This window comes from Myiozetetes cayanensis, unplaced genomic scaffold (genome assembly GCF_022539395.1).
Source record: "Myiozetetes cayanensis isolate MyiCay16 unplaced genomic scaffold, myiCay2020 scf5-8, whole genome shotgun sequence".
Taxonomy (NCBI): Eukaryota; Metazoa; Chordata; class Aves; order Passeriformes; family Tyrannidae; genus Myiozetetes; species Myiozetetes cayanensis.
In genome coordinates, this window is record NW_026087742.1 from 24,241,421 (window position 1) to 24,312,853 (window position 71,433).

The window sequence follows — 71,433 nt, forward strand, 5'->3', positions numbered from 1 at the left end:
TCAGCCTCTTTGAAAGTTTTAAGAGACATTCAGAACATTATAGCTCTTTGGACCTCTCTTCAGCAAGTCAGATGTTGTGGGCATGCTTTAAAAGAGGGAACAAGAAAGAGCTGATTATATCTGGGCCACAGATGTGAAACAGATCTGCAAACCTTTTAGCTTCTATTTTGTAAAAGCTCATTCTTGAGTACTCATAATACCAGATCATACAGTTGATTATAATTTTGCTTTGTAAGTGGTTGTGAGAAACTGGTTTAGTAATTCAGTAACTAGACTGTGGGAAGCTGTGCAAATTCCTTCAGCAATTGAATTTTGTGGGGACTAAAATGTTCCTCAAACATTTAGTTACTTTTGTTTTTCAATAACCTCTCTCTTTGTCACTTGAAGGAGCAGGGCTTGGATGTGTTGGAGTGAATGTTAAAGCAAAAATCTAACACCAGGCAAATTTCAGGGCTGCTCTCTGGTCAAACATGACTTTATTTTTACCTGCATTACTGAGGGAAGGACCTGATTCAAGCTGGGCTTCTTCCAAATCCAAAAGCAGAAGATGAGGTTGCCCATGGCTGTTTAAGTCATTTACCACCCATGACTGAAGGAGAACTCACTCAGGACAACCACTGGTCGTGTCTCCAGCAGGGAGTTGGCTTTCTGGCTGCTGTTAAAGTATGGGATACCCTCTCCAGCAAACTCAGCTCATTTAACCCTCAAGGCTTATTTCTTGTATATGAAGCCACGACACTTGTCTTCTGTTCAGATAGTGAGCAGAAGTGGCGTCATTGCTGGTGTCACTGGGTGTTACTTGTCTCTCTCCATGATGGCAGCAGTCAGGGCTTAGTTGCAGGGTGATGGTTCCTCATCTGGATTTGGGGACAATGGGCAAAGATGCCCACCAAAAAAAAAATTCTGGTTTTAACTCAGTGCCCAGGCTGGTGAAATGGCTTCTCCCTGAGCATGTGTCACCTGTTCCCCTCAAAATGAAAGCCAGTGACAGCCTTGTCCAGCTGTCTTCCCCCTCAGAAAGGAAATGTTGTCCCTCCCAGTTGTTGTCCCTGCCAGTTCCTGGCAGTGGTGTGGGGGAGGCTGCTGTCTCCTTGGGCTGGGATGAGCACAAGCAGTAGGGGCAGAGAAGGGCTCTGTCCTTAAGTGATCCTCAGTCCCATATGCTGTGGGGGTGTGTTGAGGAAAAGAGGAAGACAGGGTAAATAGAAATGGAGAGAAAATAAAGTAGGGGAGCCAGTGAGGATCTGAAGAGAGAAAGTCAAGAGGGATGAAGAGAAGGTGAAAAGGCTAGTTTTTTTCTTGTTTTCCATAGTATTAGGGACAATGCCCTTTGACAGGGGCTTGGCAAGAGAAAGCATGAGGAGGGAGTGAGGCACCGGAAGGATCTTTGCTTCCATCCCTGTTTGTAATCTGATTCCAGAAATGGGTCTTCAAGCTGCAAGGAAGCTCTGTAGCTTTTTTTTTTTTTTTCCTTTAAATAGTTTAGCACCTTTTAAACCTGGCAGAGAGTGTTCAGGGAGCTGGGCTGAGAGGGCTGGCTCTGCACTGGACCTTCCTCATGGTCTGCGTCATCATTAGAGAGCATCTTCTGCCAAACAAGTGTGAGAACCATCCCACGGCTGTCCCCCAGGGGTACTGACCATCAAAGGGCTGCTTTCCTAGATGCCAGTGGTACAAGGGAGTGGCAAAAAGGCAGGGGATGCTGCAGTGCAGTGGGTTGACACACACAGTCTTGGATCTCGGGTAGGACACAGTCCTGCTGGTGCAGTCTCATTACTGAGATCAATTATTCTGCCTGCTGTGCTCTGCTGCTTCCAGTTTCTAGCAGAGGGTCTTGCACTGCATGGCATAGACGTACCTGGGGTGTAAAAGTAGCCAGGAGGCAAGGTACTTTGCCTTGGAGGGCCTTGGTGCTTGTTGCCTGTTTATCTGCTCCTCCTCTTCAGACCCCCAAGTCCCGGCATTGGTGTGCAACTGGCTGTGTGTGGGACTTCCTCAAAGCCAAAGCTTTGCTGAAGTGGAGATGAATCCATACGCGATCTTTTCACAGGACTGCAAGTCAGTGGCAGCTGGGAAGTCATATTTTCCTGTCTAATGAATTATTTTCCTGGGAATGAAAGACGATGGTTTTTGTTTGGTCTCTGTAATGAATCAATCATTTCTTTAGGTGTGATGTGCAGACAGACATGAAGAAGCAGCCAGTGTCCTCAGCTCCACGTTCATGTTGGTGCCTGGCTGAGCAGCTTCGTTTTGGGATGGGAAGCAGCCAAGATCTCTGGTTTCACTATGTGGGGAGAGATGGGAGCCTCAAAACTCCTCAGAAACATCACAAAAACCGCTGACCCTGAAACCATGGAGTAATCTGCTGTTTCCAAAGTTCCTCTGTTGTCCCCTCCTTCTGGATCCGTTTTCTAAATGTCTGACATAAGCTCAGAGCAGTTTTGGGTTCACAGAGCCTCTACATCAGTGACCTTGGGCCCACTGCAGAAACTTTCTCCTCCATGCTGCAGTATGATAGCTGCAGAATGTGGCTCCTGATGGGTTTCCATCTGTCTTGGTTGTTGCCCATGAGCAGCACAGGGTGACCTGTGGTACAGCACACCAAACACATCCCTTGGCTGTGGCCTCTGGCCCCGTGTCTGGTGACTGACAGGAGGTGGTGGTGTATGATTTGGTGTTCTTGCCATGTATCACTTGTGAAGGGGGGTCCTTACTGTCACTTGGGGGCTGGTAAGACTAGGTTTTGGGGTATTTTGGGTACTTACTTGGCAGTGGTGGATTAATGGTTGGACTCAATGATCTTAGGGGTCTTTTCCAACAAAAATGATTGAATGATTCTATGAAGTAACTGATCAGCTTGAAGCACTCACAGTTGGATGAGGGCAAAATCCAATTACTTGTCTTTATGTGTATTAAGACTCATTTAATATGTCTAATTAACATGCTGGAGAAAAAGAACTATTTTTGAAGAGAGGAACAGTCTTAACAGACATGCTTGCAGAAACAGTGCTGCCCATGTACACAATTTCTTTTTTTTTTTTTTTAAATACAGGGGTTTTTGCAGGTTCCTCATCCAAATCAACCTTTTGCTTCTCAGTGTATTGTGGGGCTGACTTAGCTCCTCAGGGCCACCACTGCCTTTAAAATGCCAGTTGTACCTAGTTTTGGCAGAGGAGCCCAGGAGCACCTGTGCCTGGAGTCCTGGGTGTCCTCATACCACTGTTTTACTCATCCCTGCAAGGAAGTCACTCAGTTTTAAGCTGCCATCTCCTTCACAAGGAGTATTGCCTCATTCAGCAGTTTGGTCGCTAGGATCTTGGGGCAGACGAAGTGTTACAGGTAAATGGGTTTGCTGCCCACCCATCCTCATTGCTGGAATTCTTCCTCTGCTGCAACATCTTCTTAATTTTTCATGTGTTTATCCTCAAAGCTGACAATAAACAGTTCCTATTTGTAGGCAAAGAGAATGATGAAAACTGTACTGGGGGGATGAGGCAAGAAAGAAAGGGCAGCCCCATCAGGGACCTCACTGGCACCACAAAGGAGTGGCAACTGTATCATTAGCCCTTTCATAACTCAAGGGCAACTGTCCATAAAACACTGGCACCAGTCCACCAGCCCCAGTGTGAGTTCAACTTCTACATTATTTATTCTATTTCCCCCCCCAGAGCTCTGTTGCTTTGAAATGTGTAAGTGCCTGTGAAACACCTGTGCACTTGAACATGGCCACAGCATCATTTGCAGGGTCTGCCTGCTCTGCCTGGGTAAGCTGTGCCTCTCAGTGCATCTGGAGAAGGGCACATCAGAACAGACAGGTATCCACAGCAGGAGGGGAGCTACATGGAAAGTACTCAGGTAATTGAGATGTCCTGAGACTGTGCCAGTTAGGAAAGGCAGTAGAGCAGCTCATCATTTATTCTGTGTGTTTGGAATGACTGATATGGAGCTGCAGGGCCTGTGCAGGCTGTTGCCTTATTTAGGGTGAAATTGGGCATGTTTACTCCTGGGAATAGCCCCAAGGTAAAGATAAGCATGTATTTTTTTCAGGTGAGTAGTTATCCCTTAATTGAAGACTGGGAGACCACTAGATGGCCAGTTTTGCCTCTTGCTCTTTGCCAGTGTGCATGGAGGAGACCTGGAGTCCTGCCTGCTCCTTCTCTCTTTGAGCCAGGGTTCTCCAGCAAACCTCTTGAGGAAAGAGCTGAAAGGAAAGAGTAGGAGGAGAGTGCTGGGCACCCTGTTGGCCAGGTGAGAAGCAGGTGTGAGTGAAAAGGAGGAGGGGACCTCCATGCTGAAACAAGCACTCTGCATTTCAAGGCTTTTGAAAGTTGTTCATCACCCCAGAGCAACCAATGGTCTCCCCAGATGGTCTCCCCAGACAAAGTTGTTTCATCTTCTGGGCAGTGCTTATGTATCATAAGAAAGCAAGAAAGAGTGAGAAGTTGACCTGGGGGCTTTGCTGCCTTGTCTATTCTTCTAATAGGCTGCATCTTAAAGGCACATATTGAATGTTTGATATTCAATGAGGAGCTAACTTGGCCTACAGTCATATACCATATTAGCACAGTATTCATTCATATGCATGGAGGTATATCGATATCCAGCCATGTGTTGTTCACACTGGCACTTTGTACCAAGGGAAATGGCATGCATAGGAATATATGTATGTATACATGTGTATATATATATATATATGTATATATATAAAGTATTATATATATATATAAAATAATTTAGCTTTTTTATACCAGTAGTTTCAAATTTCTATTTCAGCTAATGTAGAGAGAGAGTCAAAGAGACTGATCAACGGGCAGCAAAAAAAAAAAATCTATAAAATCTTGTTTTGCGGTTCATCTGATAAAGGAAATATGTATTGTGTGAACCTTGTTTCTCATCAGGCTGATTCACACTTGTGTAATGAGCTCTGATTCTCCTGTCCCTCACACTGTTATTTCTCCTAATATCACTTACCTCTGATGTAAGCCAGTAAAAGAATGGTCAGGATAATGTTTTCCATCTGTAGCAAGAAAGGAGATGCATACCCTACCTATGCTAAGAAATCTGAACAACTGGAGAACATCCTTATAAATGTATTTATAGAGATAAAACCATCTCCAAACTCTCTGTTCATTGTACTATTGTCAAACCTAATAAGCTAAGATAATTGAAATCTGCTGGCATGGGAAAGCAGGGAGACTTAATGCTGCCACAGTGACCTGCGTGTGGATGGTGCTGCACTCACCAGGACTGTGTTGCAGACCCTTTGCTTTGTGAGTGATTCCCTTGACTGCAAACTGGCACCCTGAGCTCCTGCAGTCAAAAGAGGCTTCTGACAGGCTACTATGGGACATCTGAGTCTCTAAGCAGGGAGTAACCGTGCATCTAAATACTTAAAAGCCAGACAACTTGAATCCATTCGCTGCTCACTGCCCAACGTACCTCGTCCAATATCTAATATGGTTGTATGTGTGTGTTCCCTCCCAACATCTTGGTCACGGGAATAGATGCTACGTGGGCTTTGAGGGAAGAGTCAGCTAAAGCTGGAAGGTCATGGGGAATAGGAGAGCTTCAGGGTGGACCCCTACGGATGTTTTCATTGGCTTAGTTCAGTGCCATGGTCTTCAAATGCAAGAGTTTGGACTCAGATTGGGCTCAGACCTGGATCAGCATTTCCAGCAGTTCAGGAACTTGCCAGCTTTTATGCCTCATATCAGACCACCTGCACTTCCCCTAGCCATGGCCCGAGCTTTCAAAGAAAAGAGGTTCAGACAGGGGGCATGGTGCTTGGTTTTGCATTGCACTGTCAAACAAGAATATCCTGTTGTTATGTGGAATCACTGAAAACTTTAATAGCATCCCTAAAACCTTCCTCCCCTCCCAAAGCATTTTGCTGCTCCTAGCATTTTAATGAGTAGCTAGGGACTCCCACAGCAGGACTTGTGGATTGAGTGGTCTTGGCAGAGTATCTGCAAAGGGCATTGTGTTTAATAAAAGGACTAAACTTTACAGTGGCCTTCTCAATGTCTTGAAGGGAGATTTGGTCTTTGGATGTTAAGTGCTGTGCTGATGAACATGGAAAACACAAACTGGCTCCCTGCGTCCCTCTGGCAGCAAGCAGGCAGGCACTTTTCTCCTGCCCTGGGACACTGGGGGCAGATTCCCTGCAGATTCCTATTGTCCTTACTAAGGAGGCATGATTTGCAGCGGTGCTGGGTGCCTGCAGGCGCTGCCCACCACAGGGGCAGTCCTGGTGGCTCAGCACCGCTGAGAATCAGGCCAGGGGGTCCCGGCAAGGGCAGGGGCAGGGGGAGCAGGGCAGGGGGCAAAGAGGAGCAGCAGTGCTTGCTGACGCTCAAACACAGGCCTTCCAATGGAGGGACCTGCCGCAGGGGGAGGGCTCTCGGGCCCCACAAGTCAAACTGCACAAAGTCACAGTTAGTCATCATCATCGTCGTCGTCATCGTCGTCGTCGTCGTCATCATCGTCGTCATCGTCGTCATCGTCATCGTCGTCATCATCATCGTCATCGTCATCATCATCTTCGGTATTTATCTTCCCAGAAAGCACATCCTCTATCCAGTCTTCCAGCTCCTCAGCTGTGGGCAGGTCATCATCATCTCTGATGTCCATCCAGATGCTGTCAGCCTGCAGGGACAGGTGATGGGGGATTAGCTGCCCTCAGAGACACAGGCAAGAGATGGGGTTCACTACTAGTGTGGGAGTAAGGACTGGACCATGGGTGGGACACAGGGCTGATGGCAGCATTAGCTTCCTCTCTGCACAGCGTGTGGGCAGACTCAACCAGGGCATCTCTCAGCCCATTCACTGGGATTACCACTTCTCCCTGTGGTGTTCTTGTATCTGGCCAGGGCCAGTGGGACTTGTCAGTGGGTTTACATGGGTGTGCAGTACTGTGTGCCCTGGGTGAGATGTGTGACTGCTGCCTGTTCCTCTCCTGCACTGCCTATACCTGTGAGCAAGAGCATTGTCCACCCAGTGTGTTGTCCTCACTCTGCCTGAGGAGTTCTGTAGACTCCAAGTTTTCATAAAGAGATCTCAGAGACCAACTATGCCAGTTCCCCCTGTACTGCCCCAGTTCATAGGACATCACAGCATTTCCCTCTTTCCATCCTGAGCCCTTTGAGCTTTTACACCCCTCTGTCATCACTCCTTCTCCCCAGACTTTTACCATCACCTTTGGTTCAGGACCATGTTCTGGGCTCTCCACTTGTGATAGTGGTTCCTCCTCTTGGAAGACCCTTCCCTCAGATCATCTCAGCTATGCTACAGTTGAAGAATGGTGAAAACCACCAATGTCCTGGTGCCCCCTGCTCTTTCCCTCCAGCTGTCTGCATTACTTCTATAAACTGGAGGGGATGAGGGAATTCAGTAAGAAGATGATGACTAAATTATGACTGTTACCCAGGGACAGCAAGTGTAGCTTGAATGGTCTCTGAGGTCTGGAAATCAAGGTTTTCCTCTCTGCTTTGCCGTAGGTTTCTTGGGTAAATGCCTGGGTAAGCCTCTTTCCCTTAACTGTCTCCCCTCTATAAAACAGGATCAGCATCCTGTTTTGCAGAGGTGCTGTGAGGTTATCTCATTCAGTGCTTGATGTTGTAGAAGCAAGTGATTGTCATATCTCAGAAGAAAGCTACCAGCTTTTGAAAATGCATCCAACTTCTTTCCCTGTCTGTGGTACCTAATTCTCTTTGGTTTATGGCTTGCTAAAACTCTGGACCAATTTCTGCTCAAGGAAAGCTGTTTGTCCTATACAATATTTTCCTCCTAAACTACCAAAACTGAAATAAAAAAGTGTAATGTGGAGGCGTGCAGCTCTTGCTTCACACAAATTATCTTGTCCTTAACCTCAGCAATATTTGTGTGGGAAAAAGTGACACATTCAAATAATGGAAACAGGAGTGGCCCCATTTTACCTAGAGAAGATGCTGTGCAAATAAAGCAGTGATATTTTGCAGACCATCATGGCCCTAGTCCTGAGCCACCACAATGTGATGAGCCAGTTGGGGCAGCTGGGAGCTCTGGTGTTTGTTTTGGCAGGTTTTAGAGAAAAGATGGGGTCATAGGGGTTATGTCCACAGAAGCCAACAGCAGTGTTTATTTTTACTCTGTTGTGTAAGCCTCACTTTGTACCTGTGTAACTTGGCTGAATATTGTGATGTAACACTGAAATAATGAAATGAGCTCAATGTTTGTTCTGGTTATCACCCGCCAACCTAGAACTTTCTTAAATCTCTCTCTTGAGAAATAAAAAACGGACTTAAGAGGAATTAAATAAAAACTGCAAATACTATAATCAGCAACCTAAAATATTTACTATATCAAAGCCAGATAACACATGAGTTTTTACAGGTCTCTGAGTGACTGCTGAATAATAAAGCATATGTTCTTACCTAATACTGCTTTCTATATGATTCTCATGCCTCTGACAATCCCACTTCCATGAATTTCCATTGATTTCTGTTTAATGTAGCTGTGACATGACTTAAACATGACCAGTCACAGTAAATATAATGAAGGAAGGTACTGTGGACTAGTTAGAAGGTCAAAAGACTAGAAGACTTGGGCTCTATTTTTGGCTTGTCTATTCATTTCTCTTATGATCTTAAGTGACAAGTGCTATCTTGGTCCCCTTCCCTTTTGTCTTGCCCTTAACAATTCTGCTAACAAGGCTTAACTGACTGGGTTCTCATGGTCTGGGATATTACTGCTCTATTACAGGTAAAGAGATCACATCTGGCCAGCGCTGCAACTGCTCAGTGACTCCCAGGTCAGCCTCTCATCCCCATCAGTGGGATGGGCAATATTTAGGGGCTCTGCTTTCTTCATGACACCATCACTTTGCCTTTGCCATCCCATCTCCCATCTTATGGTCTTACAGCATCTGCCTTAACTGTGGGCGCAATTGTCCAGTACACACTTGCTGTCCCTCTTTTTCTGGGGCGATACAAGAGAGAGGATGTGGAGGCTGGAAGCAAGGTCAGTGGTGGTGCCAGAACCAGCACCCAGACCCAGACATTTGTCCCAACTCTAAGTCCCTCTCTGCTCTCTTCTAATGAAATATCAAGTTCACATATACTGAAATTTCAAACACAAAGCCAAGCACCAATTTACAAACACTTCTGCAGTGGAGAGATTTCTGCTTCCAGAAACTCTTACATACCCCCACACGTTCATTTTAAAGAGGTTAAAACACCCAGCTATCGACCATCAAAAATAAACTCAGGTGATAAGTGAGCCAGGCTGCAACATCCCGCATTATATGCTCTCTGATCATCTGGACTGTTATGGTCAGATTGAGGAGAAAATAGTTTCTCTCTGTAGTTGTGTCAGGGCTGTGAAGCATGTTACACTGCACTCAGCAAATCTCCTGAGATCTCTGCTGGTGAGGGTCAGATGGGTCCCTCTCCCAGCTGCCTTAAAAACTCACAATGTGTGGGCAACCTGACATCAGTCCCAAGGCTTGCTGGCTTGAAGGCAACCATAGTTAAAACAGTAGCTGCCAGAAAGTTGGCCCAGTAACACAGCTGTGAGTACTGAGGGTGCTGGGGGTACCACCACTACTGCAGCTATGCCGAAGCAGCATTGCCTCTGCAGCTCTCCCTCTACGGTGCTGCTGGCTGTGGGACGGTGTGGAAACCCTTCACTGACACCAGGTATGGCTCGGGTGGGTCTTCTCTTCCTACTCAAATCCTCCAGCACTACCTGCATGGCAGTGGCTGAGAAGGAGGAGGGCCTGGATGAACCCCAGCACACTCTCTTTACCACAGCAGGATCCCTCGATTACCAGTTTATGCTGTACTTTTATTAAAGCTGTGTATTTATTTCATTTTTTTCAAGCTGTACAGTTTCTCCCCATCATCTGTTGGAGACCATTTTTCCCTCCTACGCTCAAGCTGTGCCATTCTGCTTCTGCAGCAAAAACAACCTCCTTTTTCTCCTCTTCTCTTCCCTAAGCATGGCTTTCTTTTCTCCCTACAGACACTTTTCCTCCACAATCCCACACAGGCTGTCAGAGCAGGGAATGAATAAAGGTTCATGCTGTGGTTTTGGGGTGGAAATGTGAGACCTTGAAACCTAAACTGTGCAAAGCCCTAAATCTTAAGCCACAGGGGCTGTTCCTGTCCTCAGCAAATGTAGTCTGTGTGTGACTTGGCAGCAGAAACACACTCAGACCAAAGCCCTGAAGCCGGACATCAGAGCTGTTATGAACTCCACTGCTTGTGGGAATGGTGAGGCCTTCACACTTTTTCCCAGGGCAAAAGCCTCGTCTACCTGTACTTAACAACAGAAATCCCACTGATTCCAGTGGATCTCAAGTCCCATCCTTTCTAGCACCCTTATCTTGGGATCCCTGGATTTTCTGGGCGCACACTACTCACATCTGTGACATTCACCACCCCGATCTGTGGTCTGAACAAGTCGATCTTGAAGGTCTTCTCCCAGTAAGTGATCAGCTGCAGGAGTGAGAAAAAAAAAAAATCAGGAAAAGATGATTGCAATGCCCCCTTGCACTAGTTTAATCAGCTGGGCTGTTGTGTGAGGGACATGCATTGACAAGTGCATGGGAGAGAAGAGAGATTGAACACAAGCTTGAGCTGCCACACCTGGCAAAGGAAAGTGCCAGCTCTGGGGATGTTCCCAAGATAACACCTTCATGGGAGGTGGACGCAGAAGACTCAAACAACAAGCTCTCAAGGGGATTGCCTGTGGTCCAGTTTCCTATCCTTCCCTGTACCAAATTCCCTGGGCAATTCCTGCACTTGTGTGTGCACATGCACACCCACCCTCACCCTCACCCCATTCACAAATTAAACCAAGAAAGGCAAGGAGCCTCTGCCACTCACCAGAGGAAAGTCATCAGGGTCAATCCAGACAATGCTCAGGTCAGGATTATCGGTGTTGTCCCTGGCAACCTGCTTCAGGATTTCCAGGAACTCAAAACCATCTGAAATTATACATGAAGGACTGTAACTCTCTCCTACAAACACACAGGCACTTTTTGCTTGTGGGGTTTCCAGCTTCCCTGGCTCCCCTATGCACACAGGAGTTGTTTATAGTTCTCATTAAAATGCTGTCTCCCAGCGCTTTATTTTGATAATAAAGCTTTTAATTTCAGGCATCCTCCACGGGTATTGAAATTAGTTACACATGAATTAAGTCTCATAATCCTGCCGAGGAGTGGAACAATGTCACTATTTTCTTGTGATGAGGGAGGAACTGAGCCCCCAGGAGGCCAAAACATTTCGACATGTTGATGGCTCTGAGAAGCATTGATGTCACTGCTTTTCAGCAGTTTGTGGCCTCTGGTTTCCCACATGCCTATCACACACACAGACCTAAGCACTTTCCCAGATTCACACAGCAAGATGGATGCAGAGTTAGGGAGAAAATTCTGGTGCTGGGTGGAGAGGATGATTTTTTTTTTCCCAGGCAGTCATCGATTTATATCCAAAATTTGAATGTCGGCTAGCATGCCTGCTAGCATAAACACCCAGAAGCATCCTGGCTCCCCATCCCATCAAGCTGGGGATCCCCATCCTGGCCAGGGTGCTGGGCTCCACTGTGCAAACAAAGCACAAGAAAATACACTTCCCTGAGGCATGGAAAGTTACACAAGGAAGAAAATAGCCTCTTACCTGGGTCATCTTCTTCAGCGAAGGCTACGATGTGGATACCCTCCATGTCATCCTCCTGGAAACAACAAAACCATTACTGATGGGCCAGAGAGAGAGGGCAGAGTCCAGGCAGTTGCTGGAGATTAGGAGCAGTGAGATGCCTTCAAACAAACAAGAAAATTGCAAATGGAAGCTAGACTGGAGCCCCACTGAGACATCAGAAATGGGAGCTGAGATGAGGCTGAGTCATGAAGGTATTCAGTTTTGAAGTGGGTAGTTCGGGTAGTGCTGAAACTCTTCTGTTAAGAATGATGCATGTGCACTATGATAGCAAAGGTGAGGGAGCTTCTGACATTGTGGGGCGAAAGTTTGTCTGCAGAGAAGGTCAAGGGCTCTCTAGCATGGAAATATAGGCTTCCCATTCGTGCCTGAGGCCACTTACCCTCCTCAATTTGCAGATCCCGGGGGATAGTTTACAGAGAAACAAGTATCTGCCACCATACTCAGTCACAGAACATGCTCCTCGGGGGCCAGCAAAGGAGGTTTTCTCACAATATAAGAGGCAAGGTGGCTCATTTGGGCCCCTTTTGGGAGGTGAAGGGTCTCTGCTTTAATTGAGGGTCTCTATGAGCAGTGAGAAGAATTGAGTAGGGGGCTCATTTCAGGGCTCCGATGAGTGGAGGACAGAAATGACAGCCTGCTAGGCTGCTTTTCTCCATGAGACACATGAGTAATGGGTAATGATATTGGCAAAGGCCAATGGATCTGCCGGCCGGTTCATCATCCGCCTGCTATGAATGTCATCTCTGAATTATCCCGTGGATCGGTTTCGCCTTCCTCACCCGCTGTCGGTCCTGGTTTCCATTTCAATTGGTTTTAATGCAAGAAAAAATTCCCATCTAAATGCTAATTTCTTTTCCCTTCTGAGCCCAGAGGTGACAAAGCCACCATCAAAAACTGAAAGGGAAAAAGCCCCTGAAAGATTAAGTGGAAAACATTATCTTTAAAAACAATAGTGGATGCCGAGCCTTTGTGGATGTCTTCAGGGAATACATTTTCACTGGGACATTCTAGGCAGATTTACTTGGAATTCAGATGACTTAGAGCTGGCAAAATCTACACTGTTAGTTTTTCTTCATATTTGCCAGCAGCATTGTCAGTCACCAAAATAAAAAGTATGTCTATATGCCATATATATTTATATGTATATGGCTACATAACATAGCTCTGTTCTGACCTCCAAGGCAGTAAACAAAACTGGACTAACTCCAGTGAAGGCATTGAGCATGTTGTCAACTTCCAGTGAGATCAGAACCCAGCTCTCTGTCTTCTGTAGGTACGAGTTCCCTGCTCGTAGTGGAGGCAAGCTCTGTATTCCCAGGCTGCTGGTAGAGAAACGTCGCACCGCTGTGAATTCACGCTTTTCCTGAGGCTAATTTAGAATATGTTCAGTTTGAAAGTGAAACCACTGCATGTGAAATTTGAGTCTCACTGAAGCTCCGTTAAAAACCTTGGAGGGGTTTCAGTGGATCTTGGGAGCTATATTCTATACAGAATCTGTGTTTCAAAACAAAATGAAAAGCTATCATGGCTAAGTGACTCATAACTCCTGATTCAGTTTTATTACCTCTTTCCTTCTTGTATTAAAGACTCCCAAGGTTTTTGCCACTTCGGAGTCTCGCAGCGCTTCATGTTACACAGCCAAGCAAGGGGACATCTGAATATGTTGTTATAAATGTGTCAAGCCTTTTGGAGGAATGACTGCATCTTCCTTAGTGTCTGTAAAGCACCTGTTCAGCTTTGTTTTTCAGTATTCATCTGGGACTTGAGGGTCCCTGACTAGCTTTTAACATCATATTCATTCACAGTGAAGGGATAATTTGTTATACACATTTTTTCTTACATTTTTCACTCTTTCCCTCTTCCCCAACCCTGCAGACCAGGAGAGTGATCTGTGTGTGATAGGGGCTAAATTGCTGGTTAGTTCTTTGCAGTTGCTGATTTGCAGCTTGCATACACCATGAGAAGTGCAATCAATGCATGATTGGCTTTGAAATCTATATAATTAACTGTACTGCCTTCTCTCACTTGCATTTTGAATTGTACAACTGCTCTGTTACTTTTACAAGGACTTGTGGCGACAGGATGAGGGGGAAAGAGGGTAGATTTAGATTTAGGAATTAGGATTTAATATTAGGAAGCAATTCTTTGCTGTGAGGGTTGTGAGACACTGGAACAGGTTGTCCAGAACATCTGTGTATGCCCCATCCCTGGAAGTGTTCAAGGCCAGCTTGGATGGGGCTTTGAGCAATCTAATCTGGTGGAAGATGTACCTGCCATGACAGGGGAATTGGAACTAGATGATCTTTAAGGTACCTTCCAACCCAAACCAATCTATGATTCTATGAATTTCCATGAGACATCTGTACAATCCCTGTAGCTCACCCACCCAGCAAGCAGGCCACTGAAATCTTCCCACTACCAGCACTGATATCCGTTAGCTGAGGTGGAGCATCCTGGGGCGGGATGTCTTCCACAGCTCTGTCATGGTCCCTACACAGGCCCCACACCTGCCTGGCAAACTGCTTAGCTTTCTCTCTTCCATCTGTGGAGCAAACAGGACCCGGCTCAGCTGTCCACCACTCTTGAGCAAAGAATTTGAGCACACTGTTTGAACTTGGGCACTAGGCATCACAGCCAGGGCCTCCCCTTCTTCCCAGAAGAGAGAAAGTAGCTTTGCGAGGAAGGAAAGTTGGTTTTGCCCAGCTAGGCACTGGAGCTGGGCAGCAGTTCCTTGTTGGAAGTTGGCAGGGTACACAAGGCTTCCCGCCCACATGTGCTTACCCACGTCTCAAACATGTCCTCTGGGCGCAGCTTCCTCAAGGTGGCCCTGAAAGGAAGATAGAAATGCTCTTTGAGGACATATCCAGCACTGTCACATGTGATGCTACCAGAAACACAGAAATTGTCACCATGGCACATTTCACTGTGGCTGGATCTGGATAAACCACATTTTGAATGTAAGCATGGGGACACTGTAGGTCAACTTATGCTTTTATTTATGGTGATAAAACCCTGTCCCTGGCCTCACTGGAGTCACTGCAACCACTACTCGTGGCTGGGAAGATGAGATGCCTCTCTGTACTGGGATGTGCTGGTGAATTAGTCTTACACATGGCAGATTGTTCCATCTGTGCTGAGAGCATGAGGTGACCCATTCACTTTTGTCTTTCTGTTCCTGGGACATTCCTAACAGGCTTTGTCTCCCTTTTCTCCTGGTTTTACTCCAGCATAATTTCAGCACAGAAATCCCTCCAACCACTGCTGAAGAAAATAAAACAGAATAACCTCTGTGAAGAGGACTTATATTCTAATAACCACTGACAAGAAAACTTAAACTCTAAAAGTAGTCAAAGCAAATTTTTTTGAGAAGTAGTTCATAAAGGACCAAAAAATTAAGAGTAAATATTTTCAGACACGTCTGTAGCAGGAAGCTTCTCAGACAGCCTGGCAAGCTGAGAGTTGACTGTGGTGTTAAGGGGGCACCCAAGGAACACAAGGCTGTAGCAGACAAGCACAAGTCATCCTTTGCACCTCTGCTTGCTATGACATCAGGTGTTCAGGAAGGATCCCCCAGAAGAGCAAATCTCTGTGGCTGACCTTCCCCAGGACCTGTTGCAAAGAGAAGTGTCAGTCTATGAGGTTTTAGAATAGATTGGTAAAGAGAGTTGCAGCATGTTGCCAGAACCAGGTGACATAAGTGAGATGTGTAACCTGTCACTTCAGTTTGCCCTGCTGTCAGAGCAGAGGCAACAAGAGCATTTTACAGACCTTCCTAAAGGACCTGAGCAGCCACAGATCTGGAAGTGTGACTCTGTTATGGGCACAATGCTACCAGCAAAGTCAGAGCTAACAGACCTCTGAAGGAATATAATGTGATTGCACAAGAGCCTTTAGGAGGAAAGCTGTGGCTATGGAGTTCCCAGAGCAAGTCAACGAGTGGGGAAAGGTATGCTGGGGAATGTACTGAATGGCCTTCAGAGACCCATTGGACAAGATCCCTTATTGAAGACTCTCTCTAAAGGGAAACTGAGCTGCAGGTAGATCAGAGGAGGAGATCCTCCTGTGCATTAATACCATTGAAGGGTGGAGGTGAATGTTCAGTTTTCATGACAAAGGGAATTAACCAACTAAGATTCATAGCATATTCTTTGGCATGATCACATGCATAACATATTCTCATATAGTCTGAAAAAGATGGGAAATAGGGAAGATGTCAGCATTTGCTTATCTATCCAGTTCTCTGATGACCAACAGAGGCCTAACTATGAGGTGATACAGAGGGATCTCTTGAGACATGAGTGTCTGCATGATAAACAACAATCACATAGCAAGTAACACACTTGCAGAAAAACAGTCCTGATTATACAGGTGCAACAGTGGGTTCTAAATTAGTTGTAATTAATTATTGCCTCTCAGGAAAGGGGACCAGTTGTAACAAATTGAGAAAGCATCAACTCCAAAGGAAAAAGGCAAAAAGAAGGTTACAAACAGATGGGAAATTACTAAGGAGAAGGACATATCATACCCTTACAGCAATGGAGAGCTACACTGTGCACCTCCACAGCGAATGTATGTGTAGTTCTGGTCATCCCATCACAGAAAGGACATGAACAACTGGAAAAGGCACGTGGAAACATAGCAGTGATGAATTGAGGTGTGGAACGACCTGTATTTCGTGAAGATTAAATAGGTAAGAATTCTTTATCTTGTAAAGGAGGTGACAGAAGAGAGATTTGGCAGAGTGTCTAAAAAATCGACAATGGTAAAAAAAGTGAATATCTTAGAGCATGGCACTAATAATGCCAAGGTCGTGGGTTTGATCCCTGTATATGCCATTCAATTAAGAATTTGACTCAGTGATCCTTGTGGGTTCCTTTCAACTCAGAATATTCTGCAATTTTCTCTCTAAAGATTACCTAAAGTATTAGTCATTGTTCCTCTTAACATAAGAGTTAGTAGGTGTCCAGAGAAATTATTAGGTAGCAGGTATAAACTCAACAAATAGGAATGGTCTTTTGATGCAAAGCATAATTCAGCTGCTGAACTCATTACAATTAGGTACTTTCAACATCAAAATAGAAATAAGGCAGAAACTACCATAGAAATTGAAGAAATAGCCATTAAGATATACAATTTTTGACCCAGCAAGTCCTCTCACTGTTGATAGTCCAAACCTAGAGGTTATATCAGGTGAATGCATATTACGTATTTAGGCATATGTGTAGCTGGCTTTCAAGACACTTACCCTAAGCTGTTCTCTGGGAGAAGAGCTTGGAGAAAGGAAACTCAGTGGAAAGGATTTGATCACACCCACATGTACTGATTGCTGTGTTGTTGCTCAGGATACTTCTCTATGCTGGAAGGAGTGAGGTAACTGGGATTTTGTAAAGTAAGAGGGAGCAGAATTCAGCCCCCCATGTCGCTACACCACAATTGCAGAGAACTGGGAGTCCAACACCAGCATTTTGCATGTGAAACAGGTATAAAACCAGAGGCCTCTTGCAAGTAGAGGAGCTACCATGTAATTTGATTTTGTGCAACTGGGAGCAAAATCTGGGCTGAGACCTTGTAGTCACAGTGCCTGTCACCATGCCCAGATGGACACCCATCTGCTGGGCAGCCTTGGACGAGTCACCCCCCCACACTGAACACTGACTTCCTGACCTGCTCAGGAGAGGATGAACTTTCCCACCACAGGCTGCAGCTGCCTGGAGAAGCCTCATCTGGGAGGCTGTGTGTGGATTTCTCCTGGGCATCTGCTTCAGATCCTGTCTTGAGGCTGCAATGGAAGCTCAGCAAATCCCAGTTTCTGGAGGAAGTGGTAGTGAAGCCTGCCTGGGCACAGCAGTGGGGAGCCGTTTTTGGAAGGGCTGTTTAAGGCATGACAAAGAGCCTGGATACTGCCGATCAGTAATAGGTTTCCCCATTGATGTGGCATGGCTCCTTTAGTGGGATGGAGAGGTGGCAGTGGGGCGTTGCACCTTGGAAGAGGGTTAGTCCATGCCTGTGAAGTGAGAAAGTCTGCTGTGTGAGGGGGAGGAGGCCAGTGGTCCCCTATTCCTTCCTGCAGAGAATACTCTGCCAAATTGCCTACAGGGCACCAGCACGTGGTAGCTGCTGAGGTTGCTTAATTTTAGTCTACAGGTCTGATCATCTCCATGTCTCACTAATTCCCACCTGTGGCTTTAGGTGCTTTAGGTGCTACTGGTGGCGAGGCAGGAAGAAGTACTTCTGCTCTGAGAGGCTCAGCATTAACTGCTAGGAACATATCACTGTCACCCCAGAGTTCCTCCCCTGCCATGGCAGCCCCTTGGCGGGTTTGGGATTTCAGGCATTCAATTTTACAAGACTCCTTTTAATTCTCTTCTGAGCCTTGGCACTTGCAAAATACATGGCCCAGCCCCTTGATCCTACCAAGCACCACATAGCATCTTGAAATATGTAAGACTTGGGGGCATTCCACTGCAATTTTCTGCTGGTGGAGAGCTTGCCTTATTAGGCTAGCATTTAGCTGACTGTGCTTAATCAGCCTCCTGATGCTTCTGTTTGACAGAAAGAGCTTGGAAAAAAAAGATGAGAAGGACTGAGGTCAAGAAGTCCCAGAGGTCAGCAAAATGAATTGCAAGTGCACGGGAGATAGAGGAGCCTTTCATATTTCAGAAAAAGCAGAGATCTGTTTCCAAGTCTGGTGAGCTGTGGATTCCAAAGATGATCTTCTGTCTCTAAACTCCCTGTGGGTGAACACAAACCTGCAGCTGAGACCAATTTGAGATCCCCCCTCTATATCAATGGCCCTGCTTTCCTCAAACTCTGACCTGGTCCCTTGAATGTCTGCTGGGAAATGCAGTTGCAGGAGCAGCAGGTTAACTGTGCTGTTATCCTACACGGTGTTTTTAGGGGTGTAAAAATACAGCACCTCATAGATAGTTGTGCCCGTATATTTAACCTCGCCTTTTACACGGGATCAGCCTCTCTGATGACTTCCAAAACATTGGTAGCTGAGTCCCTGAGCAACTGTGCAATAAACCTGATTGCAAAAAGCACGGAGCCTCCACAGCTCCTGCTGGGTTGATCAAATGCTGTAGCTGCTCAGCACCACTGTCACATGAGGCTCAACACAGCCATGACAGCAGTGGCAGCCTCTCTGTGCCCTTTGTCAGCAGGAGTCCCTTAGTCCATCGCAGTTCCTCCAAGCTTGGTCTAAGCTAAGAGCCTGCCTCCAAGTACATCTGACATTAGGAGAGGAATATAGCCATTAGTGACGCTGTTTTGGAGAAGGATGGGACTGGACAGATTTGGATTTGACTTGAGAGGCCTTGGAGAAGATTATCTTCTATACAGACCTAAATTAAAAGCATGGGCAAGTAGGGCAAGGTTTCCACTCTCCACTCAAGCATCCCAGCTTTTTTTTAAGGAGGACTAACTAGGGAGGAGGAGAAGGCTGTGTTGTCACAGCCCCATTGTAGTGGGCTCTGATTGCTGTACAGATACTTGCACCTCTGGGAGTAGCAAAAAAACAACCACAATCTCAAACCTGGGTCAGCAAATCATAAAAAAGGTGGTCATCATGCTAATTTTTTTCTGAGAGAGTTGCCCTGGAGAGGCAAGGTTGCGATGACAGACACCTTTACCCATTTTCCTTGTTCAGGAGCATCCTGTACACTGCATACCTTCTGTGCTCTTTCACAAATTCAACCAGCTCCTCTTCTGTGTAAGGCTTATCAGGGATGTGAACAGGCTCATCCATAAATGGTTCATAGAAGTCCACCTCATTCATCTTCAGACCTAGCTTCTTGGCAACCTGTGACAGTGCAGATAGTCAGAGATGAGGGAGACTGATGTGCCTTTTTGCCTACCCAGAGTCTCTCCTAGTGCCAGAGCTGAGGTCAAGGTGCTTCTTCTCCCTCAGAGTGTGCACTCCTAGGGGTAGCCCACAAAACAGAATGGATCTTTCCTTGGTTAAAAACCCACTGATGCTCTCCCCGCTACTGGTGTCAAGCACTGGAGTAGAGCAAAGCCAGAGTCAAGGTCCCACAGACCTAGTGGAGCTGGTTTCCAAACCCACATCAGGACCTCCCTCCATGTTGCAGAAATGGCCTTTTATCTTGTGACAGAGCCAAATCCCAACGTGGACACTGATACCGCAAAATACAGGAACACTGAGAATGAGAAGCTGGAGCCAGATAATAAATCTGGGAACATCCTGAGCTCTCAGAAAACAGGTGGTGGCATCTGTGAGCTCTCATTTAGGTCTGTGGGTGCTTACCCCTTTGTCAAAAGTAGCAAAGAACTTGATGTACGGCTGGAATTGTTCGGCAGCTTCTTCAAATGCCTTGAAATCTGGAAGGAGAAAAGGGGAATGAAGAAGATGTTTCACAGACAGCTGACCACACTTTGATCAGCACAGAAGGCACCAGGGAAGAACAAATGTAAATTATTGCAAATTCCCATAGATGACAGCCCTATGCTTCTCCCACCCTTCCAGCGTTTACACAGAAGGACCATTTCAAGTGGAGCAACACGCTGCGCAGCTCCACAGTGCTCAGGAAAACTGCAGATCCCAGCATGCCACACTTAACTGTGGCTGAAAGCAGCAGCCCTGTGAAGCAGGTCCAGTGGTAGTTCAGCCTGGGAAATACATGGAATTGCTCCAGCATTAGTGATTGCTGCCATTCCCTAAGCAGTCACCAAGCATTATTAGGCACGCTTCTCCTGCTGCAGGAGGAGGGGAAACAAAGTGCAGGAACAAGGTATGTTTTAACTGTTACTGCTAAGAGCACAGTGCTGGGTTCCAGCCTGGCAGGAGATTTTTACAACAGGCTTTTCTCCTCACTTCTCTTCAAAATACTTATTACTGAAGTTCCTTACCCAGTGTAACTGTAACCTCAGATGATTTTGGGTGAGGTAAACTTACTTTACTTCAGGAGCCCTGGATTATGGCATTCTTCTCTTACCAGCAGATACCTTGCAGAAGGGTCACGGCTGTTGGTGTAGGAATGGGCTCATGCGTAACACCAGCAGAAACTTGTCTGCAACCCCACCTCATCCTCCATCAATGTTCACACTGTCACACCCTGCCATATACTCCTAACATCCTTAATGTTCATGCAGAACAAACAGTGCCCAGCCCCCTGAGCCCCCAACCAGGCTCTAAGCCCCACAGGAACATATTCGTCTTACGTTCAGAGTCTTCTCCTTTGAAGTAGCCGATGAGTTTGATTTCATCATCAATCTGGTCAAAGGCCTGAAGCTCCAGCTTGCTGTTTATGATCTCCACAGGGTCTTCTAGCAACTGCCATGACAAATGCATGTGATAACGCAGCAATTTGCAGCACCAACCTATGCCTGTCAGGCTGCACAAGCAGCCTCAGTGAGGAGAAAGGGGTCACCCAATTTCTTCACTGTTGGAAACTCTAATTAGTGCTCTCTGCCTTAATGTGAGGAACCAAGAGATGCAGGTCACCTTCAAAGGGAGATGTTAGTATGTTCCCTGCATAGGTGAAAGCGTCCAGAGGGAGGCTGATAGAGGACAGGGTAACCCAAATGGATGCTGAGGGACCTGCTGTGATGAGAGATGAGGGGCAGCAATTGCAGCTGGCTTTAGGGAGGATGAGAACAAGGAAGAGCAATTGAAAGGAGCTGGTATGAACACTATGAGCTTCTATAAGTGATACATACATACTTATATCTATATATACTTGTTTTCAAGTGTCATTTGGTGGAAGAGTTCATTGCAAAGAACTTGCTTTTGAAAAACATTAAAACCAGCTCACTGGAGGGTGGCCAAACAGAGGTTTGGAACAGTGGAAAGTCTGGATGTGAATTTTCCTGGCTGCTCCTCCGATGAAGAATGGTTTAAACACAGGCTTTGGCCCCACACACATCACAGTGTTGATGAGGAATTTGGAAGACCTATCTGGCACTTTAGCCTTCCATTGATTCAAACTTTGTCTCTGTTTTCTTAACTAGTCACTGCTGGTGAAAAGATTCAGCACTGACTATTTTGCCCAATAATACTGGTGTAAATCAGGTGTGTTTGCACTAGATGGAAAGAAAAACAGGCAGGCCACTGTACAGCCTACAGAGGAGGAGAGAACCTCTGGGTTTCTTTTTCATTTCAGATCAGGCTGCTGAGGGACCATGTGCTTGGTTTTATTTCCCTGCTTTACCTGCTATTACCCTGCCAGGTATTTTCTCTCTTGAGTGAAAAATGCCCAAACAGAAATCCTTGGTCTCTTCTTTTTCACAAAACATGATTTTTCAGTGTCACACCACAAGGCATAGCAAGCAAAACCTCATCAAGCACCTTACACTGCACTCCCTTTGAGCAATGCTCTGACATGAGGCTGTGCCTCTGCTACCCCCACAGCAGTATGTGCAGTTTCTTGCTGCCATAGTGGCCTGAGCCATGGGAACCAGGGATCCCACTGTTGTGGGGTCATGGCAAAGCCTTGCCCTCCTGAGTGGGGCAGATGCCCATTTCTGTCCCTGAATCCACTAGCATGTGTTTTGGACAAAGCACCTGATGCACACAGCCACAGACATTGTCACAGGAGAGCTGAGGTTCTACGTATCTGTTTCTCTTCCCTGGCCATGCTTCTCCTCACCAGCAGCCCTGCACCACAGGTGACCATGTAGGCAACCTGCAGCCCTGGGAAACAAACACTGCCAGCTCCACTGCTTCCCTTACCTCCCTTATCTGCATTACTGCATGGCTGCGTTTAAAGGAGTCTCATTTCAAAGGAAAGCCAAACCACCACAAAAAGTTTTCATTACAAAGCAAAGACCATGGTTTTGGACTGTTGCCTCTGCTAAGAATAAAATGTAAAAAAAGAGAAGTGCAACAGATTGATGGGGATTCAGCACCTCTTTTGCATTTAAGCACAAAGGCAAGTACATCATTGTGACAGTGCACAGAATGACCCAAGGGCACTTAGTCCTAGAGTCTTGACCTTCTTTCACTCGTGGCAGTGCAATTTGGGAAGTTGCCTGAAGAGACATGATGTTGTATGTGTCTAGAAATGGGAAAATAGTTTGCAGCATAAGGCTTTTTCAATGCACTAAGCTCTTTTTAGTTGTTCTATAAGAATCCTACTTCTTGGATATTCTTTTTTTGAAAATCACTTTTCTTTAAAAAAAATAGTGTGGAAGACTTTGCAAATGGCAAAGTGTTTGCACACCAACTTGCTAACTGAGGTGGGTGATCAGCAGTCAGTTATGTGGGATTGTTGCTGACTTCCATTCAAATACTCCATAAACAAGAAAGAGGGCATAATGTCTGCAAGATATAAGAGGCTGGTAGCACATAAAGATACTAGCTTCCCTGTGAACTCGTGGTCAGACAAGTACTGGGGAAAACGGCAAATGCCATCTCTATCAGTGAGTAGCAAACAGATGGCATTTCAAATAGATACATTTGTGTTTTTTAGCAAACTCAGTATTTGCAAGGTCTTCTCTGAGAGGCTTTATCTAGCTCTGAGCTTATCTGTGCTTACATCCAAGAGGAATTCCACCAAGACATCTGTGGCCAGTTCCCCATCAAATTCGATCAACCGCTCATCCTTGAAGACATAGAGACTTCCCTCTTCAATCAAGCCTGAAAGAAGGAGACAGGAAACATAATGTGGTTAACATGTCACTAAAAGCATTTTTACTGTAGAGTACCTTGCTTGTTATTCCAGCAGTGCTGTCTGGGAAAATGCAATTGCCAGTTCACTGTGTTGGTCTACTTAGAAACAACCTGGGCAATCTCCTGACTGATGGAACAGGAACAGACGTCAGCCAGAACTGCGGCTAACTTCTTTCCAAATGTTGAGCTTTTCATTCAGGTCACAGTTTGGCCTCCTCTGGAAAAATTCTGTACCAGGAACTTGTTTTATCTTGGCTATCTATCTTATAGTAAATACTGGGCTCTAACTGACAGCTCAGATTTTAACAGCCTGTCACTATGGAACGGATTTTCTTGAGGTTTGTGCTCACTGTCTGGAGAAGGCTGGACTATATGAACATCAACAGTGATCTGAAAGTGAGCTTCAAACTGTCTGAGGTTTATCTGGCCTTGGCAAAAGGGTTAGAAACCAATGGGAGAGATACCACAGACAGCAGGGGCCCATGTGAATGCAGTATCACTGCACTGAGGATGGAGTGCCACTGCACTTCATTGGAGGCTCCAAAATCAGCAGCATTGTCCTCCTGTAATGCAGGACAGTAGGGTACCACAGGCCAAGGTGGTTGGTAGTTTGTTCCTTCTTAGAGGAGCAGAAGCTCTTATCTTTAGTTGAGCTCCCACTGCCACACACAGCCTCTAATTTAGGCTGCGGCTCCCCCTTTTGTTGACAGAGGTCACCCTGCCATGGGACTGGTGACATTTGGGGACCTGTGTTATTTCCCTGTGTGTTCTGGTTCTGCATCACTGTGTCAGTCATGTCTCTGTGTAGGAAGAGCATGAAGTTACTCCATAGCATCTTTTTTACTGTTCATGCACAGTGAGCTGTGAGCTTATATCTTGTCATCATTACAACATGAGTTGCCTTTCTCTTTCACTTGATTCAGTTTGGTTTTGGTACAGGAAGGTTTTTACTGAAAGGGTCTTTCTGGGTTCATCCCTCTCACCTGCACTCCCCCCACTCCACTTGATCGTGCCCTTGGTGAGGTGGGCAGGTGGTCAGTGTGCAAGTGCCATCAACATCCTCCCCATCCTGGTAACAAGGATTTGGCTGCCCTCTATGGGGCTGCCTGTTGGACATCAGTCCCACGCTCTCTCCAAGCTATTCCAGAAATATCAGACATGAGACTCACCTAATTTTTTGGCAAGTTTGGCATCCTTCTTGGAGTCCACCATCCCAAAACCGATGCTTCTGGGCTCCAGGACCTGAGCTGCCAGCTGTGGGAGGAACCAGAGAGCCCAACATTAGCAGCATTGACACCACAGGGTAGCTAAAGGGCATCGTGCCCCGCTAGCATGGCATGACAGACACAAGTGACCCATATTCTGCTTTTGAACAGCACCAGTGAGTGGGATGTGTCACATGCTGCCTCTCTGCTGAGATAACCAGAGGTCACAAGGGTTGGGTTTCTTCCCATTGTGTTGCAGCAGGGATTTGCTGGCACTGCCACATGCTGCTCACAGCTGTTTGAGACTGGCATTGGGAGAGGGCTCCTGATTGAACCAGGGACACTAAAGCAGTGGGCATGGCTGGAAGAAAGACCTGTATTATTGACACAAAGCAAAAACTGTTTCCTCCTTGGTGCTTTGGTGGCCTCCTTCAGGGGAGTGCAATGTGTGGGCACTACCAACATTTTAACTCTTGAAGTGCAGGTTGCCAGGCAGCAGTGGATGCAAACTGGATGGGATGCAGGATAGTGCAGCATCATGTTTCTTTTATGCATGCAATGGGATGGCCAAAGCAGGCTTGCTTTCCTATGAAATAATTGAAGTTATGTCTCCTGTCCAGGATTCAGTAACACCCCACATCCTGGGCCCCTCTTTTAGCTAAAGAAACGCATCTAGTCCCAGTCATGCTGGTGTTCACCTCTCACAGCTTCTCAAAACCACTGCCCCCTGTTCCCACCATTTTTGACGAAGGGGCCTCTTGAAGATATCGAGTTCCTGCCTGTTTTGTGAAAATAGATATGTGAGGAAAGGAGAGAAGCTCTGCAAGGGCCCCATGGTGGGAGCAGCCCCGGGTGAGACCCTGTGAATTCCAGATAGGCTCCTAGAGATGCACTGACCCTGGAAAATGGGTCCACTTACGCACCAGGTGACTGACAGCCCCACTGCAAGCAGGCTACAGACCATACAAGGCGATAATGATGCTCTGAGATCAGCAAGCAGCTGTAAGAGCTTCTTCCTCCTCCCTCTCCCTTCCTGCTCTATGAACGCCTCTGATGCTGATGGTCTTCTTGCTGTTCCTTCTCCCAACCCCACCAGATGGTGGGGGATGATGGAGATGAGGGGTCAGGGGCCTCTGGGATAAGAATGTCCTTATTAGGGCACAGCTGCCAGTGCTTGGCGGCAGGAGAGGGGCAGAAGAAAAGCCATGGCCAGAGAGATAGAGGGCTGATTTATGAGGAAGGCCCCCTGCCCGACCCATTTCAGTGCCCTCCTCCAGACTCAAAGCCAGTTTGAATGTCACCCAGCAGCGCTGCCACTGCAGCCGTGCAGCCCCTTGGCTCCCTTGCTATAAATAGCTTCTGTCTGTGCCCGGCCACTGCGGGAGTGAGCAGCAATTAAAGGCGTCGGGAGTCAAAAGGGGTGGGGCAGCTAAAGGGGTGGGGCAGCTACTTCGCCTGTGCAGTGGGATGTCATGGGGCCAGCCAGCTCCCTGTGCCGTCAGCACCCAGCCTGTCCCTGAAATTCTGGAGGATAGTGGCAGATACCCTGGTGATCAGGGCTCAGGGACCTTGTTTGAGCAAAGGGGAGTGATGAAGAATGTGATTGTTTCCTCCCTTCCAACAAATACGCACCCCCAGGCCTGTCCCAAAGCTCTCCAGGAGGACATAGTGTCCACCAACCCCCACAGCATCGCTGCAGCCTTGATCCCCCTGCAGCTGCCTGCCCTCTTGTCCTTAGGGGGACGCCATGTGAAGCAAAAGGGGTGCTTCTGTTACACAAGCAACAGGCATCTCAATGCTCTTTACTTGCTCTTTACCAGTGCTTTAAAACAAGGGTAAGGCTTCATGTTCAGGGCTTGTGCGATGGACATTGCCTGAATGGGGCAGAGCACTGATTTGTGTTTGCACATTCATTGATGAGGCGTATGAGCACTGGTTTGACTGGTCTGGCATCCCATTTCCTGGCTCAGGCCACGGCTGTACATCTCAGAGCCCTGAGAGCAGCTGGTACCCATACTGCAGTGAGAGATGGAAACCTCTTGTGAGCTCTCTAGACATCTCCAAGCGAGCAGTGGTGAGAGAAGATTCCCCATTATGGGGATCTGTCTTTTCTGGACAAAGGGATGGAGCCTGTAGGATCATCAACTTTCTGGGACGTTGTCAGCATGCTTGTTGGCAGTTGTGCATATTCGGCAAGAGATTTCTCAGAGTCAACGCTTGAAGCTCTGGCTGCTCTGTGGCCAGAGGTAAAACACAGAAAGCCCAAGGGAAGAAGACTTGTTCAGTCATGTCCACTCCAGTTAATACTTAATCTAGCTACTTAGAGTTATGTCAGCCATGTGCCAGACAAAGTCAGGGTAGTTTAAGCCCAATAGTTCTTAACTCCTGCACACAGGAGGTGGTTAGGATTTCTTGTGGGTGTTTGAAGAAGGTCAAAAATGTGCAGAAAAGCTGCAACACCTGCTACAGACAAGTGGTTGGGTTGATTGCAGGAGAGGAGGCGTTAATCAGAACTCATGTATGTCAGTATGTAGCTCACACAAGGTAGGTCTTTGGATAGGTGTGGGCGTAGCCATGTAGCTGTGAGCATGGGATCTTGCTGGGAAAGAGTGAATGTGTCAAGAAAACATGGGTGATGTGATGAAAGCCTCTTCGTATGAGATTGTGAGAGTGCTCAGTAGCCAGAAATGGCCACAGTAATTCTGGAGGTGTTCCCGTTGGTGTGGCAGGGCTTTGTGTGACTGTGTCTAGCAAGACTGTCTCTTGGAGGTGTGTGTGTTGTGGATATGAATGTTTAGAGATGTCTCTCTGAAGAGGCTCATCCTGAGAGAAGATGTGCAACAATGTGTGTATACAGGAGCATGAATGTGTACAGGGGGTGTGTGCCTGGGGGTTATGTTCGCATGAGGCGACAGAGCTGGGAGCCAAGCAGGCACCCTGGCTCCTCTGCTCAGACCTTCATGCGAATGAAACAATGAGGAGAGCAGTACAGTCTGTGCTCATCCTCAGAGCAGTGTGTCACAACAGGGAACTCTTTGTGTAACATGAGACTCTCTTTAGCTCTTTCTACTCTGGTAGTGCCTGGGGTCAGGAGACCTTTGCAGGGTGTCAGTACCTACACGGTGGCTTTTGAAAGTGCAAGCTATGCAGGGCCTTGCTTTCCCTGCTTTCCACTGAAGCAGGTGAGTCTGACCAGTGCATAGGTGAAGATATGTTCCCACACCTATACTTCAACCCCATAAGGCAGCAAAACATGGAGTATGCCAGAGGCACAGTAGTTTGGCTAGTTGCTCCCTACTCATTACAGTATCAAGCATTTATATATCCCCTTACAGTATTTTCTGATTCCATAATGCTAGTGGGATTTGAATGCAGATAATGTTTCTAATCTTGACAATCCTCTTGGCTCGGGACCTTGGGTCAGAGGCAACTGTAATCTAAGAACACAGCCCCTCCTCCTCCCACTCCTCCTCCTCATGCCTTTAAAATTGTACTGCTTGAAGTCTTGGCTAGCCAGAGGCCTTGCCTTTGTGTCAGCTTCTATAGTGAGTAGTTTAGCTTCAACAACTGCACAGGGAGATGGAGAGTAGAAACTGCCCTGCAAGAAGTGGACCTTACTGATCATGCAATCCATGGGACAGAGCAGGAGCTTTGGGCAAGCAGAGTTGGCTGAGAGGATGAGCAAAGAGCCCAGTATCTTGTAGGCTCACATCTCATGCACATTTTACAGCCTTCCTCTCATGTGCATGAAGTCTTTGCCATGCATACTTTCTAACCACAGGATCACAAGCTGTGTCCTGTGCAGCCTTGGGAAAAGAGGTGTGAATTTGGGAGCATACCTCCTTTCTCCCACATCCCTCAGGTAAGAGGCATACTTGAATTTACATAAGCATGAGGGAGTGCACCACCCTCTGGGACGTGCAAGAGGTGCCAGCCCAAAGTGAAGCTTGAGTACCACCAAGTAAACAAGAACCACCTCATCTTGTATGGTGTCAGCAGTAACAGGCACTCTGAATAATGGGTGTGGAGAGACACAACTCCCTGCCGAACATCTCAGCTTCACACCCACTGTACCTATCTGAACTCAGGTGTGACGCTGGGAAGCTTTTGAGATTTAAGAAGATGCACAGGGTCATTCTGAAATCCTAGGTTGTACAGCAGCAGATATGTCATTGTCTGCCTGACCATGCTACTATTGCAGCTACAGACAACACTGATTGTGCCAAACCTTGAATTTAGAGTCAATTTTGCTGCTAAATGGCAGATAAAACCCAGCAGAGAGGGTTTACAAATGGGGATGGGAGGAGTGGCTGTCTCAGCATGGTCAGTTTTCTTTATGAAGTGGCATTCTGATATTCTGGCCTGGATTTTCTTCCCACTTCTCTAGCACCTGTCTGGAGCTCCCACAGACAGTAAGGCTCAACTTTCTTAGCTGCTCAGGCTGGGAGACAGGTGTCTGAGGCATGTGGGTGTCAGAAAGGCAAGATAAATAAACTTCTCTTAAGCACGGGGAGCTTTCTGTTTCCCTATCTAGGAGTGGAAGAAGAATAAAACTCTAGCAATGTGAGATGAGCAACAGGAGATGATGAGGAAATGTTCCACAAGCGATCTACACTTCTCTGCTACTCTTTTTAAAGCTGCAGTTGATGTTGATGGTCAGAAACTGATTGATGAAATGATGATGATTTTATATCCCAAAATGTTGGGGTTTTATTTTCAGAAACAGTAGGAGGAGATGGCAAGTGTCTAGGGTATTTCCCCTGAAGTTTTGAATCTTATGCAGGACTCATGCCTTCAATGCTATAGTTGGCTTCTCTGGTTTTTAAGCCAGTGGACAGTTTCCTGGAGAGCAGAGGGGGTTATTTCTCCTTCCTAATGCTGTGCTGTCTCCTCTAGCATTCCCTTGCATAACACACTAGTAATGTTTCAGGTTCTTCCATAATTCAGGCTGGTAAATTAGAAGTCCTGAAGTATCGTGATGATCAAAGAGCAGGGCCAGAAGCCTGATAAGCAGTTGCCATTAGAGAAGTCAATCTGCTGGCAGTGAGGACTGAAGGAGAATTGTGTTTCCCACCTTCCCACACATTTCCACCACCTGAGCTGTTTGGAGAGGTTGAACCTGCGCTCCTAGGGATCACTGCTCCTTGGACTAAAAGGCAAGTGTCTGTATATGGAAAACCCAAAGGTCACTCTCTCAGAGGTGGCTTTCACAGGTAATGCTCCAAAAATGCTGCTTGGGAGCTTCAGTTGCTGCACAGCCACTCAGCACAGTTAGACATACAATGTGCTCTTTGGCTGCCTTGCTAAAGGTTTCACATACTTGGGGCTGTATTTTTATCTGCTGCTGGCATCCCTAATTTTAGCGAGCTGTAAGCCAAAGCACGGCCCCCTCAGCCGTGAACTAACTGAGGCTGATACCTGTGCCACCAAGCACCCATGGGTGCAGGGGCCACCTGCTGCTGCTCCCAGCCAGTCCTCACTGGCACTACATCACAGATGTTTTGCCAACTCAGCTGTGCAGCTCGTACGCCAAGGGCAGATGGGACGTGCGTGTGTGCACGCATGTGCTGCCCCAGGCTGTGGGGTTTGGGATTGGGCTGGGGGCACACCCTGCTAACCTCCCCTTTGGCAAAAGGGAGACTGAAGGTGCAATTTGGGGGCTGTCTCTGACAAAAGTGAGGCTGTTGCTGCCTTATTGCCTTTCTGGCCTCAGAAAGGCTGCTTTGGAACTGACGAGTGGATGCGGCTGTGAAGCCTATGCAGGGCACAAGCTGGTTCCTTTCATTAGGTGCTGGAGGAGGGAAGCATGTTTGGTATTCAGTCCATTCACCTACGCAGACCACTGCCCATGTCATTCCTACGCCTCCAGCTCCCAAGAACCAGTCAGATTTCTCCAGTTTCTGACCAAGTGGTTGTAAGCTAGCACCTCTGAAATCCCAGAGTCCAGGATGCTGTAGGCGAGAGCTGGGAGCTCCAGTCCTGCATCTGCAGGAAGGATTAGTGAGGCAGGACGCTGGGGGAACAGAGGGGTCCTTGAAGCAGGAAAACCTTTTACCCAAGGAGTGAGCAGAGAAAAATAAGAACTGAGGAAAGCTTTAAATATACACAACCCTTTTTGCACAGGGTTTGAGATGTCAGAGGTCTGCTAGCTGACGGCAGTCTGTCTCCTGCCAGGGCTGGACAGGGTTCCCAGAAAAAGGACATATCATGTACGGCAGCTGGCCTTCAGCGGAGCTGCGTCAGAGAGCACACAGGAATGAGCACCATCAGCAGTGCTCAAGAGGGAGCACTGACCCTCCTGGGGCGCCAGCGAGGGGAGGAGCGACTACCTGGGAATTGAGTTCTTCATCGTTTCTGCTTGCTCTATTTCCTTGGGCAAGTTCTTTTCTCATGTATGTAGGTAAATCCCAATGTGCAAAGGCGAAAAAAGAAAAAAACTTGGAGCTTGCTAGACTTCTCCTGAGCCATAGATTTCTTGCCTGGGTGCCTGTTATTTAGGGACAGAGGCTGCAAAAGGATATCTTTGGTGATCAGACCCATAATCATGTCATTCAATCTCTGTCACAAAGCGGTCAATGTCCATTTAAAACTGGTTAGACTGTTCTCCCCTTGAGCCTTCCTCCTCTGGTGATTAGGGACTTTGTAGTTCCAGACTTGTTTTATTCATAGACCATTTGTCCCTAGGCTTTGAGTTTAAATAGCTCTTCTCTCTCCCAGGTGTTTAAAGAGAATTATCATACCCCCTTTCCATTCTCCCCACAAATTACACTCAGGCATGAAGGAAGGGCAGTCACAGGCTTTGATTAGTTGAGTTTTAGATGAAGGGCACTGGCAGACCAACTTCTGGATTAAGGTCAGGGTGGGCGAGCATGGCATGGCCAACCATATCCAGTCTGCCCCGCAGAGCAACAGCTGCTCCAGCCTGCGGACAGGATCCTGAGAAATGTCAAGGTCCGGGGTGGAGAACATGAAATGATAACTACAGACACCACACACGTGCACTGAGTAGGCGAGTATGAGCTCAAGCTAGCCCTCGGGACAGGCAAAGGAAGAAATTCACTATTGTGAGAGTGATGAGACACAGAAACAAGTTGCCCAGAGAAGCTGTGGATTTTGGAAATGTTCAAGGCCAGGCTGGATGGGGCTTTGAGCAACCTGGTGTGATGACCCACCCGTAACGGGAAGTGACACCTGGTCTAGTGGAAGGTGTCCCTGCCCCTGGGCAGGAGGGCTGGAACTAGATGATCTCTAAGGTCCCTTCAAATCCAAACCATCCTGTGTTTCTGTGAAAGGCACCTCATTGTACAAGAGCGAGACTCTGCCTCCTGGGAACCAGCCCAGCAGAAAGGTGCTGGGAAACCTTGCTGGCACTTTCTGGGGAAGCTGAATAGCATGGTAGGATGGCCAATACCAAAAAGGATTGACTTTTCAACAATTTCCCTCAATTGCATTTCTGAAGGGAGGAGTGACTCAGAAGGAGCCTCCATGCCTCAAGGTCTTGCAGGGAAATGGTCTCAAATTGCACCAGGGGAAGTTTAGATTGGATATTAGGAAAATAATAATATTAGGAAAAAATTCTTCACTAAAAGGGTGGTCAAGCCCTGGGACTGGCTGCTCTGGAAAGTGGTGGAGTCAACATCCCTGGAAGTACTTAAAAGACATGTAGATGTGGCACTCAGAGATATTGTTTAGTGGTGGGCTTGGCAGTGCTGGGTTAATGGTTGGACTCGATGATCTTAGAGATTTTTTCCAATCTAAATGAATCTATGACTCTATGGCACCTACAGAGGTTGTCTGCAACAGCTGGACAGTGATAAGAGCTCATTACTTCAAGACCAAGGAAGCCTGCAAAGACTAAGCAGACTTGGCCTTGCACTCTGTGAGCAAACCAAACCCAAGCTAACAGGGGTCTGCCATGTCTCCAGGGGACATTTGTATTCTTTAGATCCTGGGATTATAATTGCTCTCTTCTCTAAGATCTGATGTCAGTACAATCCTCTCTCCAATCATAATTTAGCAGATGAGAGAAATGCCTTTCAAAGCACAGTTAAGGTTTTGAAAGTGGTCTCTTATGCTAAATGCTGCTCATGCAGACAGTTCAAACTCACTACTGGGAACTGACAGAGGGACTTCAAAGAAAGAAACATGGCAATGATAGGTAATGGAGCCTTGGAAATTATTTCTACCACTGTTATACAGAAAGATCAGGTAACATAGTTGTCCCTAGATGTCAGTGTGCCCATCTGTGAAACAGGGAGCTCTCTGTAACTTGTTTTTGTGACTGGCATATAAGTAAGTGAAATCCTCCTGGGTGCTGTTGCTAAAAATCAGTATTGTGCTGTCTGTTGATAAGCTGAGACCTACTTAAATGGCTTCAAATGGTAAAGTAATTGGTGCATGCTTTTTTCTTTTCCTTCCTTCCTTATTCTTTGCATTAGCTTACTTATAGTGGAAGCCACTTCTTTAGTAGGCACATACCTCTTCTCTTACCACTAATCAGACTGGTTTTTGCTAGGGCAGTTCTCCATGAACTTTCAGTCCAGGGTCACTGTTGCACTGAAGAGACTAAAATATCTGGGCTTGATGAGCCTCTCTTTTTTAAGGATATTACACATGCACACAGATGGCAAGGGAAGAATGACAGGGAAGCCAAGACTGAGCAAGTTTCAGCAGAGGAAAGAGCTTCACAAGTGCAAAAGGAAAGCCCCTAACCCCACTGCTTGTTATTCTTGCTACAAGATTCCCTAGAGACAGGCTGGCCCACTGGAAGGTAAAACTCCCTATTTAGGAGATTCAGAGATGAGGAGAAGGGAGAAGGTCTGAGAAATGGTGGTATGAGACAGGGTAAAGTATGTTAGGGGATATACATAGAAGGAAAGCAGAACTGGTATTTCTCAGCTTCACTGCTTTGATCTTTTCCTCTCTTGACCCTTTTTCATTAAAACTGCGACCCTTTAGGACAAGTAGCTTTTTCTCTTACTTTCCTGTTAAATAATTATTGTGATTGCTTGGCTGTTTTGTCTGCTTCTTCACTGTGCTCACCTCATGAAGTGTGCAGAGCTCTTGTAAAAATCACCACAGATTAGGAATAGGCACTATTCACTCTGGGACTGCCTGGTTCAACCTCTGCACTGGCCTATATGGAGGATTTTCCCCACTCAAGATGCAGGTGTTCTCCAGTAGCCTGTGGAGCAGAGTGGAGTCATAGGAGAAAGGCAAGCAAAGGAGAAAAGTCCTTTAACCTGAGCTATGAAACAGCCTGTGCTCATGATATCCCTGTCCTGGGTTGTCTTAGAGCAATCCTTCTCCAACCCCTTTCCAATCTAGCCAGAAAACAGTAGGCATCTCCAATCATTGCTTTGGCTATTATCCTGATAGATTAATCTGACAGTCCCTAGCTTTCCCACTGGGACCTCAGGGGCTATCCCTGGAGCTGTTGTCATGCACAAAGGATGACAGAGCAGCTTCTTTTGCTCCCGGGGGGGGTCAGTTGTCCCTGGATCCTGTCCTCACCAGGTGGCACCCAGCAGTGTAGGTGGCAAGAGCTCTCAGGACTGCTCCATGATGGTTTCCAACTTAGAAAGGCACCCTGGGCTGCATGGGAATCTTGTGATGGTTCCCAGTGCACCTGGGTGCAGGGAACTGAAAACCCCACGTGCTGTGCCAACTGTGATATCAGCCTGGTGACATCATCCCTTTTCTGGTGATAGTGAGTGTGGACCCTGAGCTTTGGACAGCGTCAGTCAGTCCTGCATGCTGGTCTTTTGTTTTGGGAAGGAAATATTTCCTATCATATCGCTTCTCAATCAGCTGTTCATAGTTATAGTTTGTTAAAGTCCTTAAATAACTGCTTAACTTTACTTATTTGCTGTCAGGTTTTCAGTTTTATTTCTTAAGTATATGAGAACCTTGTGTTTCTTTTGTCACTCCCCTGAGGTCTGTCTGTCAGCTGCCTCCCCTAACAACTTTACTGGCTATTGGCCCTTTTGAACCAAAATTTCCAGAGTCAGTGATCTCATATGTAATAAAGCTATTGCAAGTTTTGTGAAGAGCAGGGACTTGGAAGGGAAGAGGCTGAAGTGCCCTGAAAGAAGGAAATGTTACCACAAGAGCTCAAGCCCCATAAAACACCAAAGGACCCAGTTAAGAGACAGCCTCACATGCTCCTCACTCCTGGGAGAGGCCCCAGTCAGATCTTGTTACTGACGAGCTACATATTTCAAGGAAACCGTGCTGCATCTCTCCTGCTCTTTTCTTGGTGTCTCAGATAATTCTTCAGATCTTTGTTCCTTGGGATTACTCGTTTCTTACAAGGTGCGGGTGGGGGTTTTCTGGACTTAACATTCATTAAGCCCATTCGCTTCTGTGTGCCCACCCACACATGTACATCAGGCAATATGATGTAACAACCCTTAACCACCCAGCTCAGACCTTTGCTTGGCTCCACACCTCCCTGTGTGTCAGATGGAAGCTCCTAATTATTCCTAATGATGGAGACCAGTGCCATTGTATGAAAGCAGGACTAAGGACATGATGTTTTCCAAGCTGTCCATGGAAGCAGCATGTCTCATTGTAAAACAACAGGAAAATCGTCAGTACAGTAAGATGGAAAAACATAAGGTGCTCCAGAAAGGAGCATCTTACCATAGGCAGCGCCCTACATGGAGAGCCTTCCAAGCCAGCTGTCAGGGAATAGTCAGAGCTGGAGTATTTATGTCTTAGATACTTCATTTTAGGTGTAAAGGACCTTCAGCACTCAAAGCCCTGAACCCTCTACTGAAATTAGATACGTAAAGCCTTCCTGAGTGAACTTTTCCCAGGTTTGGCTGGAACAAGAGCCCTGTCACTGCTCCTGTGCCCACAGAGCAGCTCACTACTCCGAGTATACGCTCAAATTACACGAGAGCTGGGTTCAGTTGCAGGCTGCTTCCAGGGATACTGATCCCAGGCAGCTCATCTCACGGGTGAACATAACCAAGGAGCCACTGCAGCCATTTCTTTCCTTCTCCCTACGCTGGTGAACATGCAATGAAGTTCAACAGCTGGATGAGCTCTGGCAGGGAAAATTGAAAATTACCCCTGTGGCACATTGTGGTTTGAGGTGAGGGAGGTGAATGATGTCACAAGAAAGAGTAGATTACAACCTGGCTTGCCCACTCCTTTCCTGAGTGCTTTCATGGTTGAGTTAGTACAGAAATTGGGAGCACAAACACCATGCTGGGCTGCGTCCTGTGCAGGATAGGACATATCCTATCTTCTCTGTTGCCTTGTGAGACCCTCTCCCCATCTGATTCCCTTGGCTGACAAAGGCAAGGAAATGTTCAGTCTGCAGATTGCTCTGTGCTTGGGCTGTCAGACTGCTGCTGTGGCAGTTCCCAGTCCAGGGGAGGGAGTGTGAAACTGTGAGACATGCACTGAATCAGCATTGCAAGTGCTTGGGAAATTTTGAGGTCAAAGCCACAAGTGCCAGCTGATGCGTGGCACAGTTAGCTGGTAGATGAGCACTAGGGGACTGAAGCACTACAATTGTGTAAAGTCTCCTGTGTATCTAATCCTCAGTCTCTTGCCCAAGGTCACATAAGAAGTCCATGGCAGAGAGGCAGTCGGAAAACAAATAAATCATGTGAGTCCTAAGCTCATGTTATCAACTGCTGAATCCAATCCTGAAAAACAAAAGTTTTAAGCCAGACTGTATTGCATCCATGGCACTCTTGATAGGTCTGGTTGCTACCACCAGTTTAGGTGTCATGGGGACTAAAACTGGTAGTAGACAACAGACCACAGAATCATAGAAACATAGAACTATTTGAGTCTGAAGGTATCTTAATCTGATTCCAACCTCCCTGCCACAGACAGGGACACCTTCCATTAGACCAGGTTTCCAAGCACCCCATTCAACCTGGCCTTGAATACTTCCAGGGATGGGACATGCTTCTGTCAGGTTTCTATAAATATGTCCCTAGTAACAGTTTGCCACCTATCGAGCACAAAATAGCTACCCTATTAAACAACAGTGTGATTACACTACCAAGAATACTCCTTTTGGCTGGAGTTCCAGCATCATTTTTTTCCTTTCTTTGCCAAATGTTATTTGATCACTCACCTGCAGAAAGTAACTGTTGCCTGACAGGTAACTAAAACCTTGTTAGTTTTTGAATCTTTCTTTCAGGCAGTCATGAGGCTTGCTGAGGAGGTCAGCAGACCTTGAACTTGACACTGGGCTTTTTTGGGTCTGAGTCCTCAGCAAGCACATTTTCTAATTCACATTAGCTATACTTCTCGGGATGCAACACATTTTCTCTCTGGATATGATAAATGAAGCTTAGGTGTTTCTTCTGCAATTCATACTTTCTTTCCAAATGTGTCTTTTAGTTAAGAGGGAATATTTGCAGGCCCCTGGTAGGAAACAGACACCTAACAATCCCAGGTTGCAGTTGTATGATTCCCTAGATTACAGCTACACTACAAGGAAAAATCCTACTAGTCTGCATTGTAATTTTTACCATGATTTATTTTACTGAGGATTCTTTCACCAAAGAATTAACAACATTCTTTTTCTAGCACAAAAGTGAATGGTTGCATTAACAAGCAGCTATAGACTGATTCCAAGCAGGCAACTAAGTGTCAGAAAAACAAAAAGGGATTTAATACTGCACCAATGGGGAGATTTTGAGATGGGGAGCTAGGACTCCCGTTTGCTGCACAGCTTGATAAGACTTCTTGACAGATTTCTCCTAGTGGGATAAAAAGTGGGACCGAGTCCAGAATACAGGTGGGATACTGGCTTGCACAGAATGACGAAGGATCAAAAAATTTCAAGCTATGTACCCAGGTTTGTGCTGCGATTTGAGAAAGCTCAGCTGAGCTGAGTTCATGTTACTGAGGTTCGCAAGGTTACTCGCTATTGCCTGGGTTTCTGACACACAATCCAGAAAGATTATTTCCCAGCAAACAACCAAGAAGAGCACAAAAGAGGTTTTTTTTTCTGGGCTTTGCAGAATTCAGGCAGTGGCTAATTCAAATCCAAGTAAACAAACACAAACTTTTGGGTGCTCAACCTCCCCTGCCTGAGACTATTTGACTGTCCTGTCCTGTGACTCCTCTCCATGGCTCTGACCAGAGCTGTGATATCGATCCCGACTGGGACATGCAGCAGCACTTACCTCCAGAACCATCTCTGTCATCTGGAACTGCTTTTGGGAGACCTTGTCAGAACTCACAGGCTCATGGAAGAGCAGGCAGAGCATGTCATACTTCTTCAGGGCCTGCTTGTAGTTCTTCTCGTTCAGGTCGATCACTCGGTCTTTCCCATCATAAGTGGGGAAGTTCAGTCCCTCTTCTGCCTTGCAGCAGAAAAGCAGGTAAAAACCTGCCAGGATCCAGCAAGTTGCCTTCATAGGGGTGCCCTTGGAGTACAGCAAAGGGTGGGTAAATGTCCCTCTCTTTCTTGATTTGGGAAGAGGGGGAGACCAAGGCTTCAGGTGAAGTTTGAACTGAGTTTCTCTTTCTGCTGCCTTCCTGGTGATCAGCCCAAACACTGCAAGGTTGGTGGGGAGCAGCAAACTTTGCTGTCCTGGACTCACAACAAAGAGAGAGACAGACAGGAGAAGCTGTGAGGCCAAGCCCTGGATACCTTACATAGCTGTGTCCAGCTCCCGTGTCATTAGGAACTCCATTTTTAGGAAGCAGTTGTTTCAGGCTAAAAATAAACCCTGCAATGAATAAAAAGGACAGATATGACACCATTGAGGGACTTGCTGGCACTCTGCATCATCTGAGAGAGAGGGAATGAGCAAGAGGGAGGGAGTGGAAGATGTCAGTCCTGGGAATATGCAGGCAGGGTTTGTGAAGGGGCAGACCTCACTTATACAGGGCACCAAGGCACACACTTGTCCTACTAGGGCTTGACAAAAATAGAAGGTATTTACTGCAATGTTTAATAAGGGTATCTCTCTTTGCATCCCTTTGGGCATGACAGTGATTAGGCTTTTGATAACAGATCTTGGGTTAAACAGTTTCAGAGCCTCATCTGCACCACTAGAGGAAAAGTCCCGGTTCCTCAGCAGCAAAGGAGGTGAGCACTCCTGAGACTCCCTCCTCCTCCTGCCTGGGGCACCCCATAGCTGCTGGCTGACATTCAAGCTGTTTTCTGAAGCACATTCTCTGCTTGCAGGGCAGCAGGAGAATTGCTGCCCCTTGGATCTGTAATCTCAAAGCAGAGGGAAGCTTGTGTTGCAACCTCCCATGCCCACAGCAGTCACCAAAGCCCCACACATTGCTGGCAAGTGGTTAAAACCTAATTGTACTAAAGGGGATGAAGGGTGGGAGGCGTGTGCCTAGGCACAACCAGGACAGGAGGCAGGGCTCTCCTCAAGAGGATGGTCAGATGCCACCATCACCATCAGCCTTCCTTTCTGTTGTACTGGAGTGGGTTTTTCACGCAATCCTGTTGCATTTCTGTTGCAAGCTGTTCTGCATATTCCTTCCTCTTCATGTCCCGGGAATGGCGATTGATTCCGCCTTCTCTAGGAGCTTGATACCAGTTGCTGCTTCGCTGTTCCACCTGCACAACGCTGCTGGGGAGAGCAGTTCCATGGCACAGTCTCTCAGCTCTTCCCCTCCTCTGACCAGGGTGTCACCTCTGCCCCATGACTGGCAGCGACAGGCAGGTGGAGGCAGGCCAGCTGGCCACAGGCCAGCACCGGGGCTGGCGTGGATCCGCTGGAGAAGGCATGCTGAGGGGCTGGCAGAGAAGAGCTTGACAGGGGGCACGGCTCCCTCCCCCTGCCAAAGTGATGTGCAGACAAGTGGCCTTATCGGGCCTCCTCCTCGCATGCTGCCCCATCACAGCCTTGCTCCATCCACACCGGGAAAGGGCTGACATCTCTTCTTGGTGCAGCTCTTCCCATTTAATTGTATGTCTGGGATTATTTCAATATTTGGGGCAAAAGGCAAGCATTACTTAGCTATTACAGAATCAAAGAATCAAATGGCTGAAAAAGACCAATAAGGTGATTGAGTCCAACCATTAACCCAACACTGCCAAGTCCGCCACTAACCCATGTCCCTAAGCATCACATCTACACATCTTTTAAATACCTTCAGGGATGGTGACTAAAACATTTCTCTGAGCAGATTATACTCATCTCCTGGGTGATTTAGGAGCACGCATACCCCTCAGCTTTCACTTTCAACCTGAATAGCCCACAACATACTAACTGAAACTCTGTGGGCAGCAGTTTTCAAATCTGTCTTGTCTCCAAAGCCTTCTCTTAGTTCTGCTCATGCTTTTTCAGAAGTTCAATGTTTGCTGGCAACTTAAACTACGAATGATGAAACCTGAGGAATCAGGGTAAAAGCCAAAGGCAGACAGCCTCCAAAATACACTTCCTACAGAGGCACCCTTCAAGGCAGTCGTTTTTAGAGGGAGATGTGACAAATCTTGATAAATCTGATTGCTTTTAGTGGGAGACACAAGACTTTTGTCACAGTGGGTGGCAATGGCTGGCTAGGGTTATGGTGAATGTTTAGGATGTAAAACACGGAACCAAATTTGTGGGATGACTACGCATACATTAGGCTGGTTGGTTGCCTTTGAAGGACCCCATGGATTCAGGGTGCAGGAGCAGGCTTCTGCTGGCATCACAATATGTTTTAAAGCAGGCACACATCAGAGAGGGCTGCAAAAATGAAACATTCACAGCTACTTCAAAAATTGGCTTATGAGGTTCCTGACCTCCTTTATTCTTGCAGAACTTGAGGAATTGCTCCACTTTCATATTGCTTAAGCTATTTTTGAGGCACTTTTTAATTTGCCTAAAAATAGATACAATCCAATTTTCATTTTCTCTCTTTTCTAGAGAAGAAAAATGCTTTCGACTCACAAAAATTGTTGCCTCATTAGCCCCAGATACATCTAGTTTATCTGCTTGTTGGGCTTCACCTCTGCACCACAGGGAATTCCTCCAGCAGACTGACACTGAGTGTCATGGCCACCATCTCTTTGTGTCTCCACTCAGGACTTTGGTGGTACTGCTAGGGCTAAATCTAGTGGACATTTTCTGTGGTCTTCTAGCTCTAACTGCATTTAATATGAAATTCAAGACATCTAGTTCACCAAGTCAGAAGTAAGGATGAGTTCCTCAAAATCTGAACAACTGCCTCAATGACCTGAAATTCTTAACTCCAGTAAACTTCAGCCAAAGTCGGTGTTGCTCCTTGCAGCCCTGCCTACATAGATCTGAAATCTTGGATTCACGTGTTTTGGGATGTTCAGAACAGCAGTTAAATACTTGAATCTGAACAGCACTACTTTGTTTTATTCCCTGGGGAACAGTAGAGCTAGGACTGAAGCAGATGCTCCCCCAACCTGACAAATGCCCTAAGCATTGTGTCTTTATCTTCATCATCTCTCTGTGTGCCAATAGCAGCACACTGAAATGTGCCCATCTCAGCCCCAGAAGTAAATCTCCTTGGAAGTTCAAAGCTTGTCCATCCACTCTCAGATAGTGTTTTAAATCTGGGATTTTTGGGCAGGCTCGCAGTCAAGAAAAGTCCAGCATGTAGATCTCATGCATTTGGGGAACCTGAGTTTTATTGAAGGCCCATTTCTACAGCACACTGATATAAGGTTTCTCTTTGTGTCAGATCTTCTCCCATGGGGTAGGAGCAACAGCAGTTCCCCATGGGAGGAAATGATGAGGGGAACAAAGAAATTTCACAGATTTCTCTGTGAAATCTTGGATTTTGCACTCACCAGTTCACTACAAATATTGTACTATCTTTCTGCATAGTTCTAGTGTCTTCCTGATCCCATTTAGCTGCCTGTGATTGCAACACACCTGTTTCTGTGGGCGGTGTCATCCAAGGGAAAGATATGGTCCTCCCTGTATCCCAGGACAGTCGCCTTTCAGCTCAGATAGCTCATTTCCTGATAGAGCTGGCATCTGTTAGTCTCTGATATAAGATGATTGCAAAGCTCAGCCTCCCAACTCTGACTACTTAACCACTGACTCCTTCATTCATTCTGTTACTGCATCACTTAGTCCTGCCTCAAGAAACCAGTATAATACTTTTCCCCATCTAACCATCCCTGAAAGCTTTCTGAGAAAGGAACTGGCAAAGCTCAGTGCCTGTTCACCTGGGGTGGTGCCTACGTTGTTCAAACAACCTTCAGAATTGGCCCTGAAATTTCAAGCAGAGAAAGAGATAATTAAGAGGAAAAGCTTGCTGTTAGGTTATCCACTATTCTAGGCTCTTTGGGCTCATTCATTGAGCAAAATCCTGGCTCTGGGGATTTAGGTCACAAAACCACCCCTGACATCCACTTAAGTAGGATTTTACTTTGTTTCTTCAAATTTTGTGAGGATAGGTAGCCAGCAACAGTGCTCAAAATCTCAGCCCTTCAAATCGGGCTTCCAAAAATGCTGAGTGGGGATGTAGGATAAATAAAAATTTTCTTCTTGTTGATTTTTTTTTCTGACTTGTATTATAAATTAAGGATATACACTTTCTGCTCCTCCCTCCTGGCTGCTGCAGTTGCACTCTCACCTTCACTGTCCTTTCTATCTTAAACAGTAAAAGATGTCCCCAGTCACCACTGATCCAAATGCTTTGGTGAGCCTTTTTTCCAGGGCTTCGGGATTTAAGGTTCTGCTTCAGCTAATCTCTTTTCAAGCTTCTAAGACCTTGTATGTTTTGCAAGATAGGAGTATTCGGAAAATACGCCTTTTTCCACCAGCTAGCCAAGCAAGGTCACAGCTAGTAGCAACTTGCAGCGTACTGCTGTCATTGGGCTGGGAGCCTCAGAAACACACTGAACCTCTCTAAAGAGACCAAGGGGATCACTATCATCCTGAGAAAAGCTCTCCAGTGTGAGAAACCCCAGTTCTTTCTCCCTTCCCTTCAGCCCTGAAAGGTGACAAGTCCTTCATGGTGCTTTACATTGCCTGTACTCCAACGCAGTCATGCCAGCGATGCCAAGCACAAGGCAGAGAAACTGTATCATTGGCACTCCTGCCCTTTTTTTCCTGTTACAAACTGCCAGAGACCTTTTCAGCACCTGAAAACACTTTGTGTATTTTGACTGAGGTGTTCTGAGACCTACTGTGTGATAAGAGGATGCTATAAACCTTTTCTGTTTTACAACACACACACACACAGAGATATTGGTTTTGATGAGGAAAATCAAACACAGCACAGACAAATGCACTTATATGAAATTATAAAAAAGTTATAAAGGGAAGGCCAACAAGATGACTCAGGAGTCCTGACTCACTCTCAGCTACACTGATGTTTCAAAAAAATACTGTCTTTTTTAGACATCATGTCCCCCAGTGCAAAGTAACTCTGTGCCACCTCATGGGCAACATTGCACCTCTGTCTTTGGGAGCTGGTCTGGCACCTGTGACTTATACAGGTCAAAAAGTATTTGAGAAGGTCAGAAACAGGACTCTCCCAGAAGGATTTGGATAGTTACCTCCTAAGGAGCTAATAATCCTTACAGTAAGAAAGGATTTAACTAAGATATCACTGTGGCCAAATGGAAACAGGCCCATCCCCATGTATGGAAATGGGTGGGAAAGAAATAAATAAATTGAAAATAAAAAGCATTAGGAGAAACTCTGGTAGGAGACAAGGCTGCTGCTTTATGCAGAGTTCTGACAAGGGACACCTGAGGGCAATCTGTTGTGATGGTTGAGGGACCCATCAAGTGGACTAGAAAAGGTGGGAGGTAGTTTGCAGCAGGACACAGAGGCAGAGACCTGCCTATCCCTCCCAGCTGGGCTGGGAGCTCACCCAGTCTGTGGGAGCAGGGTACTACTTATCCACAGGCAACCCACACTGGAACAGATGGAGGCACTCCCTGGGGGGCTTCCTGCAGGTGGGATAGGAGAATTTTCTGCATGTGACAGTCATCTTTGCTTTGTTGATAAAGACAATGAGTCGAGGTCCTCCAACTATGATCCAGAACTATTCCAGTCTCACTGCACAAAGCAGCCCACGCAGGGACCCAGCCACGCTGCTTCCTGCAGCGGGCTCCTGCTCACCTCTTCTGCAAGACCTGCAAGCAAGAAGGGGTCTAACATGCATCTGGTTCTGGAGTTTTCAACCTTTTTTTGATGTGTGAGCTCCTAAAATCATGCTGGTGTCACTGCAGATCCCTGCACAGCAATTTAAAGGTGACTGACGAGAAGTTTTTAGGTTTTTCTTTTGTTCCCCACCCCCCTCCAATAACTCTAATGCACCCTATTTCAGAAAAACTCCAGGACAAAACCCACAAAATGTCATTGTCACCCCCACCCTGTTTTATGTCACCTTCCTCTGCTGTCACAACTAAAGAGTTAAATCAGTTGCCCCTGAAACAGGAGCATAATCTCCTGCTTGGTGGAAAGGTGTGGACAGCTGTCTCAGGAGGGACAGGAAGCGGCTGTGGGTAGGAGATGGATGTTTAAGTTTTCCACAGTCACAGGCTTCCCACACGGTTCTGGAAAAATCTTTCCATGTCTCAGTACTCCATTGGAACTGTGCCAGCGTGGTCCAGGGATGATATGATGCTGCAAGGTTCTTAGACACCAGACTGATAGGGATTAATGCTTTAGGGAGGCAGGGAGCCTGGACCAGCTCTGGGCTCTTGGCATGCTGAAGAGCTGGAGAAGGGGATGCTGATTTGGCTGACCATGTTTTCGGGAGAGCTTGTTCAGAGACCAGACTGGGTATGTTCCTGTGAGAGATGCTGAGATCTCTGTGAAATCCCAGTGATCCACAGCCAAGGCCTAAGATGGTGCGAAAGTGTGGCCTAAAGATGGTTCCCTGAGATATGGGGTGTGATTGGTGAAGAATGAGCTCTGGCCCAGGTACCTCAGGAATTACCAATAATATCATAATAATATAATTATTACTAATAAGGTAAAAGAATTAAAATACATGCAGTATGTTCCCTTTTGGAAAACCTTAGGGTACATACAGTCTGGCCATTTCCATCACTCCCCTGCCTTTTTCTTGGAGGAGATGGGGTTGTTGGACTCCTGCCTAGCTTTGACCATGATTGGTATGTCCTAGCACATGTCTGTGTCTCTGCCTGCATGCACCCTTGCACACACTAACCACCAGTGCTGCTTCCACACACCCGTCCAGGGACAGGGTCTAAAAGGATCCTGCACCAGGCAGGGTGGTGGCCAGCTCTGAGGTGACACTTACACCTCGGGTTTCTCCAAGCCATGATAGCACTGGCGTATTTAATGACCTCTTGATGATTGGAGGGGTGTTTAATTTAGTGGCGTGGTGCCTGATGCTGCTGACGGAGCTGTTCCCAGCAGATTTACACCTGTTGCAGTGGAGTGGCAGCTCAGCTCTCCTTTGCTCCTGGCATCCTGTGTGGCCCCTTAAAACCTTCCCCCTCCTCTGCCTGGACTATGATGCCAGTTGGGGTGCAGCTGGCAGGCTGGGAAGCACTGGGGTAAGCTCACCAGGAACTTCGTTCCTTTTGGATGATGAGCCAGACAAGCTTAGTGTGCTCCTTAATTAAAGGAGACAGAGAGGATTTGCTGCTCTTGAATTTCTGCTCCATTTTTATGTCCTCCTTCTCTAACTTGGTTTTGTACAGTCTAGCATAGCCCAAAGTCTCTCTAAAAAGTTCATTGGTATCTGTTAGGCACTTGCATTTCTGGGGTGAATGGCTTTCCAGGCAGTACTTCTTCTATGTGAATAAGCCCTACTGGCAGCAAACTCACTGTGGATATTGGTGTGTATCTATGGTACAGTTACACAGTGTTCCCAGGAATTCAGAAGTAATGACTCAGGTATCCCCTTCCCTTGGATCATCAAGTCAGCCTAGAAACTCGAAGATCTGCGAAGGGTCTTGCTTGTGATATCTTTCTCTGGCATGGCAGCTTCAGGGTGTCTGTGTTCAAGCTTTCACTTTCAATCACAAAAGACAGAAAAGCACTTCTATTTGAAAATTGAAAAAAAATCACCTCCATTAAAATGCCTTGGTTTGAAAATGGAAGCTGAAATGTTTGAGTAATAGCATGAAACCTGCCATGAAAAGCCATAGAATGATCTGAAATCACAAACTATATGATGATTCAGTGGAAGGTAGCAAAGAGGTGGAGACTTCACCTTACCTAACTCCTTAGGAGGGGCTGAAAATTGCTGTTGAAGCTGATGATGGGAAGAAGCATATCATAGAATCACAGAGTCACAGAACACCTTGGATTGCAAGAGACTTTAAAGATCACCTAGTTCCAAGCCTCCCAGCATGGGCAGGGACACGTTCCACTAGATCAGATTGCTCAGAGCCCCATCCAACCTGGCCTTGAACACTTCCAGTGATGGGGTATCTACAACTTCCCTGGGCAACCTGTTCCAGCACCTCAACACCCTCACAGTAAATAATTTCTTTCTAATATCTAATCTAAATCTACTCTCTTTCAGTTTAAAGCTATTATCCTTTGTCCTATCACTACACGTCCTTGTAAAAATTCTCTGACTTGCTGAAAAATTGTCTTTGCTTTTACTGAAAATTAGCCACTACCCACAATTCCTGCAACTATCAAATTTTGGGTGGAGGAAACATGTTGCAGCTCCTTTTGAGTCTTTTTGTCCCTCTCTTTAGAAATGGCCACCTATACTTGAAAAAACATTGGCTTGTCTTGATGAAGAGTCACCTCATCCTGGGACAGAGCACTGGCCCATTGGCCATCTCTGCTGTGGGAGGCTGGAAAGCGGAGACTGAGGCTGCACCTGGATAGGCTGAATGCTCAGGGGAAACCTGCTAGAAGAAAGATACCTCAGCAGCAGCCTCCTGCACCAGCTCTGTCCTGGGATAGAAATTAAAAAAGCCCAACACACCTGGAAACATGCAGCCAACACTTTACCGGAGGAAAAAGCAGTAGCTGTGTCTCTCCAAGCCTGGGACCAGCAGTGTGTTGTGCCAGAGCATGGCTTGGCTTTTCTTCCTAACTTGAGGTTTCTAGCTAAGCACCACCTGGCAGCACCCCTGAGCTGCAGCCTGGATCACGGCTTCCATAAAGGGCTGCTGGGTTCACTCATATTTATAACACTTGCCCCTGCTGTGGAGTGCCAGTATGCAGAGGTCAGCTCTCCCCTGGGAGCAGGGAGTCATTCCACAGGGTGTGCTCCTGTTTCCATCCCCACCTGCCAATGGGCTTCTCACCCTCTGGCAGATGGGACCTGGTGGTTGCTTGGTGGAGGGCATGGCAGAACAGTCCAAGGGGTAAAGGGCACAGGGAAATAGGGTGCACAGGAGATACAGTACCTGCTTTCTAGTGTAAACTCTAGGAAGTAGGTGTGTGGCTTTCTCTAGTGCTGCAGGGAAAGTGGGAACCACTACATCCCTCTGGGAGACAGGCTGCCTGCAGGCAGGTGAGGAGTTTCTTCTTCAGGTGCATTTCAGTTGGCACTTTGGGTAAGGAGGATCTCAAAATCTAGGGCCTGAATCCAGCTTGGACCCTTCTCCTCTGAGTTCATCAAAGATGACTTTTGACTGACTTGTACAACTGCCAGCTGTACAACGTGGTACACTCCAAATGGAGTTGTAGAAAAGAAAAGATCAGACCACCAGGTGCCAGCCTGTGGCCAACATTCAGATATTCCTCATGGCTTGGCAGCGAGAGCATATTATGACATTGCTCTCAGTAGGTCCCTTACTGAGTGCTGTGGTCCTAGTGACGGCTGAAGATCCCAAAATGGGGGGTATTTTGGTGTGCAGGAGACAGAAGCCACCTTGGAGGATGTGACAGGTTTTAGGTAAGAAGTCAGGCTGTATGCTGATGGTGGTCTTCATTTTCATCTGTCTCAGAGCACGTGCGTAGTGTCAGGGACCAGCGCTGCCAGCTCGGCTCTTCCGCCTCGGGAGCGGCACGTCACAGCTGTGTGCAGCACCCTCATGCTGACGGCTGCAACTAAGCTCCTACAAAGCTCCCTGGATTAGCAGGTGTGGATATACAGGGCAGGGATGGAGTAATTTGAGCTGGAGTAGTTAGTGCAGTCAGGCAAATGTCATATGTAAAAAGAGGATCTAAAATGATCTAGCACAGCAGTTTGTGCTCAGTTCTTACTGGTCAGTAGCAGGAAACTAATGTAGCTTTATTTTAGTAAATATAACTGATCCCTGTTCTTTCTTGGTCAATATATTTTTCTTGCCTTCTTGCCTTTTTTTTTTTTTTTTCCCTTCCTGTGTTTCTATGTAGGTTTTTTTTTTTCCTTTCTTTCCATTTCAATCCAGTACAGAGGGAAAGATTCCCAGGAGGATTACAGAGCTTTCATTATGCTATCTGGGATGCTTTGACAAAGACACAAATGCCTGCCTTACCATAAAGTGGTGTTTTCTGCACTACTTATATTACTGTTTTGTCTGAGTTAAAGCCTGCAGATTTATGAACACAATGCCCTTTTAAAGGCCAGTTTCAGGCTACAGTCATTTCAGGATCATTACTTCATTTGCAAGTAGCAGATTTTCAGGGTTTAAACAGGCAATTAGATATTAAAGGCTAGTCTTGTGAAGATGTGAAACTTATATTTTTGGCTGCTGCTAGAGTTTGTTCTGATTACTGTTTGTCCAGATTAGACCCACAGAGCAGATATTTAGGCAGCTAAATGAATCAGGGCAGGGCCTGATTCAGTGATGCATTCAGTATTTTTCAAATCTGATGAAGACCCCAAATACTTAATACTTAAGTAAGCCCTTTTGACTTCCATGTGTTGTGATCATACACAGAACTATGTGGCTGAACAGCACTGTTTATCCAGTGTAAATGCAAATAATAGCACCTGCCAAAAAGGGGAAGACTGCCCAACAATCATCTCAGGCAGACTTTCAATTACATTAATTGAAGTGCTAATTGAAAAATATCCAGCTAAAATTCTCCAGTGGCAGAAAGCACAGATCCTGCAATATCTGTCCTGCAAGGACTTTAAAAGTGTGCTTTAATTTGACAGAACTGGTTTGATAAAAAAAGTGAAACATTTCTTTTGACTTTTCAAATCGTGATGTTTTTATTTTTATCCAAAATTCCATTCCTGTACCTAAACCATTTCTCAGATAAGAGTCTGGAGACCACTGCTTGAGTATCAGGCCCTAACATGCACATACACACATACACACACACATATTTACTGGTAGCATTGTTAAGGAAAGCTGGGGAGCCTGGTACTCAGGGAGAGGGTGCAGGAGCAGCCAAACCTGTCCAGAGTTGTCCAGTCCTGAGAGACTTCACTTATTAAACTTTAGTGAACCAAACACTATGACCAGCTGCTGTCTTAAGCTACCCAGTGACAGTAGCTTGGCTTTTTTTGCCTGTAAATTACTGGACACAGGTGGGGAATTTATCAGCATAAGTAAAATCAGGAAGCAGCACTCCATCCATCTCCCCACTGACACTGACAGTCTATGAGATGTTGACCTTCTCTAAGGTGTTAGTCTGGATAGACCTGAACCTAGGAAAAGCACTCAGGCCTGTGCTCTATTTTGCATCCCCTTAGGTCTGCCCTTGTGCTAGAAGTTAAGTATGTGGGTCACTGTTTTCCTGGATCAGAGCCTAACTCCTGAAGGTCCTTTAAGATTTAGCTAGATAGAGCTTCTTAAAATAAAATGATGCAATTAATATATAGGAATTCTGCTCTCTTTTCTGTTAGTGGCTGATCTCTGCTGAGGAGGCTGGGTTGTTCAGAAGTATGCATCCAGCCATCAACAGTTTCCACAAACCATCAACAATAAATATGTTAGTAATTTCTAAATTACTAACAAAGTCTTTTCTGCAGTGCTTTTTTGTAGCTAATCAAGACTGTCCCTCTTTGCAGACCCAGTACCCTCCTGCAGAGGTCTAAATTAGGGTCTGAACTCCTGAAGCTCAAAAATGACTTTGCTTTAGCTGGGAGTTGTCAGAAGACTGAGAACAGCTGCTGCAGGATGACCAGGTTATCAGACCGAGCTGGTGGCTCTTGAGTCTCCTTGGTAGGTGAAATATAGTCCCCTCTGCTACATGCATGGTGGTGTGCCCACCATGGCAGGAGACAGGGACTGATCTCTCCATCTCCTCTCATGCAGGCAAAGGAGGTAACCATGACTTGGAATCATGGAATCACAGAATGTTTTAGGTTGGAAGGGACTTTAAATATCATCTAGGTCTGGAGTTTTGAGAACTGTCTTACCTGGGGTATCTTTCTCTGACATGACACCTTCAGGGTGCCTGTGTTCAAGCTTTTACCTTCAGTCACAAGAGAGAGAAAAGCTTCTCTGCTAAAAGCACCTCTGTTTGAAGATGGAAACTGAAATGGTTGGGTAATAGCATGAAACATGCCATGAAGAGACACAAAAGGATCTGAAAATCACAAACTATATAATGATACGGTGGAAGGTTGCAAAAAAGGTGAAGACCTTGCTTTGCTCCTTAGGGATGGCTGAAAACTGTGGTTGAAGCTGATGGTGGGAAGAATCGTGTCATGATACCGCAGAGTCATAGAATCGTTTGGGTTGCAAACGACTTTAAAGATCACCTAGTTCCAAGCCTCCCAGCGTCGCAGGGAAAACCTTCCACTAGATCGGGTTGCACACCTGGAGGGATGGGGAATCCACAGCTTCTCTGGGCAACCTGTTCCAGTGTCTTGGTTTTTTTGAGATTCTCAGCTTTTCCTCAGCTTTAGATACTTGTCCAACCCGTGCCGTTTTTCTCCCCCCGTCCCGCTCCTTTCCGGCCGCCCCGGCGCTCCCGGTCCGTCCCCAGCCCGCGGCCGCCGCCCACCGGGAAAGCGCCGCCGCTACCGCCGATGGCCGCCAGGTGGCGCCGCCGCCACGCGTGTGTCGGCCGGGAGGGACCGCGGGGAGGGACCACGGGGGGACGTGGGGACAGCCCTGCTCCCAGACACCGGGGACAGCCCTGCTCCCGGTCACCGGGGACAGCCCTGCTCCCGGTCACCGGGGACAGCCCTGCTCCCAGACACCTGGGATAGCCCTGCTCCCGGTCACCAGGGACAGCCCTGCTCCCAGACACCAGGGACAGCCCTGCTCCCAGACACCGGGGACAGCCCGCCGTGGGCAGGGACAGCAGGGAAACCCACGCCTGATGTCGCATCTGCCAGTGCTGTGGCCTCTCCCCGCTGAGCTCCTCCTGACCCTCTACACCGCAGCCCCGCTCAGAGCGCGGGTCCGGCTGCAGAATGACCTTCTCCTTGTTTCGCTGGGTGGTGCCAGCAGTGCCCTTGTGGCCAAGAAGGCCAGCGGTATCCTGGGGTGCGTTAGGAGGAGCATTGCCAGCAGCTCAAGGGAAGTCATCCTGCCCTGGTGAGGCCATATCTGGAGGGCTGTGTCTATTTCTGGACTCCTCAGAACAAGAGAGACATGGAGATCATGGAGCAGGTCTGGCAGGGGCCAACAAAGATGATTAGGAGACTGAAACATCTCATTTCTGAGGAATGGCTGAGAGAGTTGGGCCTGTTCAATCTTGACAAGAGAAGACAGAGAAAGGACCTTATCAAATATTTGAATATCTGAAGGGAGGGTGTCAAGAGCATGGAGCCAAACTTGGTAGTGTCCAGCAACAGGACAAAAGGCAGGAACCTGAATATGAGAAAGAACTTCTTTATTGTATGAGTGACCAAACAGTGGTACAAATTGCCCAGAGAGGCTGTGGAGTCTCCTTCCACGGAGATATTCAAGAACTGTCTGGACACAATCCTGTGCAATGTGCTCAGGGATGACCCTGCTTGAGCAGGGAGGTTGGATGAGATGATCTCAACATGTCCCTTCCAGCCTTACCCTTCTGTGATTCGTTGTTTTCACCACGCCCAGGTCTGGGCTCCAGAGTGGTCCCCATAGGCAGTGTTTGCACAGATGAAAATGTGAGGAGGAATGGCTGGGATCAGAGGACTTGGAGGTAACTGATAGTGTGAAATTCAGGTTTTGGCTTTCCATTTTTAAAACCTAAGCTGCCCCTGGCCCTGACAGTTGCAGAGGGCAGCTTTTCAAGCCATGATCCATGGTAGGGTTTTAAAGGGTCATAAACCAAAATGTAAAAAAGCTTACCCCCTCCCAACCAAATAAGAACCTTAACTATGTAAATTAAATCTTGTGATTTAAAGGCGGTCATGTAACTTTGACAGCTAGGATTTTTGAACAGGTAGAGATGGGTTTACTGTGTTTTTAAGGTGTGATAAACCCTTCTCCCAAGGCTGAATGCTGCAAGCGAGGCACACCCCAGCTTTCGCACAGCGGGATGTTGTGCGCTCTTCCAGCACTGATGGAAACAAGATTACATGGCCAGTTGGACTCGGGTTTAGCCTATTCTGTTGGGCCCACGCTTCACACGAATTCAGACAGCCTGGCATCACTCCCCTTTTTGTGGACCGGAGAGAGGAGCCGGTCAGAGCGCACGGCAGCAGCGAGGAGCAGCGGGGTCTCCAGGCAGCGCTGGCGGGCACAGATGGCGTTATTTCCCCCCCAGGGCCGCGGGGTGCCCGCAGCGATGCTGGTGTGCGGCTGAGCAGGGCGCTGGGATTTGCATGTGCCCTTTGCACGCCAGGCGCCGGCGATTTGAATGACAATGGGGCAAGGGGCAGGTTAGGTGGAAAGATATTTCTCTGTCTGCATGGGCTGGTGCTGGCAGCTGCAGTCCAGCAGCCATCCTCGCCTCCCCTATCAATATCCTTTCCCCTGAGCTGGAAGGACTAAGGGATAATTTAGTCTTTATGCTAGTTTGGACTTTGCCTGATTACCAGCTGAGCCTGATTACACAGGCCTTGCCGTCCCTTCTGGGAAATAGTCCAGACAGCACAGAGTGGCCATGGCTCCTCCTGCCAGTACAGCCACTGCTGATTTCATTTTGGATTGCAAGATGGGCAGCTTGTTCTTTCTGCTGTCCTCCCTGTGCACCCACCATCTGGGACCAAAGGACCTAGTTTTTCTTGAGGACCATAAATTACATTCACGTGCAAGGCTTGAATACAAACACACAGAGTCAGCTGTTGGGGAGCTGAGCTCTTGTGACTACTGATGACATAGATCCGGGTCCTGGAGCAAGGAACACAGTGGAGCCCATCTTCAGATGGACCTCTTTACCCATTCCAGTTTCCCTTTTCTTTCACAGTTTGGCACTTCAGCCCCAGTATGTGCCAGTCTGTGACACAGCTGTAGTGGGTGCATTGGGTATACGTGTAACTGGGGGCAAGAGTGAGCTTTCAGGTAGAAACTGGTCCAAGCAGCAAAGCTGAAGATCTGCTCAAGCTGAACATCCCAGTTTCAGCTCTTCAGTGAGAACAGAGCAAGTGGCAGGCCAGGCAGCACTGAAGTACTGGGAACTGGCAGCAGCTAGCAGTTGTAGTCCAGCAGCCAGCCCATCCTCCCCCATTAGTTGCCACTTAGGAGCATTTGGATCAACCAGACACAAGATTCAGATCTCCATCCATATCCACAGTTCTACAGAGTTCAGAGGATGGGAAGTTTTGGCTTTGGACTTGTGCAATTTTCAGAGCTAATGAACATATGGTGTTTTACTTGCTGTCTTCAGCCCCGCTGTATAAGCTGTGATCCAAATTTTAAACACCGTAGATGAATAAGAATGGTCATGGTCCTGCAATGATTTGGACAGGAATTATGTGTGAAGATGGAGGGACATAATGAAAAACTAGATCCAGGACCAGTTTAAAAAGACCCTTGCACAGCTGCAGTTATCTCAACTGTGTTTCACAGAGGAGTTATCCCAACTTCTGAAGCTCAGTGAAAACACTTGACCCTTGACTTGAACTGAGACCTCTGATTATTGATCCCAGGAAAACTTAGGAGAGAGGACAGTTACATTCTGCCTGCAGCAACTCTGGCTCCTGAATAACTCCTCCTGTTTTTTGGAACCATCACACAGAACTCTCCCTTCATCCTCTCTACATTGTCTCCACTGCCTGTGCATGACTAGGACTGTGTGAGGGTTTAGCTCCATCATCTTTGGAGTTCCCTTTGAAATAAGTGTAGGCTGCTCTTGTACTGCCTAGTAGTCCCTCTTCACCAAAGTACAAGCCCAGCTCCTATAACCTTTTCTTATAATTTATGTACTCCAGACTCCTCACTGTGTTGATGTTTCCTTGTTTTTCAATATCCCTCTGGAACATGGGGGCTTCAAACAGGACAAAGTGTCTAGGCACAGTCTCACCAGGACTGAGCAGACTGGGGCAATAACTTCTCTCAATCTGCTGGCCACCTTTCTCCTAATGTAGTCCAGAATGTGGATGGCATTGTTCACAATGAAAGCACTTGGTTTGGCCTCCGTTTGTAACCCCTTGGTCCTTTTCAGCAGAGTATAAACAGGTATATCTACACTGGCAGACCATTAAGGCTGAAGCAATGCTCCTGTTGGCACTGGTGGGCCCTCCTACTTCTAGCTGGCATCAGAGCCCCAGCACCCTGGGCATTTGTCCATTCTCTCTTCTAGGTGTCTGAAACGATGTGAGAGCTGGGGTACAGCAAGGTGCATCCAGCTGCTGACGGTGGATGTGTCAGAGGGTGGAGCTCAAGCAGTGGTTTGGCTCCAGGACCCAGCCTGACACAGGCTGATCTCTCCTGTAGCACTGTAGGCTCAGGTAGCACAGTGCTACCCTAGGCTGATCTCTCCTGTAGCACTGCAGGCTCAGGTAGCACAGTGCTACCCTGAGCTCTGGGGCACAGATGGTCTGAAAGAGATTCTCTTGTACGTGATGGAGCAAAACATCGTACGCAATGTTGTGACAACTACATTGGACCAAAGAGCTGTCTGGCAGCATCCTGTTTCCAAGCAGGGCTAGTAATAGCTGTGTAGGGAAATCGTATAGCTTTGGGACATTTTGGAAATAACCGCAGAGAGGAGTTTGATCAATCTTCCTATGACACAGCCTAACTGAAGCAGGACGACTTGCAGTCCAAGCCATTTGCTGATTTTGCAGCAGTACTGTGAGCTCCTTTTCATTGTACCCACTTTTGCCCTCATAGGTGATTTAAAGATGGAACATTTCCAAGTTATTGAAATGCTCTGTATTAATAGTTAATTTTCAAGCAGCTTCTCACCTAGGCTTTATTTTTAAAGTGAAGCAAAATATTGTCATTGATCTGAAACTTGTTTCTTTGCGAAGAGTTTTTACTAGATGCGTAACTTCAAATTCCAGGCTGCATTTTTGGTATAGAGTGAACACAAGAGTTGAATCTGTAGAATTGCCTCTACCAAAGAGACAGAGGACAATTATGGAAATCTCACTACTCCTAGACTTCAGCTGACCCTTCTTACTCTTAAGTTTGGATTTTTGGGGGGTTATATTTTTGGTTTTGGTTTGTTTTGTTTTTTCTATTTTTTCCCTTGTAAACAGGTAGTAATGGTCTGGCTGAAAGCACTGCCATTCCTTGCTAACTGCAAGGCATGCAGGTATTGGTGCAGTCCTGGGCTGGGAGCAGGGGGAGGTGTGCAGGCATACAGGGGTTTCTCCTGAACATCTCTTTGTACCAAGTGATGTGTCCTGGCCTTGGCTGCTTTTCCAATGCTACTTTTGCTGCCATCACCGACAGTGATGCGAGGAGGGTTGTGCTGCACCTGCTTGCTGCTGGTTTGGGCCTCTCAAGGTTCATTGGTTGTGCTCTGCACCCTGCTGAAGTGGTGCTGCTTCAGGACACAAGCTGTGCTTCAGCTAGTAAGAGCAGTTGGACTGAGGTGGTGTGGGGACCTGCACCTTCATGGTTTAGCTCATGTGCAACCTGGGCCCACCGCCCAGAGCCTCCTGTAAAGCCTTTAGCTCGCTCTGGGACAGTCCGTGTTTGGGTAACAGGGGGCTGCATTTGGGCTCTGCCCCTGCTGCTCTTATTTGTGGAAACTGGGCAATTGATGCATGGAAAAAAGCCTGCAGAGGGTGCCTTGCCAACCGCTCGTCTTCTGGCAATAACCTGAAGAGCACGTGTCAGGGCAGCCATGTTCGAAGGAGGTGTGTGGCTATGGAAACCTGCCCCTGCGTGCTCAGAGAGCATGTGAGAGCCTGCGAGCAGGAGTACTAATGCTTCTCTGCCTTGGCTCCCCTGTGATCTTCTGCAAACAGCCCTGCGGGGAGAACCACTTCATTTTCTGGTCTGCATTCCCTGCGCTCACAATACCTGGGGAAAAAATGACAGCTCTCTTTTCTTGAGAATGCATGTTAAATGCCCGGGGCTGTAATGAAATATAGATCTACCCGATGCTGGACATAATATCCAGTTGTTTCCTCCTACACTTGAGGAAAGAGCCTGCCATGTCTCCAGCTCACAGCAGCCTACTGCAGCTGGAGGAGAGTGTGGTGCAGCTGGAGGAGAGCCACTCTCAAGCTTCACTCACTTTGTTACCAAATAGCTAAATAAAGATATGATGATTGTTAGGGTATAGTGAGGCTCTTGGGGAAAAATTATCTACAAAGGTCAGTCAGGGGCTTTTACCAAAGACCTTATATGGAGAATTGGTTTCTGACTACTTCTGTCACCAGTCCTTGTTTAGAGCCACCCAGATGTCTGTTGTGCCTCTGATCTGGGGGTCCTTCTTAAGCAGCTGCAGATGTCTGGCATGTCTTCCTTTCAGACCTGACCCATTTAATGCTGGGGAGGGCAGGTGAACACAAATGGAGCCAGAGCAAGCCTGGCGAGGAAGGTAGAGGCAGGGAGACCTGAATTGCCCTGAAGTCCTTTCCTCACTGCAGTGATGATCACCACTCAGGAAGAGAAGAGGGATAAACTCTGTATCTGGAGGAGCTTGCTCAGACAGAGACCCACTCTCCTGTGGCTCCATGCATGGTTTGGGCCCAGCGTGCAGCTACAGTACAGCAGCTTAATGAGTTGCCACAAGCCAGTCACACCATGGCAGCCATCTGTGTGTGCCCCGCACCTGGGATGGATGTGTGGCATGCCGTGGGGATGCTGAAGAAGTTGCCTCACCTCCCCATCTTCACTATTTCAAGTGGCTTTGAGTTTGTCAGAGTCTGTGGGCAGTGACCTCTGCTCAGCTGCCATGGGCTGATGAGCCACCAGGCTGCAGAGCTTGGAGCTGCTTGCCCTTTTTGAAAGTGAGGAGTCAAGCTTTGCTGGAAGGAGATGTTTCCTTACATGCTGCCCATGCAGGCATTCACTGTGACAGGAGATCACTGAGGCCAGTGACCGTGCCTGATTTTAAAAAAGCATCAAATATTTGTTTAAATGGTCCTTCCAAGAGGTCCATCAGTAAATATGGAAAAAATATGCAAGAGCCACGGTGGAAATTGAAGAACTCAGCTTTGAAGTGCTACCCTGGCCGCAGAGTTCATGAGATGTTCTCAATGGACAGGTAGTCCATCATGGGCAACAGCAGGTTTTTGAGCACCTTTTCCAAAAGATGCAGCCTTGGCCCTTGCCAGAAGACCGGGCTAGATGAACCTTGTCCCTGATATGGCAGATTCAGCCTGAAACCCCTTCACATAGCTCACATCAAACCAAGACAAAACAAATGCTTCCAGCTCAGGTGTTAGGCTGATTTGATGACAATCTTTCCTTTAAAACAGCTTCAACATCACGTCAGTGAAGGTTATTTTTTAAATTGGGCAGCTGAATAAAAAGGAATGACCTATGAAGGCTTTAGGAAAAAAAAAAATTAAATAGTTGCTGAGGACTCATCCTTGGTAAATGCCTAGTAGCTGGCTTGATGTGAGTCTTCTGTCTGCCTTTGTGTGTGGGTACATATGGTCTCAGTGGATGTGTGTGGAGTGGAAGCAGTCCTGTTCTGTAGGTCCCCTGTGCTCAGGTTTGTGTTTGTGTACTGGGAGCGTTAATGAGAACAGACTGCCTTTCTTTCCCTTCGTTCCCCAATCCCATCTGTTCAAACAAAAGGCTGAAAGGGAGAGAGAGCCGAGACCCTGCTGGTCAAGAGGGGATGGATAATAACACATATCCTTGGGCTACATTTCAGCACATGCAACCCTTTCAAGCTGTGCTAAAGCTTTTATTCAGGTAAGAGAAAGAACAACCAATATAAAATAAGGATTTTTTTTTTCTTCTTCTTTTTAAAAAAGCTGCATCAGGCCTGAAGGATGTTACATTCCATTCTTTCCCTCTAACATATAGTACTGGATTATCAAAAAAGAAGTCTAAGCCAGCACTGATTATATATTTTTGTGTGTGTACAGACAGAGCATGATATTGGGCTGGAGCAAGCGACATATGCAGAGGGGCCAGGGATGGCTTAGAAAGTCAATTTTCACCGTGTTTGCACATGGTAACAGTTCCAGATTCATGTAATTAACTATACATCAAAAGGGTGTGAAGGAAGATATATTCCTCTCCACCTTGGGGATTTGATGGGTACTTTGCAATTCATGGTTAACCCCCCATTCACGTATTTGTCATTATGGTCGTGCCAAACAACTCATCTGAAGATCAAAACAGCTTTCTTGGGGACTGTTACAGCGAGAGCAGTGCAAGAGATGGCACCTCAAATCCCAAAGCGGGTACCGAGTGGCAGAGAGGGATGCAGCCCTGGATGGCGGCGCTGGTGCTCAGCCCTCTGCCAGCCATTCCAGGGACGTCATAATGGTTTATGGGAGAAAAATGGTCTCAAATGCCATTAGTTTAATGCTTCATAATGTCGTTGTGTCTGTTTTAAATGCAATCACAGAGCTCAGGGGACACCCAGGACTAAAATAAAAAAAAGAGGAAAAGAGCTTCCAGAAATATAATGATAGAAAGGGAGGCAGGGGAATCTTTGTTGAGTGAAGAAATGAGATTCACTGGTCCCTTTCCATTGAGCAGGTAGCACATGAGTAATCGGTGTAGGACTTTTAAAGGGATATTCATCATGAGAACTGATTGCACCCAGCTCGTAATAAATACACCAAAGTAATATAATCAGTCTGGAGGCGGAGGAGAGTTTTGCAAAACGTGAGATCTGATCCTGGCCAAGATTTTCAGAAACAATCATTTCAAGTGAGATTTCTAGTGCTGTGTTAGTGGCCCGGCCTCATTTTCAGAAGTGGCACGCAACGGATCCTACCGAATGTGTCCATCATCCCCTACCCATCCAGCAAGTTTATTGATGTGTATGGGGTGCCTAATTCCAGGGTGCATGACTCCACTGTTTCGAAGAGAGGGAGCCAAAAAAAATGAAGCATATCAAAACCAGTGAACAAGCTGAATCTGACCTGTTCACACCTGTAGAAATGCAATAAGTAAATTGCAAAACCAGTGAGTACAAGCAGTGGTTATGCTCATGGAAGCTTTAGGAATCTTTCTGAGTGTCTACGTCTTATCCTCCCTTGGTTGACATGTCCAGCTTCAAGTGAGGCAGGCACATGCTCCTTTCAGACAGGAGCTGTTCAGTTTCAGCGATCATCAGTTATTCTTCCCTAGGGAGGGATTAAACAAGGTGTAGGGATCTTAGAACCATCCAACACTGCTCCTTTGTGTCCCTTTCCTTCTGAATCCTAGCAATTGGGTGCAACCTACTTCTGTGCCTTGATGCTGGCTAATCTAATGTAGAAAATTTGCATGAGCAGCACATCCCCTCTCCTCTCTAAACCTCTTCTCACAGGGCATCCATCTCACATGTAGAGTGCACACTGTGGCTGCTCTCTTGCCTATCGTTAGAGAGCAGACTCCTTGAGCCTGGCCTAACTGCGCACCATTGATGTATTAGCAGGACATGCCTCTGCTGAATTCATCCATCATGCAACCACAAGAAGTGATTTCTACAGATTAATGCGCTGGTGGGTGCATGCAGAGGTTGAAAGGAGAAAGGTTCATGGTAGTAGCTGGCTTAGTGAAAAGACAGAAAAATAAATGTGGCAGAAGTAGGGTCCTTAGCATTGCAGATAGGTACAGATCAAAAGGTTGCTGCTTTCGGCTCTTGTATTTGCTTTCTGCTACAGCTATTTGTAGAAAACAAGAAAAAGTAGTTTTTGACAATGCTTTCTACAAGAGTGGTTGCATTATAGGGATCTGTTCCCAGTGTCTTACAACTGAGGCAAATGTAACCCTTGAGACTGAGATCCGCCCTGGTGGATGTCTCTGGTGGTTTGGGTTGAGGGAGCTGAGTTAAATCCAGAGCAGTTCAAAAGCAGTTTCTCAGAAGGAGGTTAGAGGAAAAGAAACAGATGTATCTGTAGTTTAAAATTGACTAGGGGTGCCTTTCTTTGAGAAGATCTAAAGCTTCTGTGGAGCAGAGATTAGAAATTTGGCTTGAAGGGAACTCCACTATGGGGAATACAACTTCTGTCATACCCCGAAAAACTGTCCCCGTTTGGCCAGATTGTGAGTCTCCAAAGAAAAGCAGAGTGAATCTCACTGGCACTTGCCCAGTAGAATTTTGTCAGAGTTTAACAGCTGAACTGCCTGTCCATCCTTGGCATGCATGACCACAGTGCCTGACTCATCCCTACAGAGACCAGGAGTGTGCAGCCCTGAGTTGTGTTTTCCTTGCAGTGTGCTTAACCCTGTGGGGCTGCTTTGGTGCTGGATACCACAAGTGCAGATTGTGGGAATACAGCTAAGAGCCACACACAGGAAAGTTTATTTTGCATTTCACCAATGGCCAAAAGTGTGTCCAGATGGACTTACAGCATCAGGAGTCACTGAGAAAGGAGAAAAGTCAATTAAGTAGCTATCTGCTGTCATAGGTGAAATAGATAAAATTCTTCCTTTAGTTCCTGATGTGAAACAAATAAACTAAAGGGAATATTTTTCACTCCAGGCCATCAGAGACATGTTTTGTTATCCTCAAATATATTACCTGAACATGATGTATCAGCAGGCTTCCGGCATAAGGCTTTAGAAAAACACAATGTTCATTGGTGTGTGTTCAACACCCTTCCTAGGAAACATCCCTTCCTTTGACTGTCATTCAGGTTGTGTTTCATATTTACCCTCCCAGGAAAATAACAGCAAGGTTGGTGATATGAAGATTCTTAGGCCTACAGAGGTGGTATTTGGATGTGGGAAAGAACAGATGAATGACATGACTGATGGCTTGGAGTAACTTTGGAAAAAACTGCCTATTTCTTGTGATGGAAATGATGTGCCTGAAAGACAAGTTAACACAGCCAGGTAGGCAAGAAAAATATGTTCAAAGGGTTACATCAAAGGTATTCAGGAACAGAGAAAATCAAAGAGAAGAGCCAAAGGAGTTTCATGCTGGCATCAGAAGGTCAGTGGCATCAAGGAAGCTGATGAAGCTTGTCAAATATCTAGAGATAAGTAGCAGAAATATTAGGGTTACAGTGAGTAAAACAGTAAGGTTACCGTGAATGAAATATGAACAGAAATACAGGTCTGTCAGCAACCAGGAGGATTCCATACACATGGAAGCAATTCTTCCAGCAATTTCTTGGATACAATATACCTGACACCAAAATATCTGTACTGCACAATTAATTGGATTGACTACTGAAGTATTTACTGTGGAAAGACACAGGCCCAGATTCAGACAGATGCTTAGCACTATTACAGTTCAGAGTGGTACCACAACAGTGTGGGTAGTCACATGGTCAATGGGAAGCTGAAGAATGAGAAAAATCCTGACAAAAACACCAAGAATCTGAGACCCCGATGACTCTAACATAGGAAAATCCAAGATGAAACAAGTAATATGTAATTTAGGGACTCATGAATTGCTATTATGCTTCCTTATAATAGGAAGTAAAGTTACAAATGATGATATTAACCCTACCACTATGGACGACTGTTGTCAAATGGACTTGCCAGGTAGATACCTACAGTGAATTAAAAAGGAGCACCTTCTCACAACACCAGTAAAAATGAAGCTGTAATGAAGCAGCTGTCTGTTTTGGAAGGGCCTCAAATAAAGACAGCAGTATCATGATAAGACAGTTGATGTAACGTGACCAAAAAAAGCAGACTTACTGCTACCTACCAGCCATGCTGTTGCTCTCTCAAAGGAGACATTAAGACACAATAGACTCAGCATTTCTGGACCAGCTAATCCAGATACTCAGTGGATATTTCTGCTTTCTGTAGTTCTGTGCTTCAGGCATGTCAAGCAGGGATCCCATTATATGGTGAAGACATCAGTAACTGGCTTTTGTGACAAGAAGACAAGAACAACTGTGATGCAGTACCTACAAAGACTCAGGTTGTACTCACTCCAGGAGAAAAGGATGGTAACCTCCTTGCTTCTGAGTGCTTGCTGAAGGGTGCAGCCTTTTACTCACACTCCATAATTAGAGAGAGTTTCTACTCTCATAATGCAGTGGCCAGCAATAAGGCAAGGCTAACCCACAGCTCTGGATCAAAACAGCCTGGCATCTGACTGAAAGCTGGCTCCTAGTTTGGTAGATGGATCTAACAATGCCTTAACAAACTCGCTGACTGCAGATGGGCATGCACAGGCTGCTCAGCTCCCTTTTTCATCTTTTTCAGATGTCGCTGCTAGGAAGAGTGATTAAATCCCCATGTGACTACTCTCAAACAGTAAGAGCACGTGCTCTTGTTTCTCCAGAGGCACGTACCAGAGTGGCTCAGTCACTGCCTGGCACTGAGCAAGCACCTGTGTTAGCCAAGGGGTTTTATACTTCTCATGGTGGGATGAAGCTAGATGGGACTGGTCAGCTTCGCAGGCAGGGTGGGACTGGGCAGATTGCAAATTTTCCCGCTGTGTGGGTCAGGTCCTTATACTGCTGACAGAGCATTTGCAGTCTAAACACGTAAAGGGTGGAAAAGGGAAGCATATGTTGTCTCCCAGGAGGATGTGAGACATAGAGAAATACCAGACTGGCTGTGAGATTCAGAGATTTAGAGAAATGGCTTTGCTGGTGTCAGTCAAGCCAGAAGCTGAAACTTTTAGAGAAACTTAAGGAGCCACCACACAAAGGAAGAAGGAGCCGATCTGGTGTGGAGACTTCTCTGAGTGTGACAGCGTTATAACTTTCATATGGCAGAAATTCCCCTACTGAAGATGCTATCGTTTGTAACGCAATCATCTTTTACAAGGTTCTTCCAATCCACATAATCATCTTTATCTTAATGTGCTCTTCCTTTCTACATTGTAACATAAAATCCATTTCCTTTCAATTTACTCCAGTTCTATCTGCATCCAGATTACTGTAACTTGGACACACGGTAATTAAATGCGGTTTGTCTGAGTAGAAAGGCAGTGAATGCTATTACAGCTTGTTTATGCTAGCAAGCAACACAGGTTTCTCTGTGCCATCCAACCAGTGTGGCTTAACCCTACCCTAGAAAGACTGTGTGTTAGGCCATGCACAAGCTTCACCATGCATTTAGGCTTTGGTTCACCTAATTAAATTGGTGATGAATGCTCCTTGGGTTTCAGATTCTGAGATTTCAAAATATTCATCTCACTAGGATCTGCCTCAATAGTTCATATTGTGTTGGCCTTCACCTGAACCTCTATTTCTGGTGAAAATATTTAAGGGACTACTCACAACATCTGCATGTTTAGAAATTATACAAGGGGGTTCTTTGGTTACAATTCGGTGTTGTGCTAGAATCCCTGTGAGACTGATGGGATTTGACCCTAGCCTTGGCCGCTTATAACACTATGCACTCTGTGAGCTTGTAAATATGTACTCTGAATCTTCTTTCATGTAGTACTTTCACCTTTTGGATGCTACTGAGAAGCAAATTATGTGGTATCAAGAGTCCTGGATGTCTTGGAATGATACAGAGAAGATATTATCAGTGTCTGTAGGTCAAGCATGTAAACACACCACTGAGAGCTGCTTTTAAGAATGATTCAAGAAAAGGTCGAGTGAGGTAAATTCACCTTTACAGAGTAAGGTTCAAATCGGTTAAAACCTTGGATACTGTTACAGGTCAAATGGAGTAGGAAAGTCTTGCACTGATTTACTTTGCACATTGTTTGAAGATACTTCACAGATCAAGAAATCTGGGAGGTCTTCTCAAAGAATCCTTTGGCACTGCTGAGCCTTGTGCAGGGAGCACCGAATAACGAGAGACAGAGGGGCTGCTCTGCATTTTCTAAAGACACTTTATTTGAAAGCAATGCTTTCTCCAATAGAGCCTGAACTAAAGAGTGTAGCCTTTGAGACAGTCATAAGACTATGTACAGGAAACTGATGTTTGCATTTAAATGTAATTTCTAAATCTCTGGATCCTTTTCGTGTTCTGTATCCCTGTCAAAAAAACAGGAATGAGCATTGCCAAATCACTTTTGAAAATTCCATACCTAGCTGATCAGCAGGACCTGGCTCATACTGGAGGTGGCCTCTGGACACAAAATTTAGGCAGGTCTGTACTAGGATTGTCTGAATAACTACATCTGGTGTCTGAGACTACTTGTTTGTCTGAGACACCTTTGAATACCTGAAAAGCCCCAATCAGATGAACTTAGAAGATGATTGTCCATTCCCCTCATAGTTCCTATACACCACTCTTCTCACTCCCCCTGCGTTACCATTTAACCTCCCCTTCCTTTTACATGCTTCTTTCTCATTTTTGAAACTTGAATCTAAAGTATGTTGAAATTTGGTAGGTTTTGATAACCACAGTGGCTGAATCTAAACTCTTGAGTCTCTCAGCAGTCCTTTTCCTGAACCAAACTGGCTTCTTTTAAACACCTTGCTAGATCAATTTTATTTTAAGGTCTCCTGAGCTTATGTTTTCTTGGGGCAATTCAAGAAAGGTAAGAACTTGTGACCCTGATTAATAGGACCTATCTGTTTAGAAGGCAGTCCTGTCAAAGTAAAAATGTCAGGACAAGAAGACTGGAACCAAATTCAAGTCAGGAGCCCATACTGTACTTGACCATCCTACCATACCATGATTATCTTCAGGATCCTTCTTAGGATTGTTATTCTGCTGACAAACATAAATAACTCCTTGAGATCAGTAGAACTGCCGTAGGTTTATCTTTATGTGTCTGACATCAAACTCCAACCCTTTGACTTTCAGGAAAACCACATTTGTTATGCTTATTGCCCCAGGGAACAAGTCCTCCTCCTTCCCTATCTAAATGATCATATTTATCTTGTCACATTGGCCTGCTGAGCACTCGCCATACAGTCAGCTTTTGTGTTCAAGTCCAAAGAGACCAAAGCTTGAAAGATGTTGGCATCTGTCAAATATCTATTTCCTTCAGATCATGAAGATGTACACTGAGCCAGACTGAACATTCACCTATCCCAGCATCCCAGTTCAAATGGGGGCCAAAAGCAGATGCCTGGGGAATATCCCAATAAGTAGAAGTATGTGTGATACTTCCTGCTAGAAGTCTGCTGCCCTTCAACCGTTTATGGCTTGAGGGGAGCCTGAACTGGAAACAACTTCTACACATTTAAAAATCCTCAGCTGATTTCTCTTCTGTGAGCTTCTGTCCTTGAACTTGTAGAACATTTTTGCTTTCACAACATCCTGAAGAAGGAGCTCCACAGCTTTACTGCACATGGTGTGATGAGACACCTCTTTTTGTTTGTTTTGAACCTGGCATCCAACAGTTTCATTTGACGCCTCCTGGTATCACATTATATTGGAAGAGATAGGGAACAACAGATCCCTTTCCACCATCCCCTTCGTAACTGGGATATGATGGCTTTCTGTAAAATCACTGTTGGCTAAGTCTTTTTCACTTAGTTATTTGCTGTATGGAAGCTAATCCATGCTTTGGATTACCCTTGCTGCCGTTCTCAGTGCTTTTGGAATTTTGCTGTATTCTTACTGAGACTGGAGAACCAGAACTGCACACGGAATTCAGGATACAGACTTACTTTGGTTTTATGCAATGGCATAATGATGCTCTCTGTCTTGTTCTCTACCTGTTCTGTTCTCTCAGCAATGATAATAATACCTTGCATTTCATTTTCTTTTTCAGTGACACAAAGAACCAAGGTGGTGTTAGCATGAAGCAATATATCATAACTACAAGATCTTGCTTCTATGTTTGGTTCAGGACCTATCAGTTATATGTGAAGTCAGAAATGTTCTTCCCTGTGTGCATCACCTTATCACTTTATTTAGATTGAATTTCTTGCACTATTTTATCAGTCTCGTGTAGTCCTTCTGAAATTTTTCATGACCAGCCTTTAGCTTTGCTATCTCAAACAACAAAAGTCCAATACAGGTTTGTGAATCTATCTTGTAGGAATAATTTCTGTGATAGTCTTGCAGCCTGTCTTAAATACTGAAATTGCTTAAATGGTCAGAAGACCCCTGATGTTGGGAATATTGAGTCTGAGATGTGCGAAAGAGCTGTCTGTGACTGCACACAGTCAAATCCTGCTGTCTCCTGCTCAGCTCTGTTCCGCATTTCTTTTCTTTCTTTTTTTGTGTTTATCTTGTCTGTGAGCCCTTGCTGAGCTCTAGCCCTGGGGTTTGCAAATCTTTCTGCCACTTCTATGCACAGAATCGTTTTGAGCAAGGAGACAGCGAATTTCTCTGGAGGATAAATATTATATGACAAACCCCTTGTCTTTTGGTCCTTGAAAAATTGTTACTGTGCTAGTCCATCCCTCTGGTCATGATTAAAGTTGTGGTGATCTCTCCTGAGTAGTTTTGAATGTCTAGTTAACAACTCCTTACAGTTCCCTTCCTGCCTGGTGCCTGTCTGTTCCTGGACTGAACTTGCTTCTAACCCCCAAGCAAGCTTCTACTTTTGACTTGCCAGAGTGTATTCTCCCCATCCACCCATACCAGCAGCTCTACCCAGCCACTCATATCCTTCTCCTTCCTCACAATTGCTGCTGCTATCTTTTCCCATGTTTGCTGCCTGCCTTCTCAGGTGCTTTTCTTTCCTCAGTGCTCCCTCTGTGTGTTCCCCAGGTTCACATGTACACCCCACCACCTTCATGCAAAATCCTTCCTGTTGTCTCCGCCTTCAGTCTCTGCCTGATGTGGACCCTCCACCTACGTGTCCTGGTTTCTTCTGCCTTTCTCTCTTTCACTCCACACTGCTTTTGCTTTTATTTAAGCACTTTTAATGACACCTTTTTTTCAACCCTTCTCCCAGATCTCTGAATTCTCCACAGAGCAGCTTTTTCTTCTCTGATCATCTTTGCTTTTCAGTGAGGAACAGCCAGAACCACCACCTGTTGCTTTCCAAGAGACTCTGTGCCCCATCACTCCAAGAGCTATCGTTTCACACGTGAATGTGTGTGTTTGTGCACACTTGTGTGTTCTGGAGAAAAAAAGCATCAAAAGCAAGCGGGGGGAGAGGGGGTGGTGGCGGATGGGGACCTTGTATTAATTTGCTAAGAACGCATTAAGCAAATGGGTGGGTGAGAGATGTAACTTCTGTAGCATCAACTGCTCTCTCAGGTCGATTGGGTAGAAGCCTGCACAGATCAGATGCAAGACACCAGCCCTGTCATTTTTCCCCTGAGCTGCAGCACCAAGCAGCTCCCTGTGGGAGCAAGAACTGGCTGCACTGCAGGGGATGGGCTGCTGGCGGTGGCAGTGAAGGAGCAGGACTTCTGCGCAGTCATCCCACTCTCAGGGACCTTGAAGGGCAGGTTGGCTGTGGGGAGGCCAGAAGGAGCAGCTGGAGGGAGGGGAGCAGGAACTGCTGACAGAACTGGGCTGTGAGGACTTGGTGGAGAGCAGTGGTGAGCAGAGGAGCCTGCTCTGAAGGGACAGAGGAGGTGGCATCAAAGAGCTCTGCAGTGAGCTGAGAAAAAAGCAGCATTAGCTGGCCCAACTTTATGCCCATGCTTGTGTGTCTGAAAGTGGACAGAGTCTGAGCTCTCTGAGCTTTTTAAGCCTGAGTTATTCCAGCCCAGTGACTCAATTTATTTCTGTCTCTGCTCCTAACATTTCTCTTTCAGGTGGCTGCTGCCTGGTTTTGGGTGGGGCTGTGGGCTGGGGCAACTCATGTTTTCAAGCTCTTATCGGCATCAGTATGATGTTCTGCTTTTCTTTTCTGTCATACGGCAACCCGCTCCCCTCCCCTTCTTCCCCTCCCTCTGCCGGCTCCCAGAGGAGGCGACAGACGGTCCTGTAATTTGGTTCCATTCGCTCGACTGGAGCAACACCTGCCCCCCTCTCTGGGGACAGGAGGGTCTCATCCCAAACCGTGCAAGGAGCCAAAGATGAATCTGAAGCTCACATGCAAATAGAGCCCAGGATAAAACAACACGGCCATTCTGGGCAGGAAAGGCAAAATCCGTCACCAGGGGAAGAGGCAGGAAAAACGAAATCAGCTCTGAAGAAATAAATAAGAAACGTCAGGAGATTGCCTTTTCCTTTTGGGTCGGTTGCTATTGCAGTTATTGATCTGTCCCACCCTGGAGAATAAACTGAGAGTACTGAAAAATAATGGCTAATATCAGAACACATCTATTCACCCTAAAAGAACTGGGTTAATTGGGTTACAGGATGGCTAGATGGATAGATATGTGAATAGATAGATAGAATGTTGATGGTATTTCTTCACAGCTATATAATGGAAAAGGTCCATTTCGTTGTTGAGTTTCATATACCATATCCTCTTCAGCTCCCTACCCCCCCCCTTTATCTCATACACACAAAAATACTCCTTGCTAGAAATACAGGAAATATATCAAATCACATCCAAGACCCTCAGAATGTATCTGCTGTAAGTGTCAGGGGTAATATCCTATCTCACTCACCCACTTTTTAACACAAGCAATAAGATACTACTGTGTGGCTGGGGAGTAGTGTGATCCTGAATGCACAAAGTACCATGTACTTTGCTGGTGAGTGACTGTCTATGGCTAGAAAGTCTTTGTTTGCTATGTGCATATGTAATAGCAGCATAAACACAAGCCCATACTTTGGAATATTTTGTGCTTTAGGTGTTTCAATGTCTTAGAAAAATGTATGATACTCAGATACAGTCCCCCCTTAGCTGTACAGTCCTATGGAAATCAGTATGTTCATTTATAGAAGTTACTTTTGGCTTACTGTCTGTCCTCATTTGCTGGATCAGGATCAGGATCTGTTTCCAGGGTTTAGATGAATGCATTAGATGCCCTAAAAATACCAATGTGAATGTGTATTTTGCCCCATGTCCTTGTGAGTCCATATAGGTCTGAAAATGTGTCTTAATAGGTGTTATCACCTCATGTTAAAGGTGCACTGGATATCCCTTGCACTGGGATATTCTAGATCTATACACTGGAATTACTTCTCTCTGTGAATGCTGGATGTTTCCATGAAATGTTTTATGTATTGGATTGAGTCAGGCCTAAAGTACCTCTATTAGGCTCAGCTAAAGGTCCAGAAGTAGCACTCTGCCTTCTCTGTCGTTGAGTGCACTTTCTTGCATGGTTTGTAGGATGACCTCCTCTTTAGTTGTGAAAGAAAGGTATCTGAATGTAGTTCAAAAAGTAGGAAATATTAATTGTGTCTCTTCCCTGCCAGTTGCTGGATTGGCCACACATGATATAAACTTCCACTGAGCAGTTCCACTCCATTCCTCCTATAGCATTGTCATTCAAGGTCATTCATTCCTTTATTGTTGAGGGAACCATAGACAGAGGCAAAGTAACTTTGATTATATAATTAGTCTTTATTGCTATCTAACCCAGACTTGCAGTGAGGTGGAGTTAAAGTTGTTTACCCATTCTTCATAAATACAGACTTTTGAGCACTTAACCATGCAGCTTTTGACTTATATCGGCCTTGCATCAAGTACATACTACTCAGCTCTTTCCCGAGAATAAAGAAAGGGGTGAGATAGCAAAACAAAACCTACATTCTGTTTTCAATAGTTACCAACTGCTAGATGACAATGAATTTCCTTCTTGGTGCCAGCAGGAAAAAAAGAAGTGGTTGGGATGATGTTATGGTGGTGAGGGATATAAACAAAGTTGTGAGAGTATGGAAGTGAAACAGGGCTTGTAGGGAGAAGTAATTTCTTCCATCATATAAACCTTGGGAAGAAAAGGAGATATCTTCAGGTCAGGTGCCCTGACCCTTCTGCAGGTTAAACTTGAGCCTTGACCCTGTGGATACCGCAAAAGCAAAGTCTTTCCTGCCCTCTGAGTGCAAGCAGGCTCTCTGTTGTTTCAGGGGGTGATAGAAATGTAACAACCCTCAAGATTTTCTTACTTCCAAACCTGAGCTGTTCCCACACATCTCCACGTGTCACACTTCTGTACTCACAACACAGAGGCCTCATTTGCTTCTCACTGAGGCATCTCATGGCTGGGATCTTGAGACCCTGGGCTAGTAACTGCTGCTTGATCCACAACACCTTCACTGCATGGACCTTGCTTGAGCATTATCTCAGCCCATGCCCCTGACACGTATGCAGGACCCCCAGAGGGGGAAGTGAGGCCAGGGGGAGTGGGGGGTTCACACCTACTTATCCCATAACCAGTGTGCTTGAATCAGTGACTGCCAGTGACTGCAGCCACAGTACTTCACAATCAGGCATTGCAGAGCACTCTCTTCCCTAAAACATGCATTCCCCACTGTTGGGAAGGAAATATTATAGTTATCTTTTTATTAACTAAGTTCTTCCAAATGCTAGTAGCACGAAGGGTTGCTGGATATATAATATTGCTCAGGCAATTGCCATCAAACTCAACACAGTGCCAGATATTGAATCTAAGAAACAAGTCTGTCCCAAAGGAAACCAGTTCCAAACTTGGTGAAGTTATTTCAGTCCCAAAAGATGCAGGATTCAAAAACTGTGCATTGAACTACCAAACCAATGTGTGCTCCCTTGGGACATGGCAAGCGTGCCACTTGGTAGAAAGTGGAATTAGCAGCCTCTCTGACAGGATTTCTGCATGGAGCTTTTCAGCTGGTCAAGACCACACTTAATTAAACTGCTGTGCAAAGTGTCAGCCATAAAAATGGGAGGGGGGAGGGTTTTGTCTCTCCAGCAAGTAACAATGGATGATGCAGCCACCAGAGTCAATGGCAGTATTCAAACTATAGGTAAAATTAACCCCTTGTGGAAAACAAGAAAAGGATTTAATAAATGGAGTGGTCTAGAGGTCTCACATTACTCAGGTAATAACCTGTCTGCCATTGAGTCTATGTCTGTTCTGTGTTTCAAATGACAAGGTTTGTCAGTGAAGCCTTATATAAAAGAGTGTGGTTGAGGTTTTCTAAAGTAGGGAAAGGGTTCAAGATTTTTCCGTGGTTTCAGGAGAATTGGACCTGGCCAGAGAGGGATCAAAGATGAATTTAAATAAAAGGAAGAAAATCCAGTGCATTCAGGCAGGATGAAACATGTACATTTGGGTGGCAAAGGGCAAGGTGGCAAAATAGGTGCTTACAAGCATCAGACTGGATTGTACAGACTGAACTTTGAAATGTATGACCAGATGCCAGTCAAGACGTGACTGGGAGAAAGGGACATCAAGGGTCCTGTGTCTCCTCTGCATTTCCGGCAGGGCAGGCAGCTGAGAGCGGCTGGAGCAAGGGAGCTGTGGGGGAAGGACTGCAGCCTGAGACTCCCTAGGAAGACGCAGGTAACCTGTTGAAGCTTTCCCACGCACGACTTGAGAAGCCTCTGCAATCCTAATTCGTAAGGGCACCACATCTCTGTCTTACAGAAAGACCAATGGAAAAAATAATTAGGAAAAAACAGCTTTTATTTGATACTTTTATTTATATGCAAAACAGCTCACCATTCATGAGAGATATGAAAAACGCATCAGATAGAAACCAGATTTATCTATTTTCACTACAAAATATTGCATTATATAAAGCAACAGAGACACACAAAAAAACCCTGAAAAAGACTAAAATCTTTGGATAGCAGATGTGTTTTTTCTTTTTCTCTTTTATCCCTAGAATGCGCTTCTTGTTTTAAGAGATTCACAGCAAAGGACATGAAACATTTTCAGGTTATAGATTTTTTTTTTGGTTGTCACAAAGGAAAGCAGTCCTGGATTTACTTTTCTTTCTTTTTTTTTCTTTTTTTTTTAGGAAAAAAGTCCTTTCCTAAAAATATACCACACACATACACACACACGCTCACTC

The 71,433-nt window shown here is 46.2% G+C and overlaps 2 protein-coding genes across 6 annotated transcripts in view; both read right to left on the minus strand.

Annotated features, from left to right (window-relative positions):
- Positions 1 to 459: 459 nt before the first annotated feature.
- CASQ2 (calsequestrin 2) lies at positions 460 to 38,358 on the minus strand. Its single transcript, XM_050333276.1, has 11 exons — positions 37,697 to 38,358; positions 24,498 to 24,582; positions 23,195 to 23,295; positions 20,880 to 20,991; positions 19,966 to 20,039; positions 19,370 to 19,500; positions 14,481 to 14,526; positions 11,658 to 11,712; positions 10,866 to 10,966; positions 10,401 to 10,475; positions 460 to 6,645 (listed from the first exon to the last, which is right to left on the minus strand). Exons 1-11 carry the CDS (start codon positions 37,928 to 37,930, stop codon positions 6,436 to 6,438), a joined length of 1,224 nt encoding a protein of 407 aa, XP_050189233.1. The 5' UTR covers positions 37,931 to 38,358; the 3' UTR covers positions 460 to 6,435.
- Positions 38,359 to 71,039: 32,681 nt separating this feature from the next.
- NHLH2 (nescient helix-loop-helix 2) overlaps positions 71,040 to 71,433 on the minus strand; it is a 4,814-nt gene continuing 4,420 nt past the window's right edge. For all 5 annotated transcript variants that reach the window (XM_050333607.1, XM_050333611.1, XM_050333610.1 and 2 more), the window contains one exon: positions 71,040 to 71,433. This exon is cut by the window's right edge. The gene's annotated coding sequence lies outside the window, so the exon portion shown is untranslated.

Bases quoted from the DNA above. Each gene is read 5' to 3' on its own strand.
- CASQ2 (XM_050333276.1), bottom strand. From the start codon at position 37,930: ATGAAGGCAACTTGCTGGATCCTGGCAGGTTTTTACCTGCTTTTCTGC. The intron at 20,992-23,194 runs GTAAGCACAGAT...TTGTCATGGCAG, and splicing joins TGGTGGAATTCCTCTTGGAT to TTGCTAGAAGACCCTGTGGA. The intron at 6,646-10,400 runs GTGAGTAGTGTG...CTGTCCCTGCAG, and splicing joins GGGTGGTGAATGTCACAGAT to GCTGACAGCATCTGGATGGA.